Source organism: Muscardinus avellanarius (genome assembly GCF_963383645.1).
Source record: "Muscardinus avellanarius genome assembly, chromosome: 2".
Classification (NCBI taxonomy): Eukaryota; Metazoa; Chordata; class Mammalia; order Rodentia; family Gliridae; genus Muscardinus; species Muscardinus avellanarius.
In genome coordinates, this window is record NC_137787.1 from 180,121,664 (window position 1) to 180,193,752 (window position 72,089).

Genomic DNA, 72,089 nt, shown 5'->3' on the forward strand with positions numbered 1-72,089 from the left:
AGACTCAACATTTTTAAAAATAAACCATTGTCTCTCAAAATATTCTAATAATTGTAAGAAAAATTCTTGGCATGTTTGGAGTTGAAGAAAAAGTTTCAGAGATTTAGAAGTAGAGAAGCATAGAAAGGTTCAGTATAATAATAAAAGCCCACTTTGATTTTTCTACTATACACAAGTATGTTTCTTTTGAATTTGCAGACCTCTTTACTTCGAAGTATTATTTATCTTCTTTTTAAGTTGTAGTCTAGTTACCTTAACAAGAGTAATAAAAAAATCGATGAGAAATTTTATAAGTATCTTACTCTAGACAATTACTTTTTGCTATCCATATGTTATTTCAAATATTACTTTTAGACAGATCTACTTCTTTGTGGTAAAAGAAATGATTGGTAAGGTAACTGAGACTCTCTTCCATATAATATATCTAAATAAGTTTGTATTTAGCCTGTAAGATGTCTTTTTGGTCTTTCATGAACAAATGGGTGGTTACTTTTATAAGTTTCATCTTCTGCATTTGCCCATTATTTTGGGAGGGAGAGTTCAGGTATGAAGGAAGCAAACATAGTGAGAAAGAAGCAACATCTAACTAAACAGAGGTAAGCAGAGTATATTACTTTTCTGAAGATGCCTTTCACTTACCACATGGTAAAGTAGGCTAGGAGTCACTTGAAGCAAATTGTGTTTTTACTTAGTAGCACTCAACATTCAAGTTGTGGGCCCAACAATTCAATGTTGATAAAATCAAAGTCCTCAGAGTCACAATCTAGCAGACTCATGTAAGTAAGTTATGATTTCTATTACTATGATATCATCATACTTTGTTCTTGAGGCCTTTCTGTCAAAAGTGCCCATTTTCTAACAGAGCCCTGACAAAGTGTGGGTAGTTTCTACAGGTGTGTCATTTAGGGTAGGCACAAGTAGGTGCATAAAAATGTGTGACTCCAAGTAATTTATTACTTACAGATCACAGAGATTAGAGTTGCTACTTGAAGACATTCTGGAGACATTAGGGAGGTGGTGGGAAGAAAGTAGAAAAAAGAAGATTTGAAAAAGAGAAAGGGAGAAGGAAAAGAAAGCCATGTAAAATAAAAAGGCCATGTAGGACTATATCTTTATTAAGGCCCATGAATGATATCCATGCAGAGGTAATGAATTTGTAACAGTGACATAGAGAGGTTTCCTTTGCTAAAAGCAATGTTTCTTTACACATGTCTGCAAATGCCTTATGGGTAACTGGAAGCAGGATATAACTTAACATCACTACCTTTATTTTATATGTTTTCTTTAATACCTGAAACTTTGGGCTACTGCTAAGTTCTGCATGTGGACATATTAATTATTTAAAGATTATTCACCTAAAAACTAGTAATAAAAGCTATATAAGCCTTTAATTCACCTAACCTAACTCATCCCCCTTTAAGACTGAGGTGAGATTCTTAGCATCCTCTATGGGATGCCTGGAGTGGTGAGTTGAAGTTGCCAATCATCATGTCCAGGTCTGAGAGATGAGCATCATGAGCAATAAGAAAAAATTGCCCTTCACCTGATGAGGACTTCTACAGCGCCACCTTGCAGAACAAAAACACTTAGAGAATGACAACAAGACCACAGTCTGACAAAAGATTGCTTAATTAGACATACTTCTTACCCTCTGACATGATTCTTCCTCTACTTAAACCTAAAGCTCCCTTCAGTACCTGGAAGACATGGCTGAGATGCTGGATCTCCCTTTGCCTGAGCAATATGGCATTATGGATTAAAGTTTATTTCATGTTTGTCACTGTTGCCTTTTCTGCTTGTTCTTTTCTTTTGTAGGGGGTCTGGTTTGTGGGAAATCTTGGAATCAGGCCTCTGGCTTAGGGCACCCAGAATGGATTCACAGTTTGAAGAAAACACATGTGAAAGGAGAAATTTATTTATTTGACTTTATTATCAACAAATAGTTTTTATTGTGATCAGCAGCTGTGTGATGATTGAGTTTGAGGTCAGTTTCAAGAGGAACAAGAGAGCTACACCACTGCTGTACAGGAAGGAGAAGTTAAGGTAAATGTGATAGGGTATGACTAGAATTCAGACAACTTGTGTCAGCATTGAAAATGGGTGCAAGAGAAACTTCTATATTCAAATTTATGAGGTGAGACATTTTTATATTTCATACCTGAGACAAGCACAGGCAGTCTGAAACAAGGAAAGCAATTCTAACTGGTGGTATTATCTTAGTGATTAGAGCTGATAAGTTCTCACATTGGGCACCAAGCCTAAGGCATTGACACTTTGCAATAGTTGATACAGATTTTATTATTGCCCCTTTCTGCAGGATTCTCATCTTGTTTTTTTTTTTTTATTTTTAAGTCTTCTTGTCATCAACCTTATTTCATGGCTCCACTAAGTCAACTTTAAAGGCTGTTTCTTTTATGACATGAAGTATGGAAATAGTTCATTATTGATTTAGAATAATCGATAACAATGACATCTAATATACTGTGGATGTCTTACAAGTGGCAGCCACAGTCAAAGCAAATTATTTTGAGTTTGGCGATTAAAAGAGTAAAACTAGACACTTTGATTTATATATCATATATGTATACTATATATACTTTATATATATAGTATATATATAAGATATATATTATATATCATATTAATGAGAAGATATCTGTCCATTTTATTTTAATTTGTGTACATTTATGGAAAATTAATTTTTAATATTCTACTCTCACATTCTGCACATTCATGTTATCCTCAGTGAAGAAAACTATTGCTGAGTCTGTTATGATTTGACCTGTGAAGTCATTGTCCTTACAAATAAAAAAGCTAATCCTATTCTAAAGAGAAAAGCTTTTATTAGGTTTTATGCCTGAATGCTATGAAGCTGTAGAAATTAGCGAAATATAGCATTGAATAAATTCAATTTTAATACTTAAAATATTTATTAAGAATAAAATTATTTTATTATTATTATTATTATTGTTGTTGTTATTATTATTTATTAGCTATAGCTACATTTTGAACTTGTCCAATAAAATGGTGACTCTGGTGCTAAAGTACATAGAATGAAAGTGGAATGAAAAGCTCATACCTAGAACCCTAACCCTAACCCTAATACCTTCTAATTTCCATACCTTCTAATTTCCATACCTTCTAATTTTCATACCTTCTAATTTCCATGTTCTAAATTGTGAGTAAAATAAAGAGTATAGATACTCCTACTGTTACCTCAATGGTTCTGAGGAAGTCTTAATTAATTTGAATAAATAATCCCCATGCTAGTTTTAAAAATAATTTTTAGGTTCAGTGGCCAAAGCTGGAATAGGACAATATCATAAAGATTTACCATATATAACTATTTGGTAGATACTTATTTAAGTTTTTCCTGGAAAATAATTATGCTTATTAACTTAGGAAGGGTTTACTTTTTAACTTTAGAATATTACTATAATTTTTGATGAATAATAACATTTTATCATAACCATATAAAAATGAGATAGACCATGTAAAAAAGGATCAATATAAGAATCATTGAAGATATTTTACCCCAGTAGAGGTCAGAAGTCACAATGTTTCTACAATTATCCATCAGTGAACAACTGAATAATTATGGGCAGTTTTTCTGTCCCTTAGAAAAATAAATTTTCACTAGTGCAGTTAATAAATGTTCTGGGGCCAATATTCTTTGTTAATGTCATTAATAGGAAACATCTAGAAAAAAATGAGTTCAGCATTTTAAAGTGGCTTTGATATGAAGTCAGTTTAAAATGGTGCTGTATAACCAGTACTTGAACCATTGGAAATTTATTGTTTTTGGATATTAGATATCATGAAGTTGTATAAATATAAAAAGTTGGTAAGGTGATATGATGTGTAAGATCTATAGAACTGGGCATATCATCAACCCAACACTGGAAAGCTATGTTTGAGTCTAAGAAGTGCTGAAAGCTTAATTAGTAGTGAATCTAGACCAACAGTACAGTTATGTTTATGCTGCCAGTTCCAAGAATAAAGAAAAATAAAAATTGTAAAATAACAGTAGATAGGCTATGAAAAAATACAACTTATGTATATATATTTGGTGGTACTGGGGTTCCTGGAAACCCTTCTACCTCCGGGTTACACTCCCAGACCTATTTTTATATTTTTATTTGGAAACAGAGTCCCTTAAGCCAGCATGGCTGGCTTCGAACCTGCGTGGTCCTCCTGTCTCCTCCTCCCAAGCCCGGCCACCACGCCCGGCCAACTTATATTTTTATCTTATTTTTCTTACAGTAACTGGCTGGCAAATATTATTTAAGCACTAGAAAACTATATTAAACACATAAATTAATGAAACCAATAAATAAATATAAAAATAAATTTAAGCATTGTTTTATAACATAGCATGACAAACCCAGTGCTCTATAGCTATATAGTATCAAAACATTACATTGTATGTATGTATGTATGTATGTATGTATGTATGTATGTATATATTTATGTAGGTAGGTTTTGTGGTACTGGGGATCAAGCCCATGAAATTCTGCTTCTGAACTACCCTTCCAGCAGTATTTTATTTGTTAAGTTTGAAATACAATGTTTTACTAAGTTGCAGAGGGCTTGGCTATGGTACTGAGGCTGTCTGCGAACCTGCTATCCTCTTGTCTCAATCTTCAAAGTACTAAGGTTCCAAGTCTGTGCCACCACACCCAAATGCATCAGAATAATTTAAATCAAGTCTTTTTATTCTCTCCCATTTTCCAATTATATGCTATTGTAACTTGTGGCACTGAAGCTAGCTACAATTTTCTTCAAATTGGAGTCAAAGCACTTAGGGCTTGTTATGTTCTACATCCATACAATATTTTCACAATTTCCCTCATTATATAGATGCTGCAGATGTTTTTGAGTATAAAATGTTCCCAATCATCCAATTCCAAGGTCATAACTCTCTGACTTTATGTCACTTGCACATAAATATTCTATATTATACACTCACCACATAAACTGAAATTCCATAAACACGTCTTCATTCTCCAGACTTGAGCATACAGTTAACTGAGAAACACTGTTCACGCTAGTTTATTCCATTTGAAGTCCTTGTTCTCAAGATTGAGTTAAAATGTCACCTCTTTTTGACATTATTCTTTGACATGAAAGGGTGAAATATAATCTTTTTATGTTTCCAAGTGGGTGCATTGTTTCCTAACACCATCAAAAAAGATTGTTATCATAAGGTATACTTTTTAAAAAAATGTGTACTCTAGTATGAGTTGCTTGAGTGCTCAGACAACAAACATACTTTATTTTCATTGCCTTGATACCTATAATTGGTTCTCTAAAATGAATTAAAATACTGAGACTAGTACTAATCTTATTTTATACTGTTATTGGTGAATTATCACCTCATATCAGAATGTAGTTCATAATGATATTGACATATCTGCACGTGGCATGAGGTGGACCTTTCCCCAGTTCTCCCTCAAATCCCCTTTTCCCCATACAGGATATTGAAACTGACATTGGTATTCTCACTGTGAACATAATATTAATGGAAATGACTCCTTTGATTCTATCTTTCTTCCTGTTCTGTCCACTAGACCTGGCTCCACTGACGTTTCTCCTCCATTATCTGAAGTCTCCCTTGTATCTTTATTGCTTCCTAGATTCTACATATGAGCACAAACATTTATCCTTCACTTTCTGTGACTGTTCTCCAGGGTACCATAGTGTTCTCGAGGTTCACATACTTTCCTGCACATCACATAATTTTGTTCTTTATTGTTGAGTAGAATTCCACAGTGTGTATATCTCATAATTTTGTAATCCATTTGTCTGTTGATGGATACCTAAGTTGGTTCCATAATTTGGCTACTATGAAATGTGCTGCTATAAACATGGATATGCATACATTACTATAATATTTTTTATTTCAGTTTTTTGAAAGATAGGAATGTTATACATATGGTGAATTAATTATGAGTTTTCTGAGAAATCTTCACACTTATCTTCATAGTGGCTTCAGTAATTTTCATTCCCTCTAAAAGTGTAGAAGAGTTCCTATTTTACCACATTCTTGTTAGAATTATTGTTTGACTTCTTGATTATTACCATTCTGATAGTGGTTAGATCAATCTGTGTATCTTTCTGAATGTATCTTCCTGATTTCTAATAAAACTGAGCATTTTATATACATATTGGTCATTTGTATTTATTCTTTTGTGAATTATCTATTTAGTTAAATTTCTCATTTCTTACTTTGTTTTTAGTTTTATTAGTATTATCTTTAAGTACTTTGAAATATTAGGCCTCTAACAGAGGAATAGCTGCAAAGATATTTCCCCAATCTGTATGCTTTCTCTGATGAAACTTTTGATGGTTTACTTTGATAAGTTCTTTTGATAGAAAACTTTTTAGTTTAATGCCATCCATTTATTAATTTTTTAAAATAATTTTCTGACCTCTGAGTGTCTTATTTAAGAAGTTTCTACCTGTGCCTATAAGTTAGAATGTTGGACCTATGCCCTCTTCTAGTAATTTCAAAGTCTCTGGTCTAATTTTCAAGTTTTTGATCCCTCAGCAATTGACTATTGGGCAGAGAGAGAAATAGAAATTCAGTTATTACTCATAGCAACTTGTGCCCCAAATGCCCAAAGCTCTGCTACAGAAACCTCTAGTGTTCTCTTCTGTCTTTGGACTGGGTTTGGATTAATTTCTTTTTTCATCTGTTCTGCTCCTCTGAAAACAGAGTAAGAGAAAAGGAGAGGGGGGAAAGGTGAAATTTAGGTTAGGCTATTGAGTTGTTCCAGAAGTCACACCCTTTATGTATAAAATGCTTTCATAAGTACTCTTACTATATAACAACTACCCTTTTAATTTTTATTTCCAAAGACTTTAAAAAGCATGAGACCACAGATGCAGTTTGAACAGACGAGTAGGGAAGATCTTTTTCTCCCTGGAAGTTTTCTTGCAAAACTCTTTTATCTGAGTCAGCTGCTTCCTCTTCCCCACAAAAAATAAATACTTATGAATAAACCTAACCCAGGAGGTAAAAGATCACTACAAGAAAAATTATGAAACACTGACAAAATCAAAGAAGAACTTAGGATATGGAAAGATCTTTCATGATATTAGATAGGCAGTATAAATATAATCAACATGTTTGTTTTTCAAAAATGATCTAAATAATAAATATAATATTACATTATACATTATGTACATTATAATACATTATAATACAATATAATAATCACTATGGATTTCTCACAGATATAAAAAAATCAGTACTTAAATTCATTTGAATCAATAAAAAAATTCCAGAAAAGCCAAAGTAGCTCTCAGCAATAAGAATCATGCAGGAGGCATTATAAGACCTTACTTCAAACCATACTTAAAAACCATAGTAATTCAATCAACATGGTACTGGCACAAAAATAGATATGCAGTGTATCAGAATAGAAGACTCAGAAACAAACGCACAAACTTACAGACAATTGATTATTGACAAAACTGCCAAAAACATACACTCAAAAATGAAAAAGATAGACTTCAACAAATGGTGTTGGCAAAATTGATTAACTATATAAAAAATAGAAATAAATTCCACTTTCTCACCCTGCACAAGAGTCACTTCAAAATAAACCAAAGTCTTGAAAATCAGACTAGAGAACTTGCATTTCCTTGAAGAGGGCATAGGTCCAACACTTCAACACATAGGCACAGGTGAAAACTTTCTCAATGAGACCCCAAAGAGACAAGAAATAAAAAGGTAGATCAATAAGTGTAAATGTATTAAACTGAAGAGTGTCTGTACAACAAAGCAAATTATGAAGAACTTCAATAGTGAGCAGACAAAATGGAAGAACATTTTTACCACCCATTCCTCCAATTGAGGACTAATATCTAAAATATATAGAGAATTCAAGAAACTCACCACTAAAAAAAATCTAATAAGAAAATGGGCAAGTGAATTAAATAGACATTTCAGAACAAAACAGATTTTTTATTTAACATTTTATCATCCTCCAAAATTGTATTATTATTTTTATTGTACTATTTATATATTTTAATGGGATGTAAGTTGGTGGAGACATACATGTACACATCACCCAATTATCCTTTACTCAGTTCCCACTCCATTCTCTTCGCCCTCCTTCTAATGTTTGGCATAGTGATTAACATTGATATGTTTGTTAAAGTACATCATGTGCATTAGAGAATTTTCCTTTTTTCTCCTCCCATTCCCTCAGGTTATCTTATTTACTCATTTATAGAATTTCCTACTTCATCTAGATTTCCTCTTATGATCCATTTTCTCCCTAACTTTTGCATATTAGGGAGAGCATCCAATTTCTTTCTTTTCTTTTTTTTTTTTTTGTGGTACTGGGGTTTCTGGAAACCCTTCTACCACTGGGCTATACTCCCAGACCTATTTTTTATATACATTTTTATTTGGAAACAGGGCCTCTTAAGCCAGCGAGGCTGACTTTGAACCTGCACTATCCTCCTTTGGGTTAGATTGTTCCTGTTTTTCAAGGGCTTTGAAGTGTGTTATTGGATTATTTGGTGATTTTCTGTTCTTCTTATTTGAGCACTCAGTGCTATAAATTTTCCTCTTAATATTGTTTCAAAGTGTCCCAGAGGATTTGATATGTTGTATCTCTATTTTTGTTTGTTTGTACAAGTTTCTTTATTTCACCCTTTACTTTTCTATGACCCATTCTTCATTTAGAACTGTGGTGTTCAGTCTCCACATGTTTATGTGATTTCTCTGGGTCTTCTTATAGTTGATTTCTAGTTTCAGTCCATTATATTCTGAAAAGACAGAGGGATGTATGTCACATTTTTTAAATTTTCTAGTGCTCACTTTGTCTCAGGATGTTATCTACTTCATGCTGTCAATTTTTTTTCTGTTATATGCTATTTATTTATTTTTGGAGTGATCATCTTCTAGGAGTGAAATTCTATTCTCCATGTGGTCTAATTATTTAGTTTTAATTGATGACTTCCCTTCACTGATTGCTTTCTCTCTTTCTTTCTTTCTTTCTTTCTTTCTTTCTTTCTTTCTTTCTTTCTTTCAGATTTTCTCTAAATTCTTTTCAGAAGTTCTGTATTATCTCTATAGTTACATTCCTGATTTGTCCTTCTGGAGATTCCTGCAATTCTGTGTTGTCAGGTTCTGTTATTGTGTTGTTGTGGAAGATCATTGCTTCCTTGTTGTAGCTCCTTCTCATGATTTCAGAAGATTGTATTTGTTGCTTTTGATAGATTTCTAAATCTCTATATGTCAGCTGGTATATTGAAGGGCAAATTTTGTTATAATCAATAGTGAAGATTGAGTGAAAGGGGAAATGAAATTATAAATGCAATAATAGGGTAAAGTTTCAGAGAGAATAAAATAGAATGAGAGCATGAGTTTGATAAGGTAGTATAGAATAGAAATTAGCAATAGTGAAAATGTATTGGTATTCTAGTAACAAATGTAGAGTTTTTAATATTGTGATTTTAAGTGGATTTAATATAAGACACAGAAAATAAGAGAGAAAAAAGAAAAAAGAGAAGGGATGAAGAGAAAAGAATAAGTATATACAAGGGAAGAAGCTTGTGAGAGTGCTTGGGAAAAGAATAAAAAAAATAGGAATATACTCACACACAAAAAAGAAAAAACAAAAAAAAAGACTAACAACAAATTAATGCAACTCTACAAATATGTAACTACTCAGCAGACTGGGACTTTGCAGTCTCTCTCTCTGTGCAGACATGGAGTTATGCTGGCACCTTTTCTGCTGTAATCCTGGTTCTCTGAGTCTTTCTTAATTAATGCAATGGCTGATATCAATGGGGCTGGAGATAGTGTTAAACACAGGTCAAATCTCTTTGCTTTTCACAGATGTGGCGTTTCTCCTGCCTCCATAGGTGGCAGATGCCTCTGAGACTGAACTCAATGTTAAGAGTCTCTGTGTTCTCCATAGCTAGGGCTCTTCATGGTTGGTTTGTCTGTGGTATTTCCAGAGATCCTACTAGTAAGGTCTGGGGTTAAGCATAGGTTCCTCACACACTTTGCACTGATGAAGAACCTGAGTCTGTCTGAGCTTCTGCTATGTCCAAGGGCAGACTCCATCCAAACCTTCTCCAGGTTGAACTGTAAAGTTTCAGAACCAGAAAGTTTACCAACTCTGTGTGAGTCCTTGGATGCACCACACTGAGTGTGTCTTCACTTATATTACTGTTAAGCGTCACTCTGAATCTCTGGAGCACATTGTAAGCTCAGCCACCAATGTTACAAATTGTACTCACTCCTCACCTTCACTGAGTTGAATTGCAAAGTCTCAGAGCCAGGAAGTTTATTGCAGCTGCATGAGTCCCTGGGGGTGCCTCACTGGGCATTCTCCTGCAGGGTCAGTGTCTACACTTTGGGTCTAGTTGAGTGCTCATCTGGATCTCTGAAAGGTGTGGTGAGTTTGACCACTGCTGCTGGAAGTTGTATTAGGGCTTTGTGCATGTGGAACTGATGGCATTCAGTTCCAATAATTTACAGCTTCTTACTTCGAGTCCTTGGTTGTTTTCTTATTTATTTCTGGAGTTGGATCTAGTAAGGTATGATGGTGCTGGTGTGATGCCTGCAGCCTCAAGGTGGGCATGTTTCTTTTCTGGTGTTGAGTGCTACTCTGGATCCCTAGAGAGTGTGGTGAGCACCGCAGCCACTGCTGGAAGTTGTAGCCAGTTTTTGCACAGAAAAAACTGATGGCTTACAATTCTGATGATCTGCAGCTTCTCACTTCAGGTCCTTGTTTGTTTTCCTGTTTGTCTTTAAAGTCAGGTGCAGTGAAGTAAGATGACACCCCCACAGTGCCAACCACTGCAAGGCAAGTGAATTTCTTTTCTGCTCTCTGATTAGTCTTCTAACCTTTTTTTTTTTTTTCCCTGCAGCCTCATACCTGTAGTTTTATTCCTCTATGGATAGTATTTTTTGGCTGTGTAGAATGCTATTTTTAAGGCAGTGGAGATTGGGTGTCACCAGGTCTGGTATCAACAAAAGAAATTTAAATGCCCAATTAATTTATAAAAAAATGTTCATCCTCACAAGGATCAGAGAGATGCAAATCAAAACTACTCTGAGATTTTACATAATTTCAGTTCAAATGGCAATAATTAAAAATACAAACAATAAATGCTGAAGAGAGGGTGGAGAAGTGGGAACTCTAATAAATTGCAAATAAATGCAACCACTTTAGAAAACAGTATAAAAGATTTTTAGAAAAATGGGAATGAACCTACCATATGATCCAAAATGAATATAAGCCATAATACAAAATGAATGCATATCTATGTTTATAGATACACAATTCACAATTGCCAGCTATAGAACCAGCCAAGATGTCCATCAACAGATGAATGGATTACAAAACTATGGAATATAAACACAATAGAATTTTACTCAGCCATAAAGAAAAATATAATTACATCATTTATAGGAAAATGAATGAAACTGGAGAATATTATGCTAAGTTAGATTAATCAGTCACAAACAGTAAAAAATTAAATGCACTCTCTAATATGAGGAAGCTAGGGAGAAAATGGATCATAAGAGGAATTGAGATGAAGAAGAAACCATAGATGAGCAAAATGAGAATTAACTGAGAGAAATGGGAATGGGGAAGTGTGAAATTCCCTAATGCACATGATGTATATTTAAAAAATATCGATGTCAGTGACTAAGCCAAACATGAGAAGGAGGGAGGGAGAATAATTTGGGTGGGAATGGGGGAAGTGTTAAATAATTAATGTTTGCATGTGTGCCTCTACCATCTTGTACCCCATTAAGATGTACGACTACAATGCACCAATTAAAAAATGTCATTCAAATACATGGTAGAATTTTCAAAGTGAGCACCTAATTTAGAAAACCAAATCAATGAGTTATCAAAATCTTTATATGTAAACTAACATTTTATTTTTACAATGCATTCACAAGCAATATACAATGGATATATCAAGACTAGAAGAAATAATTAATTAGCAAAAGAAATGAAAATAATGACCCAAACTATAAAATGCTTAGATGGTGTAGGAATTACAGAGTGGGTAGAAAGTTTTATCAAACACTATGCAAGAAATTGTGTAATGGTACAGTCTTTTTGGGAAACCAATTGAAATTTCAAAAACAAATTGGTAAAAATGTTCATTAATTTTTAGTAAATCATTCAAAGTCTAGAGTATTAATTAAAATAATTAGAATTATATTCAAATTTAAATAAATAATGATAATTCTCTTTCAAATTATATTCAAATTTCAATGGATAATAATACTCTTTCAAGAATATAATTAATTGAAATAACTACATGTAGATAAAGGTTTTACTAAATAATTTTCATGCAAATATATTTTAAAGAAGATTTAATGACATAGGGAATCATGATAAAATAATTGGGAATATAATGTGCTATAAATGACATTTTTAAATTAAATATTTTCAATATGGGCATACATGTGAATATTAGAATGTTTCTGTATGGTATGATTATATATTGATTTAATTTTAAAATCTCCCATATTTTTCAAGTTTAAATGATATTCTATATTATCATTTAGAATAGAAAAATGTAGTCATACCTAGAAGATTTATATCACAAAAGTATGAGTTAGATATAAAACTCAAATGTTTAAGTCCAAGGAGCAATTAACTGTACCTATCACTCAAAATCTACCTACTGTAGGGTAAATATGTAGAAATTATAAACATTCTTCTGTATTTTCTTTTAATGAAAAACAAGGTATTTTAATTGTTTTATGTTTTTACACTATTTTAACATGGAATATCTTATTAAAATTCTTTATTTTCACTGTCTGCTAACCAAAAACCTTGAGTAGATTACACTATCTAATTTAATTACAAGTATATGCATTATTCCATCAGTGAAAGAACAGTCTTTCAGATTCAGAATATAAATGTTACATATTAAATAATCTTGTTCCTCAAAATCCTCAGTTTTGAAATCAAGCACTTCATTTATTCTGGTTCTACTCAAAAATAGAACTTGCAGTTTGGGTGAAAAAACGTGGAAGACTGGCCCAATATGGTATCAAAATAATTATAATGTGTTCATGTTTTTAATAGAGACAGGGTATGGTAAGTAATAATATTATTACTTATTAATTAATACTATTAGTCAAATAGTATTATTTGACTAATCTTCCTTACTCTGGCTTGTCTTATTCTGGAAAGCATGGTAATATTTTTTGTATTATTATGAGTATGATGGATAGGATGTAATATTCTATATAATATTTATTTATTTATTATTATTTTATGTGGTGGTGGTACTGGGGTTCCTGGAGGCCCTTCCAACTCCGGGCTACACTCCCAGACCTATTTTATACTTTTTTTTATTTGGAAACAGGGTCTCTTAAGTCAGTGTGGCTGACTTCGAACCTGCACCATCCTCCTGTCTCAGCCTTCCAAGCGCGGGGATTACAAGCATGTGCCACCACGCCCGGCTCTATATAACATTTATATAAATTTAAATGTTTATTATCAGAAAAATATATAGATTGTTACTGTTATTATAGTTGATAGCAACCATGCTTTTCTTACACATAACAGTATACACTATATTTGTTTATTGCTTTTAAAATAAATAAAAATAGTACAGGATGAAAATTCATCAGCATAGAGTTGATTGTAATTAGAAGATTAAAAATATCCTCTTTGAGGGATAAATATATAAGTGAATGTGTATGTGTGTGTGTGTGTGTGTGTGTGTGTGTGTGTCTGTGTCATAGTGGAGGAATGTGATACATTACATCTAGAAATTTATCAAAAGTAATTCCCTTTAATAATCATTAAAGAATTTGAAGACCACATAAGATGATGTATCAAAATCTCCAATAGAGAAGAATGTTCAACTTTAAAATATGAAAAACACTGGACTTCCGGGAAGATGGCAACAGAGAAAAGTGGGGCTTACGAGCCCCACTAACAACCAATCTCTATTACCACAAAATCAGCGCCTTTCATAGCCAGAAAACACCATCAGCAGAGAAACAAAAAAATGTAATTTCAAGGGACAGAGAAAAAGAGGGCTGGAAAAACGAGACACCAGAAACCAGACCACAGTGCTGCAGCCGGAGCCGGGTTGTTGCGAAATGGCAGGCGCCATTTTCCCTTGCTGCACCAGGCTCCAAAGAGGAAGGGAACTTATAACGGAGCTCAGAACCACAGAGGAGATATGCTGGCCTCATGCCCAAGGATGTGGCAGCAGCGCCTTACTGCTGGCAGCAGCGGTGAGCTCACTGGACGGCACCAGACCAATACACTCAACAGCCCACCAGGCTCCAGAGAGGAGTGGTAGACAGCAAGCCGAGGTGAGCCGCTGCAGATCAGCCGGGAGGAATTTGGCAGATTTCTCGGCACAGGGAGCATCTAAAGCTCCCAGAAGCTGGGCTCAGCACACCCTGCAGGGACTCAAAATGGAGCTCAAAAACAGAAAAGAAATACGCCAGCCTCACGGCCGAGGACATGGCAGCGGCGCCATATTGCTACCGGCGGCAGCAGCAACGAATTCACTGAGTCCACGACAGCTCCATCTGTGCACTCAACAACAGTGAGTCAAATTGTGGCCCCTAGAGGAGAAATCCCAGTACTGTACTCCCAGGGACTTGACACAGTGGGGGAGTAGGGGTGGCAGAGATATCACACCATAGGAGAACACCCAATCTGGCACCCCCCATAGTCTAAAGCAGCCTCTATTGACTCCCTGGATCTGAGACTTTGCGATACAATCCAGTAAAGGAGTAGTGGTGACTGAGATACTACAGACTCAAGATCCAGAGCACCTTAAGTGAAGTTGTAGTGACCCAGGGAAGAACCCAGAGAAGGCACAAACTTCCGAAATCATGGAAAAGAGGAATAACAATGGAACAATGAATGCCCACAACCCCACAACATCAGAACCTGATAAAACAGAAATTCAGAGATTTCTAGAAGATCAAATCAGGAAAATAACTGTAGAAATAATAGAAGTGTTTCAAAAAGAATTTAGAGAGAGCCAAAGAGAGATAAAGGATGCAATTAATGAAGTAAAGGCCTCAATTCAAAGTACAAACAACTGAAGGAATTTATGTCTTCAAAACCAGTGCCAGAGAAAATACTCAAAGAGATTAACTACAAAGAAGAAATAGGTAACATACACCAGAACCAGAGAAACAAGATTTTCCATCCAACAGACAACTAAGATTGGTTATCTGTGGAGATTCATTATTTATGTTAGTCTTTTACCTATCTCTAAATTGTATTGTTTGCTTTTATTGTTGCTAATTTTTAGGATTTCTAGTTGGAATACTAATATATCTTCAGATATAGTATTTGGAAATATTTTATCCCATTCTATCAGTAACTTTTAACTCTGTTTACATTGTCTTTGGATATACAATTTTTTTTATTTTTAGGGGTTTTATTTGCCCTTTTGTTGCCTGTGCCATTGAAATCATATCTAAGAAATCACTGCCAATTTCAGTGTTGTGAGGTTTTATGACCCAGATTTTCTCCTAAAAGTTTATAGTATTAAGATTTATATTTAGGTCTTTTATCTGTTTTGAGTTAATATTTGTATATGTGTTAGTTAAGGGTCCAATTTTATTCTTTTTCATGTAATTATTATTTTTCAACAGTATTTAGTTAAAATATTAGTATTTCCTTCACCAAATGTTCATGGAAACCTTGTCAAAAATAACTTGACAATATATGGAAGAATTTATCTCTAGGCTTTTATTTAACTCCAATGGTTTATAGATCTGCCTTTAGAACAGTACTACACTGTTTCAATTATTGTAGCTTTATATGGTTTGAAATCAGAAAATATACATCTTCTAGCTTTGTTCTTTTTCGAGATTGTTTTGAGTTTCTAGAGTCCATATTCCATATCAGGATAGATTTTTTTTCTGAAAAATAAATAAATAAATGTATGATAGTTTCACCTAAAAAAAAAAAAGAAAAAATATTCTCTGGTAAGAAAGAAAGCAAAAAGAAATATTGAAATGTTATCTTTAAGTCATCAAAAGCTTGGTATCAGACAAATGAAACTGTTATGTGAGATTATCATTGATAATACTGGATATATTGCTATAAAACTAGATGTCAACCACTAAGCCAAGCATGGGAAGGAGGGACGGGGAGGGAACAGGGTGGGGATCAGGTAGGGGCTAACTGGGCAATGTGTGCATGTATGTCTACAAAAGTATTTTCTTTATACCATTATGATATATGAATACATTGCACCAATAAAAAATAAATTTTAAAAAAGGAAAAAAAATAAATAAAATATGAAAAACACCAAAGATCAGTTTCATCTATTTATAAATATTTCTTTTCCTAAATGTATTTTCTTCTGGAAAATCAATGATTTAAATAGAAAATCTAAGACTTTAGAAAATAACATTTTCTTAGTCTCACATTTAAAATACAAGTGTATTCTAAATACATACACAAATATAATACAGTAAAGTGGCACATGGCAATTAATACATTTATTTATATAAAATTTGAATTGTTTAATTTACCTGATATGTTTTAATACTGATTATCTATGTTTACTAATGTATGTGCATGTGCATATTCAGACATGTATATGTATATAAACATGTCTTCACAGGCACAGAAAGAATGAGAAAAATATTTTATTTTATTAATAAAGTTTTCCAACAAAGAATCCTTTTGTTATCTGATATTCTTATATTCATTCATTTACTCATCCATTGTTAGGTTATTATTAATCTTTTGATAAGTGATGACTTGAACTCTTGGAGTAAAATCATGAATAAATTTTATTGCTGCAACTGATCTACAAGTTATATTCTGAAAATAAATGTGCAAATTAAACTAAAAATTGTCTATTGTTTATTTAAATATATACAATATATACTATATAACTTATGCATATGTGTGAAAATATGTTTAATGTTCACCTTAACCTCTATTGTGCAAATTCTGATTTTCATTTTGTTAAAATTTACATACTGCCAGGACTTCTGCTTATGTTTGTGGCTAAGTAGCAGTGTTACCAATTAATAAACGTATTTGTATGTTAAAAGTATTGCTAGAAACATTAAAAAGATGACTACAGGCAAAAATTCTAGAAAACAACTGAAAGAATAACAAAACTACACAAATAAGTAATGCTAGCTACCAATTTGCTTTCAGCTACAAATCCAAATTTGATTGCTCTAAAAAAGTTGAGCTGAGTTGTCAAAATATTTTACTTTTGGTAACTATCATAATACTATGATTTGTCACAAACTGTCATAATACTGTGATTTGTCACCAAGTGGATGCTGAAATGACAGTGCATGACCTCTATTGCTCTTGGATCCCCTCAGCAGGATCTTTTTACCAGACATGGAGTTTTCGGGGCTTTGCTGCTATTCTACAGTTGGCCTTTCCAGCACCAAGCTCATAGTTACATGCAGCTCTTCTAGCACCAAGCTTCTTCAGAATGAATGGCTTGTCCAAAGCTCAATGCCTGTCACATGCATGGTCTTTTGGGTGCTTGGTTTCTGCAGAATGAGCAGTTTCTCCAGAACCTGTGACTATTAGTGCACTTGAGTTCCTCCCACACAAAGCTCCTGAAGCAGTTTCTCCAGGATCTGGCTTTGTAGTGCCTAACAGTCCACAGAACTCAGAGGCCAGCTGATTTACCTGAAATCCAACCATGGGACATTTGATAGTCAAGTGCCTGCAATGAGACATGTGCCCATAAACGATTTTTTCTGTTACGCTACAGGGCAGATTTATGGCAAATTTTTCCAGCACAGAAAGACAGAAACTCTTTTATGTTCAGTGAGCCTTGACTGTGAGCTCCTTAGTAAAACAATGGATGGAAGTTCCAGAGAAACAGGAATCATTTTTGGCTGCTCCGGCCCAGTCTTAGAACTAGTGGCTGCTTTTTATATCTGCATTGTCATAGTCTTTACAGGAGTCTTTACTTTCATCTACTCTTACCTTTAATTATTTTATATTAATATTTTACCTTTAATTATTGTATATTAAAATTTTCTTGTTCAAATAAGTATGCAATTTATTTCTACTACATAGATCCTGATAGACTATTGAATAATTAGATTGCCTACAAAATCTTAACTATAAATGTTGATGCAGTTAATTTAATTTTAATTTTTATATCCCTGAAATACTGGGCATAATTCTTTCTGGACCATAATTAAAAATAGCATGTTTAGCCTAATAAGCCATGATGATGGTGGTTAAGATGGTGAAACATCATTAAATCATTACATATAGGCAATTCAGTCTCTTTCTTTGAAATAATTTAGAGGCATCTACCTTTATATAAGTAAGGGTTTATCATGTGCCTATAGAATTTGAGTTGTTACAGGGTACAATTTATAGGAAGACAAATGTTTCTGTAATAATAAAGAATGGCTTTTAATAATTGGTTGGGTTGGAAATGGAGTAATAATTTCCCTGTCACTAAAAATGTTTAAATTAAATATAGGTACCTATTTCTCTTAAATATAATTGGAGGATAATTTGCACCATAATGTTGAGGCTGTTAAAATCATTTTTCAACTTTGAAGCTCATTAATCTATACATCTCTAACCATAATGTCATTAAGGACCATGTTGGACAAAACAGCTTCTGAAGAATTTTATCTTTAAAGGAATTTGTGTATAATTTTGTAGTTTTTTTAACATTTACATATTTTTTCTGATCATTTTAGTATATAAAGGCCAGTAGAAAAAAATGGTGTTTATTCAAATGTAGTTCTGTTACTAAAGTCACTTTGCTTGAAACATTTCAGCTTTCCATAGCAACAATATAACCAAAGTAAAAACCTCATATAGGATCTAAATAATAGGTATTACAATGCAAATATAAGGCTTTTCTCCCTGAATATTAAAATCTCATATACAAAATTATTTTTTAAATTAGCCTAAATTATTTTGTTATCATCATTGGAAAAAATAAGCACTGATGAGGCTCATGAGACATGTAAGCTTCTGCATAGATTGTTATTTGTTAGCTAACAATTCAAGCACAATAGTGTTTGAGTAAACTTTAGAAGTAATTTAAGGATACGGAATAAAATGAACTAAGCTGGCATTTGTCCCAGGCTCTAGAGTTACATGAGAGCTTCAATGAACACAATCAGTCAGGAATCTGATTTCACTGTTCAGCCTTGCCACTTGGACCATTTTGAATCATTATATCATTCTTGGGTATTGGTGCATTTCTAACATTTTTGGAAATGCATTATCTGATGATTCATCAACACTATTATGTTCTGCCCTTAAATGTTCTTTAAAGCTCTTCCCTATTTTATTTTCAAATTCAAAAATTTAGCAATATTTGTGTCTGTTTCATTTAAGACATCTATTCTAAACTAAGCAGGTGGAGAAGTTTGAGTTTGCTTACCAAGTTGATCTTCTCAATAACCAATTTTATAATTCAGGTACCAGAAATATTGCTAAGCAGTAGTACACGAACACATGCATATATGTATTTACTTGTATGAATATTCAACTAGTCTTCATTTGATACCAGTTATATGTCAAGTTATGCTAAGTACTATTTATACAAAGGTCAAAATAGTGTTTGTTGTCTTCCCTGAATAAGAAGTTCTATCTAGTTGGAGAAATTTAATTAAAGGCTCAATTATAGAAAATCGATGGTAGACATGTTATGATTAATTTTCTATGGATTAGAAAGAAAGTGTAAACATGGCCACTGCCAGATGTCCAGGGAATCGTCTGAACATAATTTACATAGGCTAGTAGGTGAAAAGACACATTAAATCATATGGATACAGATGAATGGATTGCAAAACTCTGGGAAATACACACAATGGAATTCTATTCAGCCATAATAAAGAACAAAATCATATCATTTACAAGAAGATGGAAAGTCCTGGAGAGCATTATGTTAAGTGAGATCAGCCAAGCACAGAAGGAGAAGGTACATATATTCCCTCTAATATGCCCAAACTAGGGAAGGTAGAGGATACCAGTGGTACTCCAGGTAATGGAGGGGAAATACCAGCAAAGCTTGAATGGAAAGCTAGGGGAGGAGGAAGACTGAACTTGATTAATGAGGATCTACATCCAAACATGTGTAAAATTATGAATATGGCATGGTTACCCTGGACAATAATTGGTGGGGGGGGAACAGGAGCAGGGGGGAGAGGGCACCAAGTATAATTTAAATGTATACCACTTATGTTCAATAAAGAAAAAAGCTAAATAAAAAAGTGCCAAAGATTATAAGAACCTTTAGTCTGATATGAGAAAATGATATGTGATGAGATAAATAAAGAGAAGTAACTAGAGGATAGGAAGTTAAGAAACACAATCCCTGGATCAGATCTGAAATTGTGTTATTTTTATGTTTTTGCACAAAAGCCAACCCATATATTAACTTAAGCTAAAACAATAAAGAAAAACACTTAAAATCATCTTTACCTTCAGCTGTGTCATAGACATTTCAGAAAAGAGAGGGCATATCCAAACTAATTCAGAAATCACTTAATAAAGAGATGACTGAAAGTTAAAAACAAAGGACACAGGTACCCATGGAAATAGCACAATATCTAAAACAAGAGAGATAGGTGACAGTTGGAGCAAGGGTAAAAAATGGGGAACACATAAACCAAATTCACCTTTCACATTGTCACTTACCTCTCAGCGTTGCTGTCCATCTATGCATCAGCTAAACTGCTATGATTTGTGTCCTCCTAAAATTCATATTTTCAATGCTAAATACGTTGTTGGTGTCAGGAGGTGTGACCTTTGGAAGATGATTAGGTCCTGAGGGTAGAGACTTTGTGAATGGGACAAATGCCCTTATAAAAGAAAAACAGAGAGCTAGGTAGCCTTATCTGCTGTGGATGTTACATCAAAGTTGGCTGTATCTTTGAAAATCAGAGATTTCTAGAAGATCAAATCAGGAAAATAACTGTAGAAATAATAGAGGTGCTTCGAAAAGAACTCAGAGAGAGCCAAAAAGAGATAAAGGATGCAATTAATGAAGTAAAGGCCTCAATTCAAAGCACAAACAACCGATTAGAACACATGGAGAACAGAATCTCGCTCTTAGAAGATGAGCAATCCAAAAATGAACGCATAGTTTCTAATCTAGAAAAAAATATCCGACAGCAGGAATCTGATATTGAAGAAATATGGGCCCATTTTAAGAGAGCTAACATAAGAATAATTGGAATAGAGGAGGGAAAAGAAAGTGAAACCAAAGGGATCAACAATCTCTTCAAGGAAGTAATAGCAGAAAATTTTCCAGACATAGAGCAAGAGGTCGATACACAGGTCCAGGAAACTTATAGAACTCCCTTTAGACAGGATCGGAGAAGAGGATCCCCACGCCACATAATTGTCAAAATGACCAATGTGGAAGCCAAGCAGAGAATCTTAAAGGCAACAAAAGCAAAGGGCCAAGTGACATTCAGAGGCAAACCAATTAGAATCACTCCAGACTTCCCAAACCAAGTTATGAGAGCCAGAAGGGCTTGGAGTAACATATTCCAAACTCTGAAAGAAAACAACTTCCAGCCAAAAATGTCCTACCCAGCAAAACTTTCTATCAAATTAGAAGGAGAAATAAGAAGCTTCCATGACAAACAGAAACTGAAGGAATTTATGTCTTCAAAACCAGCACTAGAGAAAATACTCAAAGAGATTAACTACAAAGAAGAAATAGGTAACACACTCCAGAACTAGAGAAACAAGATTTTCCATCCAACAAACAACTAAGATTGGTTATCTGTGGAGATTCATTATTTATGTTAGTCTTTTACCTATCTCTAAAGGGTATTGTTTGCCTTTATTGTTGTTAATTTTTAGGATTCCTAGTTGGAATATTAATACACCTTCAGATATAGCATTTGGAAATATTTTATCCCATTCTATTAGTAACTGTTAACTCTGTGTACATTGTCTTTGGATATACAATTTTTTTTTTTTTTTAGGGAGTTTGTATACTCCTCTGTTGCCTGTGCCTTTGAAATCATAACCAAGAAATCACTGCCAATTTCAATGTTGTGAGGTTTTATGACCCAGATTTTCTCCTAAAAGTTTATAGTCTTAAGATTTATATTTAGGTCTATTATCTATTTTGAGTTAATATTTGTATATGGGATTAGGTAAGGGTCCAATTTTATTCTTTTCCATGTAATTATTATTTTTTAACAATATTTAGTTAAAAGATTAATATTTCCACCACCAAATGTTTGTGGAAACCTTGTCAAAAATAACTTGACAATATAGGGAAGAATTTAGCTCTAGGCTTTTATTTAACTTCCATGGTTTATATATCTGCCTTTAGAATAGTACTACACTGTTTCAATTATTGTAGCTTTATATGGTTTGAAATCAGAAAATATATATCTCCTAGCTTTGTTCTTTTTCAAGATCGTTTTGGGTACCTAGAGTCCATATTCCATATTAGGATAGATTTTTTTCTGAAAAATAAATATATAAATATATGATAGTTTCACCTAAAAAATAGAAAAAAAATATTCTCTGGTAAGAAAGAAAGCAAAAAGAAATATTGAAATGTTATCTTTAAGTCATCAAAAGCTTGGTATCAGACAAATGAAACTGTTATGTGAGATTATCATTTTTAATTTTAGATAAATTGCCATAATACTAGATGTCAACTACTAAGCCAAGCATGGGAGGGAGGGATAGGGAGAGAATGGGGTGGGGATTGGGTGGGGGCTGACTGGGAAAAGTGTGCATGTATGTCTACAAAAGTATGTATCCTACTATGATGTATGAATACAGTGCACCAATAAAAATAAATAAATTAAAAAAAAAAAAAAAAAAAAAAAAAAAAAAAACAAAGTTGGCTGTATCTTATCTTGAATTTCCTAGTCTCCAAAACTATGAGAAATAAATGTGTATATTTTTCTATATAACCAGAATAGACTGTTATAAATCCAACAGAGAAATGAAGTAAGGACAAAGAACTTATTCATAATAATAGTGCACTTGAAGTGTATAAAGCAGTCTGAAAAGTGGTAAAGAGAATCTGGAATGATAAACAGAAGACATACAATGTAACATGAACTTTTAAATTTGCTTCTTGATTTTTTTTCTATTATTCCTACATAAATATACATGCATATTTATAAATTTGAATTTTATTTTATACATAATTGGGATTTATTACAGTATATTTAAGAAAAAAACTGGCAGATTTAGATTTGTATTTTATAATCAGCCTTCATAATATATTTAAATGCAGGATAGATATCAGATAAGGAACAAGGTTATCAAGAACTAGGTTAAACACAAGTGCTTGCTAAACAGCTATGTGCATGTGTCTGAATAAGAGTGTGTTTGTGAGGGGTCACAGTGTTAGTAAAGTATGAAATTAAAATTGATTTCAAGGATTCATCTTGGAGTTATTGGTGATGACATTGGCCTAAATATAGAAGAAAAATACACATTTGGTTCTTGGGGAGATCAAAGTAAATTCAGTTGGGATGTTGAATTTGATATGGTTGTGAAGCATACAGATGCAATTAGTGATAAGTAGCCAGAAATTCATGTCTGAAGCTCAAAATAGGGGTTTGACCTGAGATATAAATTGAAGTTGAAATTTTAGAAAGAGATAAGATTGCTTATCGAAACACTGTAAAGAAAAAGAATCTACTGTAAAGGAAATCTACTGCAAAGAAAAGAATTATATTTATATCATTCATTTATACAGTTTGGATATAAAATGTTCCCTAAAAGATTTCATATATTTGAATGCAAAATGTTCAGTGGTAATGTAATTTAATCTTGAGGATTCTAATCTCATCAATGCCTAAAGTAATTGATTAAATAGTAGACTCATTGGGTGGTAACTAGGCAGGTAGGGTGCAGTTGAAATAGGCAGGTCAGTGAGGGGTATGATCTTGGAAACTACATGTATGTTCATGAACTCCCTTCTTCCTCTCTCTGCTTCCCACTGCCATGCCCTAAACGTCACAAACATGATGAAGTCTAACATGACTAGAACCTCTGAAATCTCCAGAACTGTTAGCAAATAAATCTTTCTTTCTTTAAGTTGAGGCATTTAGATATTTGGGGCTATAGAAATGACAATGCTTACTGAAATATTTATGGTTTTAAGCTTACTAGCACGAAGAAAAAATAAAAGTATAATTTGTTAAAAGAAAGAAAATATAAAATTTTCATCATACACAGAAGGCACAATTATATAGACAGATAATATTAAAATGGTTATAAAAAACAAACACTATTTGATCTAGTCAATAAGTTAAGAAATAATACAATGTACAAAATCAATTATATATTTATATATAAGCAATAGAATATTTTGAAAATAAAAATTTAAAAGTACCACTTATACCATCCAAAGTCATAAGATTTGGGGATTACATTTCAAAAAACTTACTTAAAATTTTTAGATAAAAACTATAAAATATGGCTGAAATAACTTTTAAAATTTTTAGATGCATTGTAGTCATCATCTTAATGGAGTACAAGATGGTAGAAGCATACATGCACATATCAGTCATTTAGCCCTTTTCTAATTCCCACCCAATTATTTCCCCCGTCCCTCTTTCTCATGTTTGGTTTAGTAATTGAGTTTGATATGTTTGTGAATGTACATCATGTACATTAGAAGATTTCTCTCTTCTCCCCTCCCATCATCCCTCTTATGTCTTCTTATTTGCTTATATATGGTTTCTACTCCTTCACCTAGAGTTTTTCCTATGACCTTTTTTCTCCCTATGTTCTGCATATTAAAGTATCCAATTACTTATTTTTTGTGACTGACTAAACTCACTTAGCAAAAAGTTCTTCAGTTCCATCTATTTCCCTGTAAATAACAAAATTTTGTTATTCTTTATGGCTGAGTAACATATACAGAGAACTCAAGAAACATAACATAAAGAAAAAATCATATTAGAAAGAACATTCAATTGTTACTTTATTAAGTTCTAGATAAATGAGTGGTATACCATATTCATGGACCAAACACTCAAAATTATTAAATTCCCTAAAATTTCTTTATACATCCAATTAATACCAAACAAAAAACTTATAGCAGATGTTTATTTGAAACAATGGCAAACCAATTCTAAAATATAAATATAAATAAAAATGCACACAGCACTTGAACAACTTTGAAGGAATAAAACAAAATAGGAAAATTTTCTGACGTTAAGTTTCACTACTACATTACAGTGAACAGTAGAAAATAATGCCAGAAATGAGACAAACAAATTGATTAATGGAATATAGTAGGCAGTTCAAAAATAGGCCCATAAGTGCCATCAAATGATTGTTTAATGGGTCTGTAAAATAAACAAATGGGTAAAAAAATTTCCTCAACAAATGGTATGAAAATCACTGATCCACATAAAAAATAAACAAAACACTTGACCTCTAACTCACATAGTACACAAAATTAATTAAAGATGCATTATATTGGCTTCATGAACTAATAGTAAAGGTGCAAGCATTAAAATTAAAAGTTATAAAACTATGTACATCCTAAAACTATGTATACTTATTTGTGTTTTAATGTACTTGTTTTCTTCAAAGGAATTTATGTATATATGCAAACTAAAAGTTTTATTTACCAAACTTCCAAATGTAAGTAAATTGACTATCAAGAGATGGGAAAAATATTTTAATACATTTGAAAAAATACTTAAATCCTAAACACACACACACACACACACACACACACACACACACACACACGCTAAAATTTCTTAGCAAAACTTCTAACAATTAATTGCAGAGCTTTTCAATGCATACTTCACAGAAAATGGAAAACATAAATGTCCTATAAGCACATGAAAAAGAGTTAAATATCATTAGCCATTAGGTAAACAACCTCATACTGCAATGAAATATAATTACACATACTTCATAGAGACTAAAGAAAAAAAGAAATATAAAGCACTACTCAGTATAGTCAAAGTTGTGGAGCAACAAGAGATCCCAAATGTTTTGGATAGAATATACAATTATATGAGCATTCTGGAAAAAATATTCCAATTTTTTTAAGCAAAGTTAAATGTATATCTGTTCTAGAATTAGCAATTCAATTTCTATGCATGTAATATAAAATAAATAAAAATGTATACCTGTAAAATGTTATGTAAATTTTTAAATTTTATTCATAATAGCCCAAATCTGGAAGTTATTCAGATATCTAGTTACAGGAGAATGGATAATCATTTATGGCTTATTCATTCAATGGAATAATATTTTGCAATATATATATATATATATATATATATATATATATATATATTTTTTTTTTTTTTTTTTTTTTTTTTTTTTTTTTGCAGGTCTGGGGATGCAACTCAGGGGCATTCGACCTCTGAGCTACAGCCTCTGCCCTATTTTTTATTCTTTATTTTGAAACCGGGTCTCACTGAGTTGCACAGGGCCTCACTAAGTAGCTGAGGCTATCTGTGAACCATGATCCTCGCATCTCAGCCTCCTGAATGCTGGGATTAAAAGTGTGCATCACCATGCCCAGCTAATACTTTGCAATTTAAATGAAAACTTGATAGTAAAATGACATGAGAAGATCTCAAAGATGGTGTGGTGAGTGAAAAAAATCAAATGTAAAATAATGATAAATTTTATAGGACTCCATTTATATTAATCTAATTTTGAGCCATATACATATTGCAAAAATGTACACATCTACCAAAATTGAATGAAGTGCACACTAAATATTCATTTATTGCATTGTATAAAAATTAGATATAAAAATAAAATTAACTAACCTGGCATGGTGGCTCACTCTTGTAATACCAGTACTTGGGAGGATGAGACAGAAGGATCTGGGTTTGTGTCCAGCCTCAAATACTTAGTGAGGCCTTTTATAAATTAGTGAGACCCTGATTCAAAATAAAGAATAAAAAAGAGGGCTGGGGTATAGCTCAGAGTAGAATGTCCCTGGTTTCTATCCCTAGCACCCCCTCAAAAATAATAAATAAGATTCACTGACAATTTCATAGTTTATTTAACATAGGAGAGGCATATTCTGTATATAATTTTCTTTTTGTGTATGCTTGTGTTTAATACTTTCATTGGTACATTATAGTCTTTTTTCATAATACATTTCATATTGATGGTGATATATATGTACATAGCACTTAGTGAACTTTCCTTGGTTTCCCCCTCACACCCCATTCCCCATATAGGATATTCAGATTAGCATTTGTATTCTCACAGAGGTATATAATGTCAATGGACTTATTTCCTCCATTAATTATCCTTCTCCCCCTACCCTCTAACCTCCCCTAAATGACCCCCTCACTCTTCCTGGGGTTTCTCCCCCATCATTTCAAATTCTTCTTGAATCCTTATTACTATTTCAGCCAACCAAGTGTTAAGATTGCAGATATGGCCGGGCAGTATGGCTGGGCGTGGTGGCGCATGCTTGTAATCCCTCTGCTTGGGAGGCAGAGACAGGAAGATCGCGCTGGTTCGAAGCCAGCCGCACTGGCTTAAGAGACCCTGTTTTCAAATAAAAATATAAAATAGATATGGGAGTGTAGCCTGGAGGTAGAAGGACTTCCAGTACCACCAAAAAATAAAATAATAAAAATAAATAAAAAGTAAAAAAGATTGCAGATATGTATTGCAGATATATGCTATGCTACCTGATAGTGAATATTCACTTTAACCAATCTTATATTGAAAATAAAAAACAAAAATCCTTACGCCAGGCATGGTGGTGCATGCTTGTAATCCCCAAGCTTGGGAGGCAGAGACAGGAGGATAGCGCTGGTTCGAAGCCAGCCTTGCTGGTTTAAGAGACCCTGTTTCCAAATAAAAATATAAAATAGGTCTGGAAGTGTATCCCGGAGGTAGAAGTGTTCCATACCCAGTACCACCAAAAAAATTAAATAAATAAATAAATAAATAAATAAATAAATCAAACAAAAAAAAAGCCTTACTGTAACATGTGGATAGTTTCTCTGTAGAAAGCAATAATCACTATTATAACAAAAGAATAAGAATTTTACTACAAAAGAATAAGATATAGTAATTCAAAATGCATTAAATACTTAACAGTCATACTTGCATATATGATTTGCATTATTTTTAATAATGTAATTATAATTTCAATAATGTAATAATAATTTCAAATGTAATTAGATCAAGGTGCAACATGACAGTCTAATTGGATCTAAAATATACTCCCACTCTTGTATTAAATACTAAATCGTAACAAAAGTTTTCAGAATATGCTGTAAATCAGTATTCTTCTGAAAAAAATAAAAAGTGGTTTCTGAAGTTATAATCAAATTTCCTTTGTCAAAATTTAGACTTTTAATTCAAAATATACCATTGAAGAAAGAGCAATTTCAAATGTTTAAAATATTTTAATTATATCATAAATTATAAAAGATTCATTAAAATAAATCTTATTTCAACAAATATTTTGCAGTAGATGACAAGTAAAGTAATATAATTAACATTAACTTTAATGTTTTGTTTCAACCAAAGATTAATTTTTCATGGTTTTGTCATTAGCTATAAAGTGAGGCAAAACAGTATCCTTTATTTGGCTTAATCATTGTACATTACATTATTTTATTTGGGGGGAACAAAATTTTTAAATCATTTTTCTTTCCTTTTAAAATTTTTTATTGAGGAATGTAGTCATACAACTTAATGGGGTACAAGATGGTGAAGGCACATCACCCAATTAGCCCTTACCCAATTCCCATTCCATTCCCTCCTTCTTCCTCCTTCTCATGTTTGGCACAGTAATTGACATTGATACATTTGTTAAGTACATCATGTGCATTAGAGAATTTCTTTCTTCTCTCCTCCCATCTCCTCAGTTAGGTTGCCTTATTTGCTCACCTATAGTATCTCCTTCTTTGTCTAGAGTTTCTCCAATGACCCATTTTCTTTCTAGCTTCTACATATTAGGGATAACATCTGATTTCTTATTTTTTTTCACGTAGCATAATGTTTTCCAGTCCTATTTATTTCCCTGTAAATGATGCGATTGTGTTTTTCTTTATGGCTGAGTAGAATTCCATTGTGTACATATCCCATAGTTTTGTAATTCATTCATCTGTTGATGGATATCTTGGCTGGTTCCATAGTTTGGCAATGGTGAATTGTATAGCTATGAACATAGATACATATGCATTAGTTTGGTAGTTTGGTTTTCATTATTTTGGGTAGATACCTAGAAGCAATATTTCTGGATCATATGGTAGGTTCATTCCCATTCTTCTGAGGATTCTCCATACTGTGTTCTAAAGTGGTTGTACTAATTTGCAATCCCACCAACATTATTTCTTACAGCCTATTTTCGTTTCCTTTTGGAACTACACCAAACTTCTATAAAGCCTAACTACAACTATTTAATGTTAAATATTTATTTATATATGTATCATATTCTGAAGCCAATAACTTTGAGAGGTAAAATATTAGCAGCGATAGACTTCAATTAAAACAGAAAAAAGACTTGAATAATTTTTGAATAGGTGTTTATAATGCCAACATAAAGAAACCAGAGCTAAGTATGACTCTTTGCAAGTATTGAGTTTGGTGGTGAAGTAACAGGGAGACAGAAAGATGTATCAGTAGTTCATATGGTTTATATGTCAACTTGGCTGAGCCATGAGGTGCCCAGATATCTGTTCAAACCTATTCTTGTAGGTTGTGTGATGTTTGCAAATTAGAATAATATCTGAATCTGAATCTGCGGACTGAATGAACAAATGTGTCTTCCCTAGCATAGACAGGCCTCATCCAATCAGCTGACAGTTTCAATAGAACAGAGAAAGTGATCATCCTGGAAAGAAGAAACTCTTCCAGTCTGATTGCTTTTAGCTGTGATGAAAGACTTTTCAGACCTTCAGACTCAGATTGAATCTGGTCTTGCTTTTCTTGAAGTTTCTGGGTTTTAGACCAGAACTAAACTGCCAGCTCCCTTATTTTGCAAGCATTCCTCCTGAGTCTTCAGCTGGCTGCCCAAAGATCCTGGAACTTCTCAGTGCCCAAGATCATGTGACAAATTTCTTATAATAAATCTCTTTGTGTGACTTTGTATATGTGTACATGTGTGTACATGCATGTATGAATACATATACATCTTATTAAGATATACATATTCTTATTAATTCAGTGTTTCCGAGAATTCTGACTAATACAGAAGTACAATTTGGGAACAGAAAAATTATGTACTCTGTACAAAAGACATGATAGAAAGTCTATTTACCTTTTAATAGCAGAATCCAAACATGGATGTTCTTTATACTTTCCACTTCAAAAAATTATAAACACAAATTAGATTTACTTTACTTCTCAATGCAGGTCCTAGAGAAGATGATGATGGGAATAAAAAAAAATTGGGGAGAAACTTGTTTATGTTCACAGAAAAATACCTAGTGATCTTCAAAATAACAATAAAGATTGTTCAGACACATGTAGACTCATTGCAACATTCCTTCCTTCAAAGCTTTGTAAAAGAAATTAAAGAAGAGTGACTCTTTTTATTTATGTATTTTCAAATACAGTATATATGTTCAAATTATAGAAGATAGTAATTACATAGTCATACCCAGATAAAGAAATAAAGTGTAACTCCTCATCCCCTGTGATCTCTCCCAATCTACATTATTCTTCCTCCCACACTCTCATTACACAAGATGGAATTATCAGCAAGAATCTGGCATACATCAGTCCCAAATGTGTCTTAAAATCTTGTTCCATATTTATCACAAAACAACACAAAGAATGCTTTCAGTGATTTTAAGCTTAAACAAATTTATTGTATTATTTATATACTTTTCCAACTTGCTATTTTCACTGGATGCTCCATTAGTTAGTGGGATGCCTTCAATCCATAGTGGTGTAGTCCATTTTCTTTCACTCATTTTTCTCTGCCTTCATTTTGCCCGATATTTGGTAGGGATAAGCTGGTAAAGTTCCATTTTGATCATTTTGCCTTTTTTTTCCCTTTACTCTTTTAGTAAAATTGAAAGTACCCTGATGAGCATCTCAGGCATTTTCTGGGTGAGAGCACTGACTTTGGCAGGAGTTTGTATGCCACAGTTGTTTTCCCCTTTCAGAGCTGATCTGAAGTGTTAATTACTTATTCCAACTGGCAGTCTTGCAAAAATTTCTTTGAAAGCAAGGACTAAAATTGTGGAGATAGTAGCTGTGAAACAGGATCAAGACAACTCACATTTATATAAAAGAAAGTAATAAAAATGGACTAAAATAATGTTCCTAAAACTGACCTACAGTCTTAAAGAGACTAAAATCCCCAAATCATTGGAGTTGGTATAGCTGGAGTAAGCCTTTATGTCATTTAATTTAGATAGAAAGATGATACTTTTTCTACTTCACAGAGTGTGGAATGCTTTTGGAGACAGTTCCAAAGAATTCAGAGTGAGTCAAAAATTTCCTGGCTGCCCTCTTCACGCCTGGACAGTGTATACTTTCCACCTATAGATAGAGTGATGATGATAATAGTAATAATAATATTTGATTACTGATTGTGACCAGAACAGCATTCTAAATATGTTACGTGCAACTCATTAATTCCTCACCAATACTTCTAGCAAATACAATACAAATGATTTTTTTTTCAATTTACAAATGAGGGTACACTTCAACACAAGGGAAAAAGTATCTAGCTTAAGTTTAAAAAAAACACACACAGAATTTAAATCCATGTTATAATCTTCTCCTTTTTTCTATATAATATCAACTTATATGCCATTCCTTATATTTCTGTGAATCCCTAAGGAGGAACAGCATAATTTAGAAATAATCTTATTTACAGCCATTTTCAACCTGTTCTAATATAGGACCTGTAGATATTCCCAGGGCTTATCTAGTTATTTGAGATTTGTCAAGATAAGGTAAAAAGGGTTTGAATTTTATTCAATATAAATTTGTTTAAAATATGCATCTGTGCTTTATTTGTTACAGGAAGAGACATCATTTTTTGTGTTTTTAGAGTAGGATAACAAATGTATTTCAAGCAATGTCGTACTAATAATACTAGTTAATGTATAAACAGTGATGTTGGGTGAGGTTCTTGAAATTAGATGCAAGACTCACAACTGAGAAAAGTATGTGTGATTGTCACAGTGTTGTGTATTCAAGAGCTATCAGCAATTTGAACTAGCTAAAATAACAAAGATGTTTTTAAAAGAATCATTGTAGCATAAATAACCTTACTACCACCTTTGCAACTACCTGGGAAAGTAGACTTAAAAAAAAAACTGGAAGGGAGTTGCCCTTCACCATGAGAACTTTAAAACAAAAGTTTCATAAGGTCCTTCACTACAAAAGGTCTAATATTTATTACCTAAATGAGTATTTGTTTATTTACTAAATATACTAATTTCCTCAAAACTTCCAAATACAGACAAAAACATAGTCAAGATTTGAAGAAAAGGCAAGGACACCCATCATCACTACCTGTTTCTATGCTCACTGATCATTGATTCTTTCCATATTCTATGTAGTCAGGGTTATGAGCCATTAGGAAGAGTAGCTTTATCTTTGCAAAGGACAAAATCAGCATAGGACAAAGAGGAACTTGCTTAATTGACATGGCCACACTTCCAGTGGAGATAGTAAAAATTTTCTTTAAAATTTTAATGGATGAGTAATATCTGGTCAGACTATAAAGAATTCAGCTTTATCAGCAGGACTGTTAGTCATCACCAAAGGGACTAACAGAGCCATTTGAAATTATGGACTAAAATAGTATCTGGGTAATCAAGAAGCCCAATCAAATTTATTATTGACAGTCTCAAAAAAGATTTTATTTTTGTAGTACTGAAGATGGAACCCAGGGGCATTTCTGGGATTACAAGAATGCACCACCAAGCCCAGAGATTTTTCTTTTAATTTTTTTTAATCCATGCACTATAATCTCATATTACAATGTGAATAATGTTGACAATAGCATATATTTACACAATACTTGGTGCCCTCCTGCTTCCCTTTTACTCTCCCTTCCAATACTGACTATACAGGTTAACAATGCTATGTTCACATGTATACACATATTCAAATACAACTTTTTCATTGAATAACCTCAGCCTTCTTCCTCACCTACTCCTCCTTTCTGGCTTTTCTGAGGTTTCCCCTTCATTATATGGAGTTCCTTTGGTATCCCTAACACTCCCTAGCTTAAAAATATTAGAGAAAACCTAACTCCCTTCTCTTCTCTGTGCTTGGCTAACATAACGCACCCCAGGTTTTTACATCTTCTTGTGAATACATCCTTTGGTTCCTTATTGTTGAGTAGAATTCCAATGTAAGTATTTGCCATAAATTTGCAATATATTTATCTGTTTATTGGAGACCTAGGTTGGTTCCATATTTTTGCTGTTATGAATTGTGCTGCTATGAACAGGGGTATGCATATGTTACTGTAGTTCTCTAAAATCAACACCTTTGGAAAGATACCCAGGAGTGTTGTAGCTGGATCATATGGTAAATTTGTTTCCAGTTTTCCAAGGAATCTCCACAATAATCTCCATAGTGGCTGAACTAGTTTGCACTCCCACAAACAGTGTAAAAAGTTCCTATTTCCCCATATCCTCACCAGCATTTGCTCTTATTTGACTTCTTTATGCTTGCCACTCTGATTGGGGTTAGATAGAATCTCAATATAATTTTGATTTGTATCTCTCTGATGGCTAATGATTTTGAACACATTTTCATGTATCCGTTGGCCATTTGTATCTCTTCTTTTGTGAATTGTATGTTCAATTCGGCTTCCCATTTCTTGATTGAGTTATTTGTTTTGCTAGTGTGGAGTCTTTTGAGCTCTTTATATATTTTGGATATTAGCCCTCTATCAGAGGGGTAGCTGGTAAAGATCTTCTCCCATTCTGTATGCTTTCTCTTTAGATTCCTGATGGTTTTCTTTCATGAGCAGAAACTTTTTAGGTTTATACCACCCAACTTATTAATTCTTTTTTTAATTTTCTGCACTTTGGAGGTTTTGTTGAGGAAGTTATTATCTGTGCCTATATGTTAGAGTGTTGATCCCTTGTCCTCTGCTAATAGCTTCAGAGTCTCTGGTATGACTTTCAGATATTTAACCCATATCTAGTTGATTCCTGTGCATGGTGAGACTTAAGAATTTGGTTCCATATTTCTACAAATGAATAGCCAGTTCTCCTAGCACCATTTGTTGAAAAGGTCATCTTTTCTCCAGCACATGAAATTGGCCCCTTTGTGAAAGATCAATTGACTATGAGAATGTGGGTTTGTTTCTTTATCTTCTGTTCTGTTACACTGGTTGTATGCATGTTCTTGTGCCAATACCATGCTGTTTTAACTACTATTGTTCTGAAGTGTAACTTACAGTCAGGGATTATGATGACTCCTGCATGGTTCTTATTGCTGAAAATTGCTTTGGCACATTTGGGTCTTTTGTTTCTTGATATAATATTAATGACCTGATTTTTCTAGGTATATGAAGAATGTTATTGGTTTTTTGATAGAAATTGCATTGAAACTATAGATTATTTTTGGCAGAATGGCCATTTTGATGATATTTATTCTGCCTATCTATGAGCAAGGGAGATATTTCCATCTTCCTAGGTCATCTTCAAAATTTTTATTTAATGTTTTATAGTTTTCATTGTAAGTCTTTTACATCTTTGGTGAGATTTATTTCTAGTTATTTTTGGCTTTGAAGTTATTGTGATGTAATTATTTTCTTTATTTCTTTCTTTGTGGAGTCATTGTTGGCATATAGAAAAGCAAATTATTTCTTTAGTTTGATTTTATATTTTGCCACTTTTCTAAAGACAAAAACAGGAAAAGCAAAAAAAAATCAGTACTGCTAATTTACATATGCAGGGCCTGTATAATAGCTGTTTACTGTAGTAGATTCTGGAGTATGTTCCAAAATCTTTCATTTGCTCTGTAACCTATTGTCAGCTTTTGTACCCACTTTATGAGTGTTTGTGCTTCTTTTTCACCTCTGATTGGTTTGTGTTCAGGTGTCAGGGCAGCAGGTGTCAATGAAAATGAGTTCTTTGTAGGTGCAGGGTTCAGGTTTTCTGGTCCTAGGCTCTGTTCTTTCTGGCCTTGGGCTTTGAGACTTCCAGCCATAGGCTCTGCTCTCTCTTGCTCTGGGCTCCTTTGGTCCTGAGATCCTCACTCTTTGCCCTGAGCTTTGCAATCTCCAGCCACATGCTCTGCACTTTTAGGCCCTTAGCTCTGAGCTTTTCAGGCATGGATTATGCACTTTCTGGGTGTATGTTCTGCACTTTAAGACCCTTGGCTCTGCACCTTCTCTTCCTGGGCTCTGCACCTTCAGGCTTTGTGCCTGTGCCTTTCTATCCTCACCAGCAGAAGGTGTCCAGTGTAATCTCAGAGGGACCACCTGATACCTTGTGCTGGTACTGCACCCTGGGCACTATGGGCCCTTCCTATGTCTCTGTAGACTATAGCCCAACTATCACAGGTTTGGGCTATCAGATCATAGCCCGCCAGGGTCCCTGTGGCTGCTGTGGGAGTTCATCTGCTGATATATACAATTCACTTAACTGCCTCACAGACCTAGGTCTCTGGAGGACACAGTGTTGCTTCTGGTGAGCACAGAGGCTTTTGGATCGTCTTCATTCCTGCAGTGTGTTGCTGGTCACTTAAGATGTTAGAGCTCTGCCACTATTTTTTGCATTTTTAGTCCTTGGTTTACTGGCCATAATTTCTTGGGGTGCGAAGCTGACAGTAATGGTTCCGGCCTGTGGTCTGAGATGGCACCAGTCGCTACAACAGGTCAGTCATGCCACTGGGCTTTCTGTTGTGGATTTCATAATCTGAGTATTGAATATTCTTCCACTGTGGTTCCCTCTTTTGTGTTTTTATTCATAAATATCTTTGCTGCTTTGTTTTCCTTGTAAAGGAGATGCCTTCTCGGTAGTTGATTTTTGTTTGTTACAGCTAATGCTGCGTCCCACGGACATCATTTTCTTCTTTTCCATACTATCTAATTCTTATTTTTTTTCCTCAAAAGCATTCTTTTCATAGCCTAAAAGATCAGAACAGGAGGTAAGATGGCAGGTAAGACAGAAATAAATAGATAATAGATTCATGATGGCAGATTAAAATCACAAAGCACTACTCTCTCAATTTCTCCATAAGTTAGAATCAAAACAATAGGAGTGTAGCTGGTGGTTGAGGTGAATGAGCATGAATGGTACAGAGATAGAGACTTGGAGATACCCAGAGACTTTGGGTAGTGGAAAAGTTTCAGGGGAAGAGATTGTACCAGTATTGATCACAGGGCAACACAGCAGTGGGAGAGGGAGTACCCTCTCAGCATGGTATCTTGAAAGAAAAGAGTCCCAGTGAGCTCTGAGTAATGCAGGTTTTAGTGCCCTAGAGCTATGCTGTCTACACACGGAAAGACTTAGAGTTGTAAAACTTACTAGGAGGCTGCTTTTATTAAAATCACCAACTCTTCACTTAGGTTTTCAAATGTATATTGGCTAATTTCAAAGCAGGATTAGAAACTTGGCATCTCTGCTTCCATTTTGCATTTGTTACTTTTATATGAGTCACCTTGGATTTCAGGAACAGAACTGATACATAAACATCTTATGATGAGTGAAACTCTCCTCCTCACCCAAGCAACAGCATTCTTCTCTTTAAAGACAAGGCCCCATCTGAACAAGCTGAGATAAAACTCAACCAGACTACAGTTTTACCCAAGGCTGCTAGACTGTGCATACTACTGTCCCCATGTCTATGTAACCTAGTGAGTTCTATTAATACCTCAAAGACTAGGCTAAGAGTGCTAGATTCCTTGTCTTCCTAGTATAGCTAAAACTGATTACTGTTTCTTTTGTACATTTTACCACCAGTTCTATTCTTGTTTTAGAGGGTAAATGACTGGACCTGATTTGTTAGAATCCTCAGAGTCAAGTCTTTGGCCTAGAACTCTGGAAACAATATGTGCTTAGCAAGCAGGCTCTGGAGACCTCATCTGCCTTTCCAGTATATTCTTAATGTAGCTATAAGCAGTAGTTATCTTGAGAAGGGTCTTATTGTCTTAGCTCACTGTTCTGGGAACTAAAAAACCCTGAATTTTTCCTATCTCTGGATCCCACAGGAAAATAACATCTTCACTGGCTCAGTGGCCCACTGCCTTAAAAGACAGTTTGCCCTGAAGGAGAGACTAAAATAGATCACTAAGAATTGTATTTGGTGGGAAGGGAGGGGAATAAAAGCCATTTCCATTTAAAATTGGCAGGTTGAGGGTCCAACCATTCACCAAAGGAGCATTAGAAATAAAAGGGATGGGAGTCAATGAGACCCAGAATTTCTCTCTCCAGAGAGTACACAGCCTAAGTCAACTGGAGAGAAGCTTTGAGATGGCAACCCATGCATCTGTCTGCTTTCATCCATTCATTCAAGTACCCAGTGAGAAAATGTTTATTTTCAATCAGTACTTCATTTCTGTTGTTTTCTGTTTGATGTTTTTCTGTTTATTTTCCTTGTATCAAATTTGTAATCTTTTATTTTTGTTTTCCATTTTTCCCTTCCTTCACTTTTTAAATTTTGGACTGTTTTTAATTTTTCTCCTTTTAATTTTTTTATTTTTAAAAACAATGTATTTCCATTATATCTTTAACTTTTTAATTATATAATATTTCCCCTTTTATGCCACCATATTGCTGATATTTTTATTTAGTTTTTATTTTATTTCACTTTTCTTTACATTGTGTGAGATCAAGCAAAACCTGAGGGTGAGGCAGGCACACTATGCTAACCACATTCTCAGCCTCACTGAGAGGAATTGTGCCTCACCCCAGCTATAATCTAGTCATATAAATGTTAGTGGATACCATTAAAAGAGGGAACTAAAATCTCCAAATAATTATCAGACTAGGTACAACGCGGGGAGTCTGACAGTCTTTTTCTGAACACTCACTCGCACAGCCACAGCAGGAAAATTAAAAAAAAAAATCTAAAATGGTCCTCAGCATCAGTTATTCCTGCATCTTATCAAATGGCGCATTGATGACAAGATTCAAGATCAGTGCTACAGACAGAGATCTGTGACCCTGTCTCCTGACTCTTCCTGTAAAACAACTATATGCACTAGTATCTAAAAATAGGATAAAATCTTCATGACATTTACAAAAATTGGAAAAGGTAGTACCAGAATTGCTTTCAACTAATAAAACAGTGTAATAATACCTCATATAGGGGCTTCCATCCTATCTAGGAATAACCACAGAAAACAATCCCACTTACTCTGCTGTCTACACAATACCTGTGACACCATTAAAAAAAAATCAAACATCCACATCATTGTCATACAAGATAGAGAAGAGCTAAGTGCTTAAAGCACAAAAAAATCTTTACAGTAAAATAAGAGCAAATCTTGGGAAAAACATGGGTATAAAGATGCAGAAAGTATTTAAAATTCCAGATCGTTTTGGGTATCTAGAATCCATATTCCATATTAGGATAGATTTTTTTCTGAAAAATAAATATATAAATATATGATAGTTTCACCTAAAAAAACAGAAAAAAAAATCCTCTGGTAAGAAAGAAAGCAAAAAGAAATATTGAAATGTTATCTTTAAGTCATCAAAAGCTTGGTATCAGACAAATTAAACTCTTATGTGAGATTATCATTTTTAATTTTGGATAAATTGCTATAATACTAGATGTCAACCACTAAGCCAAGCATGGGAAGGAGGGATGGGGAGAGAATGGGGTGGGGATCGGGTGGGGGCTGACTGGGCAATGTGTGCATGTATGTCTACAAAAGTTTGTATCATCCCACTATGATGTATGAATACAGAGCACCAATAAAATAAAAAAAATTCCAAATAGACATGATTAGAAAAGAATCCAGATATATTGTAAATTTCTAAAAACACAGAACAAAGAGAGAATATTAAAAACTGCAAGAGAGAAGTGACATGATATATAAATGGTAACTCATACAAGTGGAGATTTCAGATTTTTTAATGGACTGTGAATAAAAACACTAGATGATTTAACTATTACACCATTCAATGTTATCCAAAAGAATTAACTCAATGTTAACTCAATGTTATCCAAAAGAATTAAAGTCAGCATTCTATAAAGATATGGGGGGTAGGGAGGATGCTTCTTAAAGTTATCATGACTATAACTATTTATTATTATTTAACTTCTCTTAAAATAACTGGCTGGACTAGAAGAAGGAATGAGAGAGGGAGAATCAATAAAAGAATCACTTCCATTGACATTTTTTATATACATGAAAATACCAGTGTCAATCTTAATATCCTGTATTGGGTAATGGCAGGAGAAAGAAAGCCAGGGGAAAGCCCACCAAGTGCTGGGGGCAGGTATCTCACTATCTCTATTATGATGTGAGACTATAATGTACCAATAAAGATCTAAAAAATAACTGGGTGCTTTGCATTCTTGATTAGACCCTGATTTATACTAACACGAATAGTAGACACAGCTCAATAGATAGTAGATACACAGTAAATCTCAGCTCCTGTCCCATACATAGAAGTGGAAGTAAAAGTTCGAAATCTACTAAGCTTTTCGCTCAATAGTGTTTACTTGACTATTAAGAAAATCATATTCATAATAGTGCTATGAAACATATTACAGAAAAATGAACTTGATATGATAGTAAATATATTTTTAATTATACATATGCTATCATATTAATATGTCACTATGTGTGTGTCTTTGAGCACATAAAAGTATGCCATATGTATATATGTATAAAAGAAAAACAATAGGAGTAATTATAGTAAGTTTGCTTTGACAAATGGTGTTAGAATAGTTTATATCATTTGGTAATCACAATTTCAAAGGCCCTGCAATATTAAGTCCTATACCTGCTGACAGTGGTCATTTACATTTCTGTATATTAAAAGTTACTGCCTAGGTCACTCCATAACAACCTTAAAAATCAATCAATGCACAATTAAAGAATGTGCTTTTAGGTATGTTCCAAAGCTCTGTACATTTCTCCTGTTAGAAATGTTAACCGGTTGTGCCACTGAGGAACCTGGAAGCATCAGTATAAAAAATGAAAAGTATAAAGCCTTCCTTGTGTGGAGTAGTGAATTTCCTGATTTTATATTTTCATCTTTAGTAGATTTAATTAGAATTTTTTCCTACCTCAATCTATTGTTTTATTTTACTGTCTTCTTTTTATTCTTTTCATCTTGATTGTTTTATACACCTTGGTGAATAGCCCAGATATCACCTAGGAATGATAGAAGTTCAGTTGTTAAAAGACATTGAAATCCCATTCTGTGCCAAGAAGGCAGATGCTGCTTACATTACTCCTAAAAATCTAATTCTACAATCTCTGCATTTTCAGTTTTTTACCTTTTATTCCTGAGTAACATTTAGTTTTTAACAACATACTTTAATCTTCTTATAGCAATCTCTGATCACTCATAATTTTACCTATTCAAATAACACAATACATAAAAAATAGAACAGAGCAATTTTTCACCACCTGCAATCTCTAGTGAACAATTGTTTTTTTTTTAATTTCTTCTATCATCCTCAGGCTTTAAATATTATTTGCTTAACTTGCTGCAAAGGGTTATTTGGAAAATAAAGTGTCACTAGATAAAAGAGGAAGAAAAATAAAACATAAGAAGAAGGAAGAAGAACCTTGAAAACCAAAGATCATTTTTAAAGATCTTTGAAAGAGTTGATATAAAATTATATATAAATGTGTATGTGTAAAATATATATTTAAGATAGTTTGCTATGTATTAAAGCACACTACTATAATATTCATGAAAATATGTTATTTTTTACTATTGTGTCTTGTCAATACATTGTGAAATATATGAAAACAATATCAATATTCTAATATGCAGTAATTATATAATAGAGCAATAATATAATACACTATAAATAATATATCTCGTAGGTAATTATTTTTCTAAGTACGTATATATTTATTTAGTAAAAACTTTTCTCAGGCATTATAACTGTGTAGGGAAGTAGCCAAAACACTGACCAAAATTTATTGTTTCATTGTGTTAACATTCTAATGGAGTGATGCTGACACTGTCATAAGTAAATTTAAATAAGTAAATATATCATAAGTAAATTTACATAAGTAAATGTACCATGTATCAGAATATAATAAATGTATATAATAAAACATATACTTTTATATAATTTATAAAACTTATATACATTTATATTTATATAATAAAAATGTATATAATAAAACTTACCAACTAAGCTGGTAAGTTGGATAGGGCAGGTGTGTATATAATTTTTAAAGAAAACAGGAAGATGTCACAGAGAAAGGCTTTTGAAGGAGAATCTTAAAGGCATGGGGGAAAGTGAATATTGTAAATGAAGTTGAAGGAAAAGGCAGGCTCAAGGTCTTGGAGCACCAGAGTGTCTGCACTTAAGGAACAGTCATACTAGCATATATGATAAAAAAAAATGCAGTGAAAATAAGACCAATCTTATACAATCCTCGAGGCTAAACTCCCAGAAACCTCTGCTCAGCAACCAAGACCCTCTTCTTACATAGCTGCCTACTCTTCCTGAGGTCTTAGGGCACATTATAAATACAATAATAGTCTTATTAGAAATGTTCTTCTTGTATGTATTTTACAAATCTGTTCTTTATTGTGCTTTCATGTAGCTTAAATGGTTAACAATTGTGACCAACGAGCAGAATCTTATTCTTTTATTGTGATGCATTAAAGAGAAAATTTTAAGGTGAACTTAAATTTTCACTTTAAATTTTATGGAAATGAAATTTAGGATGGAAAGGAAAGGTTTATTTCTAAGAGTAAAAAATAATATCAAAATAAATAAATACACTCACAATAAATAACTGTAGACTTCATTATAAAATTAGTTGTTATGCTCTTTCCTTACTGTTTTATTTACTGTGCAACTTTTTTTTTTTTTTTTTTTGTGGTACTGGGGATAGAACCCAGGGACATTCTACCTCCGAGCTACACTTCAAGCTCTATTTTTTAGTCTTTTGTTTTTTTTAAAACAGGGTCTCACTGTGTTGTGAAGGGCCTTGCTAGGTAACTGAGGCTGTCCATGAACCACAATCCTCTGGTCTCTGCCTCCAGAATGCTGGGATTCCAATCAAGCACCACCATGCTCAGCTCTTTTTTTATTTTTAATGGTGCATTGTAGTCATACATTTTAACTGAGTACATGATGGCAGAGGCATACACGCACACATCATCATTCAATGAGCTCTTACACAATTTCCACTCTATTCCCTCCCCCGTCCCTCCTCGTGTTTGTTCATTCACAAACATACCAAAGTCAATCAGTAAGCAATTTTTTTTCTTAAAGAAGATGGATTAAAGATAAAATAAATCACCAGGTGTGGTGGTGCATGCTTGTAATCCCAGCATTTGTGATGCTGAGACCAAAGGATCGTTGTTCGTGGACAGCCTCAGCTACTTAGTTAGGCCCTCTGCAACTTAGTGAGACCCTGTTTCAAAATTTAAAAAAAAGAATAAAAAATAGGGTTTGGGTTATAGCTCAGAGGTCAAATGCCTCTGGGTTCCACCCCAAACCCGCCAAAAAAAAATAATAATAATAATAAATAAATAAGATAAATCATCAATGAGATTTTCTTTAACTGGGATATTATAGGATGTAATATATGCAAGACACTGTATAAGTGCATTACAAATATTAACACACTATACCCTCTTGACAAATTTATAAGGTAGGAACTTTGTTATAGCTACTTAAAAGAAAAAACTTGAATATATAGAGAAGAGTGCTCAGAAACACAGCTAGCAACTGGTGATGTCAGAATTTGAACACAGTTATATTGTTGTCAATATGATCTTTTTATTCATTTAAAACTTTTATTCTAAATTACTATTATTGTTTAGCTGATTATTAAACTTATTACTTATTCTAACTTTAATTCTAACTTATTATTCTAATATATTTTTCCTTGTTTTCCTATTTGTCTAATTTTTATGTTGAAAACTTGGTTTACATGCCAAAGAAAAAGGGAGATTTGAATTTTAACTTGAGTAGGGTTTAATGATATATTTCTTTTATTGAAGCTCAAGACAGTTATTGCATTTGTTCAGATTCCCTGGAGAGGCTTTGCTTAAGTAATATTCTTTATAAATTCTCATAACTCCTCACTCCTACAATTTCTCTTTTCTGTCTCCATCCTCTACAAGAATGAAGAGAGCTTGTTTAAATAACTATATTTTCTTCATTCACAAGGACTATCTATAGTCTAAACTGGAAGAAAATTAATAGATCCATTAATATAATTTCATTCTTTTTCCTTGGGAGGAAATTAAAGTAAAATAAAACCTGGAATCATTCAGATAATATTTGGGTCAATGAAGACTTAGTCTAGAACGGGTTGAGCAAAAGTGCCTTTATAGATTTGATATTTCTGGACTGTATACAGCTGCCCTAAATTCTTTTAGAGTTTGTTCTTTTAGGACCTTTTCTCTATTAAAACAATTTAAATTGTAAAAGTCATTCTTTGCTCTCCAGACTTAGAGAATCAGGCTACAGGCATGACTTACTCATTTTTGGTCATTGTTTGTATACCTCTGGTGCAGATGATTATATTATGGAACTTACTATTATTTTAATTGCAATGATAAATTATTGCAAGTTTTAGGTAAAGGATAAATAACTTAAGATTCATGATTTAAAGAACATTACCCTGGAGAATGTGTTATTAAGAGTTTAATAATAAAAATTTTAAATGCAAATTAATTGCTAAAAATTCAAAGATATACAAAATGCTTATTAGTTAAATTTATTTTCAAAAACAGAGATCTAAATAAAGATTTATTTATTAACAATTATGGCTGTTTTACATTCTGGAATTTCAGACATTTTCTTCATTTTTTAAATTAGGAGGGGATTTCTGTAGTATAAATATGAAAAATACAGCAAAAAGACTTGTTTTATTTGTAATAACTTGCACTTTCTAAGAAATTAGAAAATGACAGAATCTGGAAACCAAGGTGGCACTTCAAGATGTATTGATTTCATTTGAGTAATTAATTTGTGTGCCTTTAAAAAGAACAATTTAATGCTATGTTTACTTAAAACTGAAAAAGCTCAACAATAGTTAAAATATTTGATGCACATCAGTGGTTCTTCTTTCTTTGAATCTATTGATCTCTAGTTAATCATAAATATAATTGATGCCTTCTATTTCAAAGAAAAGAGGTTCCATTTCTTTATCTTTTTAAAATTATACTTGCATATTAAAAAGAAATAAAGAGGAAACAAGTTAGAAAAGAAACAAAAGGAAATCAGGTAAAAAATAGAAACTATTCGTTTCTGACAAAGACAATTATTTAAATGTTTTGTAGGCTGCAACTGCTTGATATATTACAAAGAGGAACCTAGGGTTTTATTTATTGTCATACTTTCATTTACTTTTACAAAACTGCTTCTAAATCTATTACTCTTCTAGTATTCTGTCCAGTAGTACACAGCTGAGTTGTCTAATTGTTTCTATCTTCTCCCACAGAACATTAATATGTATTCATTTAGAAGCACTGGCAAACTGGTCTGTTGAAAAATCAAAACTAGATCTTTGTACATGTAGATCTGGAATGGCTCTCAAAATCTCCTTTACTGAATGTTTAGCCCACAGTGCTGCCAAGTTTAGAGTTAAGCTTTTGAGAATTGATTGAATAACGTGGACTCTTTTCTCTTTGGGAGATTCATAATTCAGTAGATGAACTGATAATTTTAAGGAATTATTTTGACGTGAGAAATTATTAGAGATGAAGGCTAGTTGGAGAGATAGATCACAGGGAGTCTGCTCTGGAAGGGTATAACTTTTACATGGGACCTTCCTCTTCCTCTTTTCTTATCTCTTTTCCACCACCAGAGAGCAACTTTGTTCCACATTCTTATGCAGGGGTGCACTGCCTCACCACATTTTGAGAAATAATGGAGCCACCAACTATGGATTGAAAACTTCAGAAACTGTGAGCCCAAATAAATCTTTCCTACTGTAAAATGTTTTTTTTAACACACATTTGCTCGCAGTTCTTCCATATGGCTTCTAAAATGTTGTGTTATTCAATCTCCATACTATGTTCTACACAGTGCAAATTAGTTGATTTTTTTCCAACTCTGAAATCCCCAGTTCTATACAATGCCAAGTTCTTCTCATGCTTGAAGTCTCCACTCAAATATCATCTGCACAGAGAGCTCTTTATCAAATTGGTTCACTCCCCCTTTATAGTGTATTTTAGCATCTATTTTTTATTTCCTTCAAAGTCTGTTTAAATTTGTGATTGCCCTGCATGTGAAAATTTGCAAAGATTGGATGGGCTTCCTCACTATAGTTAAATTTCTCCAAGAGAGAGAACCGGACTGTATACTCAGCACTTCTTCATTTGTTGGTCAAGGTATAGGTGCATATATTTATAAGCCCCAAAACATAATAGGCCATAGAAAATAGTGTAAGAGGATATTTTGATACTCTGCCTCAGAATTTTAAATTGATAGATAATTTAATTTTTTCATACTTTATAGCAAAACGGGGATGTGATGAACACAGTAGCTAACAGACTTCACTAATTCTTCTCTCATTGGGTTTATGTATAATATGAAGAGAATTAGTATTCTGGAATTATAGTAATTTAATAAAAGTGTCATTGACCTGCATTTGTCCAACAGTGAGAAATGCCCCCTAGTTTTTCACTGATGAAATATATTTCCTGTGCTTTTATTGGTGCATTATAGTTTCATATCATAAATGTAAATCATGTTGACAATGACATACATACACATGCTCTTGTTGCCCCCCTTCTCAATTTTCCTCCCTCCCAATATAGAGTACCCAGATTGATGTTGATATTCATTCACATGTATACACATAGTCTATGGTAGTATTTCTATTAATGAACCTAAGTCTTTCCCCACCCCTACCCTTATATCTCCTCTCTGGCTTTTCTGAGGTTTTTATTCATAATCTGGAGTCTCTCTTGTATCCCAATTACTCTTTATCCTGAACATAGTAAATAAAACATATGATCCTTCACTCTCTGTGACTGGCTATTCTCACTTAACATAATGTTCTCCAGGTCCTTCCATTTTCTAAAACATCTTCAAAGTATGCATTGTAGAACCCTACAGAACACCAACAGAATACACTGAAGCTATAAGCTTAGATGATGAAGCAGATAGTGAATGGAGACTTTATTTGAATTAACTGATAATCATTTCTGAAATGAGAAGATTTTGGCAAAGTATATAAAAGTTCCTGAGATTATAAGGTAAATATGTCCAAAAGATATAGAAAAATGTTTACTTCTCCCTTCACATCATGATAGTAGCCATAGGAGTAATATCAAACAATATTTTCTTTTGAATTATAGTCAATTCTGAGTAATTTGTATATATCTTAATTTAACTTTCCTCCAAATTCATAAAATAGTTTCAAAGTTTATGTTCAATTTGCAGATTAAGAATTATATGATGCTATGATGTTTGCTTTGGGTTTATTATATATTAGCCAGTATGAAGATCCACATAGAGGGTCTTCAAAAAATTAAAAGTGAATTTGCCATAAGAACTAGTTTTACCACTCCTTGATAAATTTCCAAAATAATTTAAGTTAGAATATTATAGTAATGTGTGCATACCCATGTTTATAGCAGTATAATTTGCAACTGCCAAATTGTGGAACCAAACTAGGTGCATATCAGAAGATTTGACAAAGAAAATACAGTATATGTAAACACAATGAAATTTAATAATAAAGAACACAATTATCTAATATCCATACAAATATATAGAACTGGGAAGTATTATTATAAGTGAAATCTGCAAGTACCATAAAATGAAGGTTTGAATGCTTTGTTTTATACTCTGGAAATTATGAAATAAAGGATAAAAAAAGTATTTCACATAAGTGAGGAGAGACAAGTAAAATAGGGAAAGATTGGGGAAGGAATATGAGAATGGTATAAAAAGAACTGAGAAATGAAATAGTTCAAATAATGGTATGTCCATATTTGAAGGTATCATCATCGATCTGAGTAACATGTATGGAGAGAAAGGAGAGATGATCAGTCCAAGCTAAGAAAAGAAATACATCACAATAAGTGTGTTATGTATGTTTTTATCATTTTGAGTCTTATTATGGTATAGTTTAATGCATCAATACAGTATATATAAGCAAAAAAAATTATATGAGCCTCCACTACTAATATAAGCAAAAAAAAATTATATGAGCCTCCACTACCAATATGGTGGAGCTTAGCATTATATACAGTCTGTGAACTCTTCATTATGTTATTATTTCTTGATTGCTGGTTCAAAAAAAAAAAGAAGAAATGAAGGTTGTATTGTAAAAAATAATATTTCCCTGGTGAGACTTATGGGTTTTAAACTCATAAGTATATCCTCATTCTTTGACTAATCAAATAAAAGAAATGACAAAATTTTTCCATTTAAGATACAGGAGAAAATTTTCAGCATCCCAAGGGCATATCAAAAGGAAAACAATGAAAATATGCCTATGCTATATACCAGCTATAGTTGTTCCATTCCTTGTTTGAAATGAGTTGGATGGAAGAACAGTGAAAACAAAAACAATACAAACACCCCACAAAACCAACAACAAAAAAACACATAAAATATTAATTTGGAGACCATTAAAAGTTCTAATATCTCCAAGCATGGTGATACATGCTTTTAACCCTAGCATTTGGGAGGCTGAGACAGGAGTATCATGGTTCTCAGACAGCCTCAGCTACATAGTGAGGCCCTTTGCGACTCTGTGAGACCCTGTTTCAAAGTAAAGAATAAAAATGGAGCTTGGAGTGTAGCTTGGAGGTAGAATGACCCTGGATTCCATCCCCAGTACCCCCAAAATTTCTGATATCAGAAATAATATGAAAATATGGTTAAAGGCAATATATAATAAGCCTATATTAAGCATCATATTAAATGAAAAAAAAACAAGAATTTCCCCTAAAAAGAGGAAAAAGACAAGAATGTCCACTATCACAATTCCTTTTTAACATACTACTTGAGACTCTATCCAGAACAATAAGGCAAGAGTAAAAAATCAAAGGAGTACAAATAGAAACAGAAGAGCTAAAACTATCTCTGTTTGAAGATGACATGATATTATACTTAGAAGATCAAGCAAAATCAACTAAAAGACTCATGAAACTGGTCAACAAATTTAAAAAAGTGTTTGGATAAAAAATAAATCTTAAAAAATCAGAAGCTTTTCTGTATGCCAATCACAAATCCACTAAAACAGAAATCCAGAAAACACTTCTATTCAAGATACCCCACAAAAATAAACAAAATAATTTGAAATAAATATACCTTTACAAGGTAAATTATAAAACATTGAAAAAAGAAATAAGACCATAGGAAATGAAAATATCTTTCATGCTCTTAGGCACAATTATTATCATCAAAATAATCTAAAAATTCAACACAGGACTCATTAAATTACCAAGGTCATTCCTCACACATAGAAAAATCAGTCCTTAAATTTATTTGAAACAGTAAATTCCAGAACAAGAACCATTCAGGAAGCATCAAAATACCTGATTTCAAAGTATATGACAAAGCCACAGTAATAAAAACAGCATAGTTTTGGCACAAAAACAGATACATAGACCAAAGAAGACTAGACAACTAAAAAAAAATTCCACATACTTACAGCCATTTGGTTTTCGACAAAGGAGCCAAAAACACACATTGGATAAAAAAGATAGCCTCTTCAACATATTGTCTTGGCAAAACTGAATAACCATGTTCAGAAAAATGGACATAAACCCCATTTTATCACCCTGCACAAGAATCAATTCAAGATGGATTAAAGACCTGAAAGTAGACCATAGACCTTGCAGTTACTTGAAGAGGGCATGGGTCCAACACTACAATACATAACAGATAAAAATTTCTCAACAAGACTCCAAAGGCACAAGATACTAAAATGAGAATGAACAAGTGGGATTACATTAAACTGAAGAGCTCATACAGAGCAAAGAAAACTATCAAGAACCTCAACTGATAGCTGAAAGAAGGCTTTTTTTTTCTTTTCTTTTTTTTTTTTTTTTTTTTTGGCCAACCGCTCCTTTAATAAAGGACTAATATCTAGAATATACAGAAACTAAAACTCACCACTAAGACAACAAATAATCCAATCAAAATTGGGCAAGTGAGCTAAATAACTGTTTAAAAAAGAGGAATACACATGGCAAATGAATGCATAAAAACGTTCAACATCAGAGAGATGCAAATCAATACTACCTTGAGATTTCATCTAACTCCAACTAGAATATCATTCATTAAAATCACAAACAACAACAAATGCTGGCAAGGGTGTGGAGAAATGGGAACTCTAGTACATTGTAGATGGTATTGAAAATTATTGCAACCACTTTAGAAAACAAAAAATATGGAGGAGCCTCCGAAAAATGGGAATGAACCTACCATATAACATACCAACACCGCTTCTGGGTATTTTCTCAAAAATATGGAAACCAAACTACCAGAATAATGCATGCATATTTATCATTATAGCTGCACAATTCATGATTGCTAAACCATGGAACCAGCCAAGATGCCCATCAACAGATGAATGGATTACAAACTGTAAAATACGTAAACAATGGAATTTTACTCAGCCATAAAGAAGAACAAAAACATGTCATTTTCAGAAAAATGGATGGAACTAGAGAACATTATAAGTGAGATTAGCCAGTCTCAAAAGTGAAAAGTCAGAGGTTCTCCCTAATATGGGGTAGCTGGGGAGAAAATGGGACATACGATGGATTCTAGACAGAGAAAAAGAAATCTTGTATGAGTAAAGAAGGTGACGTTACTGAGGAAGACAGGAATGGGAAAGAGGGGAACACCCTAATGTACATGATGTACATTTACAAAGATATCAAAGTCAGTCACTAAGCTAAAATGAGAGGGAAGGGGTAGAAATTAGGGTAAGGGCTCAATGAGCGATGTGTGCATTTACGCCTCTACAAGTCTGTACCTCTAATGCTGTATGATTATAATGCACCAATAAATTTAAAAAAAATAAAAGAGAATATGGTTAAAAAAGTCAAAATTAGTTTTTAAGGATACTAGTATAAATACATGATCATCTTAATTTAAATAAAATAAACAAGAACATTCATAGACCAGAAGAAATAAATGCCCATAATTTTCTCTTGTATATTTATATTTTTTCATGCTCAACCAGAAGAATTTAAATAGTAAACAACTTTGAGCTATGATTATCTTGCAAAATTGTTTCTCATATTTAAAAGCTATAGAAACATATATTTACATATTGAAGAAATAAACTTACTACCTACTCTCAATGAGCAAGACAAAGATGTTATATAAAAAAATAGAGCGTAGTGCAAAAGAATGTCAATTGGTCACTGGCACTAATTAAAGATCAACAGATAGTAATTCTAAATTAACTTTGAAGTAGTAAATATATGTCAAGATCTAGTCAAACTACTTTCCAGCCTAATTTAAATAACTGTTTTTTAAATTAATCTCTTTGAGTATTTTCTCTAGCGCTGGTTTTGAAGACATAAATTCCTTCAGTTTCTGTTTGTCATGGAAGCTTCTTATATTTCCATCTAATTTGATAGAAAGTTTTGCTGGGTAGGAAATTTTTGGCTGGAAGTTGTTTTCTTTCAGAGTTTGGAATATATTGCTCCAAGCCCTTCTGGCTCTCATGACTTGGTTTGGGAAGTCTGGAGTGATTCTAATTGGTTTGCCTCTGAATGTCACTTGGCCCTTTGCTTTTGTTGCCTTTAAGATTCTCTGCTTGGCTTCCACATTGGTCATTTTGACAATTATGTGGCGTGGGGATCCTCTTCTCTGATCCTGTCTAAATGGAGTTCTATAAGTTTCCTGGACCTGTGTATTGACCTCTTGCTCTATGTCTGGAAAATTTTCTGCTATTACTTCCTTGAAGAGATTGTTGATCCCTTTGGTTTCACTTTCTTTTCCCTCCTCTCTTCCAATTATTCTTAGGTTAGCTCTCTTAAAATGGGCCCATATTTCTTCAATGTCAGATTCCTGCTGTCGGATATTTTTTTCTAGATTAGAAACTATGTGTTCATTTTTGGAATGATCATCTTCTAAGAGCGAGATTCTGTTCTCCATGTGGTCTAATCGGTTGTTCATGCTTTGAATTGAGGCCTTTACTTCATTAATTGCATCCTTTATCTGTTTTTGGCTCTCTCTGAGTTCTTTTCGAAGCACCTCTATTATTTCTACAGTTATTTTCCTGATTTGATCTTTTAGAAATCTCTGATTTTCTGTTTTATCGGGTTCTGATGTTGTGGGGTTGTGGGAATTCATTACTCCAGTGTTATTTCTCTTTCCCATGATTTCGGAAGTTTGTGCCTTCTCTGGGTTCTTCCCTTGGGTCACTATGACTTCTCTTAAGGTGCTCTGGATCTCGAGTCTGTAGTATCTCTGACCCCACTACTCCTTTACTGGGTTGTATCACAGAGTCTCCGACCCAGGGAGTCGATAGAGGCTGCTTTAGACTATGGGGGGTGCCAGCTTGCACGTTCTCCTATGGTGTGATATCTCTGCCACCGCCACTCCCCCACTGGGTCAAGTCCAAGGGAGTACAGTACTGGGAAAAAGGTGTTGCTTGATAAGAGGCAAAATAAAGAAATTGCCAAACTGTGGAATCAGCCAACGTGTCCATCAATAGATCAATGGATTACAAAACTATAGGATATGTACAAAATGAAATTTTACTCAGCCATAAATAAGAATAAATTTAGGTCATTTTTAGTAAAATAGATGGAACTACAGTACATTATGGTAAGTAAAATTAGTCATTAACAAAAAGTAAAATATTGGATGCCCTTCCTAATATGTGGAAGCTAGGGAGAAAAAGGGTCAAAGGAGAAACTAGACAAAGAAGGCGAACCATAGATGAGCAAATAAGGTGACTTAACTGAGGAGGATGGGAGGAGGAAAGAGGAAAATTCTCTAATGCACATGACATGCATTCATAAACATATCAAAGTCAATCACTAAGCCAAACATAAGAAGGAGAGGGAGAGGGAGAGAATGGGGTAGAAGTTGGGGAAGAGAATGAGGGATGTTTGCATGTATGCCTCTACCATCTTGTACCGCATTAAGATGTATGACTATAACGCACCAATAAAAAATAAAGAAAGAAATTGAAGTTTGATAAATTTTAAAAAGAGAAAATATAATAATTTTTGGCTCAGAATATAAATGATGACAGAAACATAATGAAAATAAAAATGATATATAGAGTTTGAAGTAAAATAGTATAAAATTCAAGAATTTCTATTAATTTGTGTCAGGCGTGGTGGCACGCTTGTAATCCCCGTGCTTGGAAGGCGGAGACAGGAGGATCACGCTGGTTCGAAGACAGCCTCGCTGGTTTAAAAGACCTTGTTTCCAAATAAAAAACATTAAAAAAAATAGGTCTGGCAGTGTAACCAGAGGTATAAGAGTTTTCAGGAACCTAGTACCACCACCACCAACAACAAAAAAAAGATAAAGAATTTCTATTAATTCTAAATAAGTTACAAAAGTATATTTATATAAATTATAAGATATTGGCAGTACTCTACATGTGAATATTTAGTTGTTTAGTTTCTCTTATCTTTTGAATTTATATATTTTAAATTATTTGTTTTATTTAGTGGTATCAAATATAGATTTAAATTATACTACCTATTGACAACTATATCAGAATCAAGGTAGACCCAGAAGAATAAGTGCTCCTAAGCTTACTGCTATGTATCTGATTAATAAAATTTATCAAATAACTGGAATGTGATTTATACCGAATCAGCTCAACAACATATTTGCTTAGGCAGAGAGTTCTTCAATAAGATCCCTAAAGCTCAGTCTGTCAATAAAGTCAAGAATAACAAATGGAATAAAAGCTTTTCTACAGGAAAAGGAACAATCAAGAGTGTGAAAAAAATCCTGCAGAAGGACAGAATGAGACAAAAATCTTTGCAAGCTGCTACTTTGATAAATGACTACTACCAAAAATATATACACAAAACACAAAATCTTAACATTAAGAAAACAATAACCTATTCATTATATGGCAAATTAAACTAAATAGACTCTTCTAAAAAGAAAAAAATACAAATGACCAGCAACTAAATAAATAAATAAAAAGTTCAACATCATTGCTAATCAGGAAATTTGGAAAGTTACTTTATATACTCTTAGTGAGATTGTAAATTAGTGTGGCTGCTCTGAAGTGTCCTCAAAAGACAAGGAATGAAACCACCATATGACTCGGTTATAACACTCTTTGGCATCTTCCCAAAAGTTTTAAAGTCAGAACACTATAGAGACACCTGTGTATCCATGTTTGGAGCAGTAGAATTTACAACAGCCAAATTACAGAACAGATGAATGGATAAAGAAAATCTAGTATATACACAAAATGGAATTTTACTCATTTGTGAAGAACAAAATTATGTCATTTTCAGGAAAAGGGATAGAACTGGAGAACAACTTTCTAAGTGACATCAGTTAGACTCAGAATATTAAGGAGCATATAATGTCTCTTAAGAGCAAAAAGAAAGAAATAGTAAATTAGGAGAAGAGGACTGGGAAGAATGTTGGAAAGGGAAAGGGGAGGTTTGTGAAAGAAAACTGACAAAAGAATGTTATGTATAAATGTATCACTATGAATCTTACTATGATATAAATTAGAATGTACCAATAAAAGATTAAAATTAGAATGGTTTTATAAATAATGTAGTAGAAGCACAGCATATGAATAAAAAAGTAGACCATTATGGTAGAGGTGTCACAAATCAGCAAAGCTGAACACTAGGTAGAGTGTTGAGGACAGATTTTAATTAGTAATACACTTCTGAAGTAGGAAGGAGAGTTAGCATGACCTAAACCAGACTTCAATGTGTACTGAGGCTACTGGAAAATTTAAAGGGAAAATGAAAAGTTAAATATGGGGTGGAGTGGGAATTGCTGAGTAGAGTCAGGAAAGTAAAAAATTTCAAAATTACTGATCACTGTAGGTGTTGATTAGACCAGCTGTGTCTGTGAGCTGGCAGTTGTAGAAATTAGGATTCTATTCTCATAGAAACTGGGAGTTAGAGGCCCTAATCTTACTCTTGATTTTGAAACAAAGAGATTACTTTCCAATATTTGAGGAGGACACTCAGAAGTTATGGGTCGTAGATACACATCTCAAAGGCTGAAAGTAAAGATTAAAAATAATAAACCCTTTTGCGGGGCAGGGGGGCGGTGGCACATGCTTGTAATCCCCATGCTTGGGAGGTGGAGACAGGAGGATCATGCAGGTTGGAAGCCAGCCGGAATGGCTTAAGAGACCTTGTTTCCAAAAATAAAATAGGTCTGGGAGTGTAGCCCAGAGATAGAAGGGCTTCCAGGAACCCCAGTACCACCAAACAAAGAAACAAACATGATAAACCCTTTTGCCAGGCGTGGTGTCCCACGGTGTTTATAATCCCCGTGTTTGGGAGGCGGAGACAAGAGGATTCCTCAGGTTCGGAAGCCAGCGGGGCTGGCTTAAGAGATCCTGTTTCCAAATAAAATATAAAATAGGTCTGGGAGTGTAGCCCGGAGGTAGAAGGGCTTCCAGGAACCCCAGTACCACCAAAAATAAATAAAATAAAATAAAATGAAATGAAAACGATAAACCCTTTTTAGTAAATGCTTTAAAAAAAAAAGGTGGTCAGGGGCCCATCTTCAGGTGCTGGTTATTACAAAAAGTAAAAAAAATTCAGTAGTCTTGAGCTTTCTCAGTAATGAACTTTAAGAGGGACAATAGTCATTCCAGAGATTCAGCCTTGAGTTGCCAGAAACTAGTCTTAGTGTTTTAAGTTTTTTTTTTTTTTTTTTTTTTCTTCTTTCTGTACTTGGGATTGAGCCAAGGAGCATTCTACCTCTGAGCTATACCTCCAGGCCAATTCCTTTTTTTTTTTTTTTTCTTTTTTTTATTTTGAGGCAAAGTCTCACTAAGTTACTAAGGGTCTTGTTCAATTGCTGAAGATAGCCTAGAACCTGCTATCCTCTTGTCCCAGACTTTCAATTATTGATACTATAGGCATGCACCATCATGCCAGGTGGCTTAACATCTTTTAATATTGGGAGGAAAGGGTAAAGGAAATAATTTTTTTTAATTTTTTCATCCTATAGACCAAGATTGAGGTAGGTCTAATCCAAAATAGACTTCATAGGAGTCTGGTATGTGTGTGGTAAAGAGACAAACTATGTCAGAACAACAGATAAAATATATCTACAAGCTGAGAATGTAGCTCAGTGGTGGAATGCTTGCCTAGCATGGGCAAAGTATTGGATTTGATTCCTTTCAACACACACACACACACACACACACACACACACACACACACACACACTGCATACAATGTCTCTAAAATGTCATAGAATTTAAAAAGACATAGCAGGACCCTTGGTCATAACTTTTCAGTTTGAATTTGTAAAACTATATCTCATAAGGTATACATAGAGCCCTAGTTTGAGTCCTGGCATAAGACTCCACAAACATTTTTTGTTGTTCTTGTGTAATAAATGAAAGGGGTTCAATATTAAGTAATATCGTAAAATGCTATTGAAATTTTAATTCTCTTACATGTAGTTTGGCAATAAAATTGATCATGGAGGCTGGGGGTGCAGCTTAGTGGGAGAGCAAGTGGTTGGCATGAGTTGGGCACGTAAAGAAGAGTGATAATGAAGTTTATGTATTAATCGTGATCATCCTCAGAAAGAAACTTTTACATTGACTGTTTTGATGCTGTGGGAAAAGAAATCAAATCTGTAAAGTGTGCCAGGACTTCATAGTTGCTATTTAAATTGTTGTTTTGCTGCCTACCTTTTTTTTTTTTCTTTTTCATTTGCTTTTTAATGAACAGCTTGTTTCTGAAGTAGACACACACAATTTGGCACAGTTCTCTACTGTTCAGCACAATATGGTTGAATTGGCAGTTTCTGCTCTGAGGAAGCCATTATTGTCTCAGCACTGAAACTTCATTAGTCAAATCCCCACAGAATGAGATCTTTACAAGGCAGGGATAAGACTAATGGTGTGATGAGGGCACTGATATGCTAATCTTTGTACTTGAATGTTTACCATAGAAATGATATGGCTGACTAGCTTGCAGGACATATAACTTTTCTTTAGTAGAGCTCATTGGACAGAATCAATGCTTTCACTTGTTACACCAAAATTTATTTTAATGATAAAAATCTTTAAAAATACATTTACTATGTGCACATATTATTTATAAAGTTAGCCATAGAATACTTTTTTCAAGCACACAGGTAGCATGAAAGTATGAGTAGTTCACAAAGATTAAGTATTTTAAACTGGTATCTGTTAGGTTTGATGGTTAAATTAAACATTGTATTAATGAGCTTTTCAGTTTTGAAAATTCAACAAGAGACCAGAACAACAGAATAGTAAGCGGGTCACCATGAGCTAAAATATTTGTCTTACTAGCATTTATTTTTGAATATTTTACAAACAAATGATATAGTCTCTATACCTACAAATTAAAAGAGCATGATAAAAACATAATCCTGGTAACCACACCATTACTATCCATCATAGTTATATGAGTATATAAAAGTTGATGCTGAGAAGTTACATGATATATTTTTACCTGCAGAACAAAAATTATTTGAGTCCAAAATCTAAACACACACACATCCTATTTATTTATTTCTAATCATCATCTACATTTAAAATTTAAAATTATTTTATTAATATTCGAAAGAGCTGAAACTTTTAACAGAATCCTGGATTCTAATATAGATTGTGAGAACATCTGCTGCTGAATCGATAGTATATTTTTTTAAGTAAAGCTGTGTGTTATAGTACATAAAAATTGAAAATATGTAGGATAAATTACAAAATTGAAAATGGGAATTTAAAAACTTATGGCATTTCAAAATATTGACAATAAACTATAATTATTTTAAGTATAGAAAAAGCATGTGATAAATACATAACAATTAGTGTATATGATTTTTACTATTTGAGTGAAATTTTAAAGTTTTGGTTAGATTACATAATATACTCTTGAAAATTTCTAAGAAAAATATATGTGAGTAATAATGCTGTGATTATTAAGTTGTATAATTCATGTTATATTATGAATATGGTGATGAAAATATTCTATCAAGACTATTAAAGTGGCATTTTAATTTTGATTTATACACTTTGAGAATTTTTACAGACTTGGTTCTCCAAGATCACTCATAGATCTATAATGCATATTCTTATCTGAAAAGTTCATTCTTTAAGTATTTAATATCAAAGTTTTCAGCTAAAGTATGGTCTTAGAATCTTTTCTTTGTACACATTTTATTAAAACATAATTACTTTGTTCACCCAGAATCTAAAGTTTTCGATACAATTAAACAGAAGAAATGCCATTTCTAAGCTTAAATAATTAGAACAAGAATAGAATGTGTGTGGCAATATCAAATTTAATGAATGCATGCATAGTCATTTTGATTAAATATGTTGAACCTCAAAACTTTATATTTGCTTGGGGAAACATTCTTAATTATTATAAGAATTGACTAGTTTTAGAGAATTATGAAACTATTGGGAACCACACTATCAAGGAATATATTACTTGACTGAAAGATGATATAATTTATTGCAATCTTCAGGGTCCTTTATTATTTAATTTGTGTTTACTATATGAACTTAGTCTAGTAACCCTCTCAAAATGTCCATATATGTAAATTTTTTAAAAAGTTTTCAACTAATGAGTAATTCTCCCATTTTAATTACTCTGTAATAGGGACCTCTTCTAGTCTCTCCTGAGTACTGCATTATTGTACATTAAATGATGATAATATTAATGTTCTGCCCATATTTTTCATTCTTTCTGAGAGATCTCCTGTTGATAATTCTATGTAAGAACATTCTATGGATGCTGAAACACCCTCTTCTGCTCTTCCAAAGGCTAGAATGAGGTGAAGGAGCTACTAACTAGTGACTATCAGAAATTCTGGCCCATATAGTTTCCTAAAGAGTCCCTAGAAGAGTTAAAAAGAACTTCTCAAAGATTTTCTAATCTCGCATATGCCCTACATTGGCTTTGCCCCTTCCTTGTGTGAATTGTATATCTCTTTTCTCCACAGTACTTCCAGAAATCCTGTTACTATTCAAATTCCCACAAACAAATCCTTTCTTCAGGTTTTACTATTTTGGATAACCAAGACAGAAACAGATGTTACAGATGTGGTTCCAGAAGGCAAAACCTCAAAATTTATTTCCATAAATAAATGTGACTGCTTGCTTGTCAGATGGTAGCAAAGATTTCATCTCTTTTTTGTGTATGTAGTACTGGGGTTCCTGGAAACCCTTCTATCTCTGGGCTACACCCCCAGACATACATATACTTTTTTTTTTTTGAAAGAGGGTCTCTTAAGCCAGCAAGGCTGGCTTTGAACCTGCCCAATCCTCCTGTATCCACCTCCCAAGTGCGGGGATTACAAGGGTGCACCACCGCACTCAGTGATTCCATCATTTTATTAAACAAATATAATAGCTGTTGGTGTAATGCAACTTCATAATTATTGGGATTAAACAACACTAAGGTGAAAGTACTAACATAAGCTGTATTTCTAGATGTTGAATTATATAAGATATTGATAATTAGAAGGATCATGCATTCATTATTATCATGGAAGTCTTGGCAAAAAGAAAGATTCAGTCAGTCATTCGAATAAAAATTCAGTTCTTGCTATGAAAGTCCAATTTTGCACCACACTACATGATTCGGACACCATCTTTTTCATCTGCAATACAAAATATGCTGAAAATGGTTCAGTGTTTAACCATGAAGCTGACTAAATCTGTATCTTGATGGAAAAATCCTAGGAGTCTGTGAAAGCATATAGGGACTTTCTTTTTTTATATGTGACTAAGAACATTGGGTAAGGGCTAATTGGGTGATGTGTGTGTATGTTTGTCTCCAGCATCTTGTATCCCATTAAGATGTATGGCTACAATGCACCGATAAAAATGAACATTGAATCACATATTAATGTATGCTCTTATGATGTTTTCCTAGCAGAGCGGTCCCCTCATGTCTGAAACCATGCAGACACTATGACTGAGGTGCAAACCTTTTATGTTGATTTTTGTCCCCTTTACGTTTTATCTGTCACCTTGTCTCATTGATCCTAGATCAATAACTAAGATCAAGACTTGACATGGTCAAAGTGAAAAGAAATTTCTCTTTGTCACAGGGCCTGCAAAACCTTGCAAACATTTACCAAAAAAAAATCAAGAGTGTTTGCAAGTAAGTGGTTCTTAAAACATGTTAGAAAAAATGGTATTCAAATGAAAGGCAAGAAAGAGGAGAGTGAATTTATATGGAAAACTCTTATGACTCAGGATTTAATTTTCTGGCAAGGATGCTAGAAATGGAATTTTGAATTCTGGAGATATAATGGCTTATAGGAAATGAGTGGAAATGCGGGAACAGCCTTGGCAGAATATTAAGGAATAGGTCAGGAGGCTCCGAGATATGAGTGTGATGGAATAGATTTATTATGTAAGACTAGACCTTCTCGACTGACTCTCTTCACTAGAGCAATGAAGAATGTGCTAAGAGGTGTCATGGAAATGCTGGAAACTCAGTGGCAACTGTCCATCATATCCCAGTTATAATATGGAAGCTAAAACTATAACACTGTGCTTAGTGTTGATGTGTATAACAAATCCCTAGAAAAGCATAAACCAGGCAATAGCACCTCATTTTGACACAGAAAAGTTGGGTACTATTTTAGTGTGTATGTAGTAAACTTGAAGTAGCAAACAAAGGCTTTACTTACAGCAAAGCCTTGATCAGACTATAATGTTTCTATGAGCCAGGTAAGAAATCAATAAGAAAATGTCTTGGATCATAGATGTCAAATAGATAGTCCAGTGAGGAGATATATGCTTGTAATTCCAGCACTTGGGAGGCTGAGACAGGAGGATCCCATGATCGAAGTCAGACTCAGCTATTTATTGAGATTCTCTGCAACAAAATAAAACCCTGTTTTAAAATAAATGATAAAAAAAATAGGGTTGGGCATGTAGCTTGGAGATAGAATGCCCCAGATTTCAACCCCCAGTATTACAAAATAAAAAATATGTTTGGGCGTGTAACCCAGAAGTAGAAGGGTTCCATCACCAGTACCACCACAAAAAAGAATAAATAATTAAATACATAAATAAATAATAAAGAAGTAAATAGATAGATATAATTTTTCAGGAGAATGATTATATTATAAACCATAAACATAAATCATAGTTTATTTTCCAGTTTCTATATTTATGCTAATTCTCAGACATAAAACTATCCACTAAAAGAAAAGGCTAATGCTAAGTATGTAGCTCAGTGATAGAATGTTTGGCTAGCTTGTGTGAGGCTGTGAATTTCATTTCCAGCAACACAAAAATAAATAAACAAACATAAATAGAAATAGGTACTAGAACTTTCTGAAGGACATTAAAATACCAATAGAAGCTATTAAAATACCTGTACCTAATCTTTTTTTCTTAAATAAAATTTTTGCCATATCTTGATGTCCTTAGATTGGTCTAATATGCATAGAAAGCAGCCATTTTCTTGGAGTATCAAGGAAACTCCAGCCATAGTAACTAGGTATAAAGAACCAAGATCAGTATTCAAATGAATAGCCTCACTTGCCAGGCACACTAGCTTTATCCACAGGCCTTGCTGACTATGTAGGTTGGCTGTTTCCACTTGAAATGTCTGGGCTGAGCCAATATAAGAGAGAGTGAACTAGCCTCAGTGCCCTTCAAATTTGCTTCTCATGAATGAGAAATTCTATTTCTTCACCTTTATTACTAGATCATGTAGAATTGTTCTTAGAAACCATCGTGGCAGCTTCTATGCTTAACAAAAAAATTATGATAATTCTCTGTTCCATGTGGTCATCAACATTTGGTACTGTCAGAGGTTTTTTTTTTTTTTTTGTACTGGGTGTACTGGGGTTCCTGGAAGCCCTTTTACATACGTGCTACACTCCCAGACCTATTTTTACATTTTTATTTGGAAACAGGGTCTCCTAAGCCAGGGTGCGCGGCTGGCTTCGAACCTGTGCGATCCTCCTGTCTCTGCCTCCCAAGCGCGGGGATTACAAGTGTGCACTACCACGCCCGGCTACTGTCAGAGTTTTTAATAAAACTTTTCAGTCCAATGTGTTTGAAAATATGTAGCATTGTGTCCTACATCCTCTTGTTTGGGTTTCGCTGGACACTTGTTCCTATCTGTATTCTCTATATCTATAGTCATCATTCAAACTTCCTCTAAATTGCAAGCTTGTATCTGACCATTTTTAAAAAGTGTGTTTTGTGTTGGGTTTGGTGGCCCATGCTTGTAATCCCAGCATTTGGGAGGCTGAGACAGGGGGATTGCAGTTCGAGGTCAGACTCAGCTACTTGGTGAGGCCCTTTGCAACTCAGTGAGACCCTGTTTCAAAATTTAAAAAAAAAATAATAATAAGGCTTGGGACTGTAGCTTGGAGGTAAAATGGCCCTGGTTTCCATCCCCAGTACCGAAAAAAAGGTGTGTTTTTCTATTGTTATTTTAAAACTTTTTATATATTCTGAACTATTCATTCTTAACTATATGTATTCCAAAGAACTCTGTCTTTGCCTTGCATTTCAATTTATGTATGAAACATTCAAATATATAGAAATTTATTAATATAAATTTTGGTGATTTTCCTTATGTTTTCACTTTTTTCATCTTAAATATATGAGATATAATTTCTGGTGGCCATGGTGGTACACACCTGTAATCCCAGGACTTGGGAAGCTCAGAAAGGAGGATCCCAGGTCTGGGGAGAACATCAGTAACTTAGGTTGCAGCCTGTTTCGAATAAATAATAAGAAGGGCCGATGTGTAATTGGTGGTAGAATGCGCTTGGGTTCAATTCTCAGTATCAAATACACCCAAAATAACTAAGAAAGTATTTATAATATTAGTGCAATATAGATTATTAGCTATATTCTCTTCTACATTTTGTTACTTAATGCACAATAAATCTGTTTTTAAATTTGGTACAGGGTTTACAAGCACGTGTCACCACACCTGGCTTTATTTCTGTACTTTGTACTCTTTCATTAGCACATATATCTTCATTAGTACTACTACTAGGACACTGCCTTAATTACTCTAATCTGAAATCCTCTTTTGTTCAAAAAATCTGAACCTATTTAAACTTCTGTTCTTTCATTTATATTTGAAAATGCATTGAAACCTACCATAAATATTATCTTTTTTTTATATTTCATTGGGTATTTTAACTATATTTGAAGAGGATTAACATTATAATAAAGAATTTCCTTATTTCAAAGCCCATTGAATTCAGTCACTGTATTTAGAATGTTTGCAATATTATTTATACTCATTTGCAAAAGTTTTAAAAATAAGAACTTCAGTCCTTTTCTTCTAAAAGCCATTAAATGGTGACACTGTTATATTATTAGATTGGGTTCCTTAGGAAGAAAATTTCTATTATAACTCCAAGTCCCAAATCACCACTTTGGTAATGCATTATAAAATATAAATTTTTACTGCTACTATATTATTTTATACACAATTCATCTGAAGAAAGAATTTATTTTCTTTTCTTGACATCAAAATTTTGTTTGAAATACTCTTTCAATCTTGAAACATTAACTTTGCAGTTTTACAGCCCTATTTGGATCAGAAGTTCCTTCTTATGTGCCATAGTGACTCTACCACAAAATCTCCCTTCTGCCTCATTGCCAAAAGATACGTTGTTTGGAGCATGCAAAAGTCTCATTTTAATAGACCTTTTCATTTGAGTCTCACAGTTTATCTTATATCCAACCGGGAGCTAAGTAATACATTATATAGCTTATGCAACATTTTATACTGCTGTTAATCCATGGATTCTCAGCTTTTCTAGTCCATCAGATTGCCAGAAAGCAAATTTTTACTCAATGTCACACACACACACACACACACACACACACACACACACACACTTAATTTACCACCTTTGCAGCACAAATTCACAAATAGTTCAAAATTAATAGAGGGTTTACCTATAGGTCTGCCCTAGGATTATTAATACATCTATTTTAGCAATAAAAATATAAGTAATTCATATTTGAACACCCAGAGCAAAGAAAATAATGGAACATCAATTCTATTGATGCTAATAAACAACATTATTCTCTGAGTATTAAATAATTTCTCACAAAATTGATATGATAGTGGAGAAAAATCGCTTTTTTGTTAAGAATTTTAGCAATTTAAACTAATTTCAGCCCATGCCGAATTTCAAGGTGACTTTTATTTTTTTAGTTCTACTATTTATTTTTTTATGTGGATCCTATTGAAAATGGCATACATTCATGCCCTCTCCCTCCCCACTTCACCTTCACCGCCCCCAGTGAGTGTCCAGGTTAACCATGCTACATTCATAATTTTACACATATTTGGATGTACTCTTCCATTAATCAACCTCAGCCTTCTTTGTCTTTTTACCCTTCCATTTCAGCTTTGCTGAGGTTTCCCCTCCATTATCTGGAGTCCTTCTGGTATTCCTAATTGTCCCTAGTTTGGGCATATTAGAGGAAACATATGTACCTTCTCTCTCTGTGCTTGGTTGATCTCACTTAACATAACGTTCTCCAGGTCTTTCCATCTTCTTGCAAATGACATGATTTTGTTCTTCTTTATAGCTAAGTAGAATTCAATTGTGTTTTTCCCATAATTTTGCATTCCGTTCATCTATTGATGGAGACCTAGATTGGTTCCATATTTTGACTATTTTAAAACTCGTGCAATCTTAAATCATTTACATATGTACTATACTGAAGTTTTGCAGTACTAAATGTTTTTCAACTATCTCAATAAAATACTAAATTAGATTTCTTGATAAACATGAATATTGTGTTCAGTTATGCTTTGCATATTTGACATATACACAACTTATACTAAACAACCCATAAGAGAAGACACCTTTGTATCAAAAAATACTAATGTTTTTAGTTGGATAAATACACTTGAAAACAATCTATTCTGGCCGCCATGTTTTGGTAGTTAATTTGTACACTGATTTTAATGTATGAAATCAGATTAATTGGATTGTTAATTTTGGTTCTGTAATTTAGCATCAATTTAAGCAAGATATTTTCATCTTCTTTGAAAATAAGATAAAAAATTTTATTGTTTTTCCTCATAAGGATGTTTTAAGATTAGATCTAAGCATATAATCTAATAAAATTAGCTTTTGTGAAACCGAGTCATTCCCATGTTATAGGATTTGGTTGAATATGCCTACCATCCAGCATTTTGAATTTCTAGTACAATGATCATTTGTGTTGATAATGAAACTCCAAAGAATGCTTTCTGAATCATCAAAAAAAGACTAGATTAGGTTCAGAATAGTTTTAGTTCCAAGTGACTCATCTGTCTCATTAATCTCCTAAATTAAGCCTCAAAGTTCTTCAGAGTATTTCATCAGAGAAACTCACACTCCACAGCCTTATTAAGTATTGTTAAAACAGATCCTTTGTAAAAATTTGGTGGAAAAATGTGCATATTAAAATAGGTCTGCACTTTCTGCTATCTATTACATATGTAATTTTAAACAAAAGAAAAAAAAAACCTCCATATATACTTGCCCTTATTTATAAGACCAATCTAATGATGCTATGCTCAAAGTAGTTTTTGACAAAGCACACAACTTGCTTAGCTTGGAGCCTGGCAGGGTAGTACGTGCTTTCACTTTTTAAAATATCATTATTATTTTTAATGCTTTTCAGCAATTATTCTAATCATGCTTTCATTGTTTCCAGTAACAACAAAAAAAGAATTCTTATTTTCTACAGTATCTTCTCTAAAGTCCTCCAATTACTTACTATCCAAAAGAAAAGAATGTGATATTCATGTAGCAACAGCACCCTTAAGTACTGCAGTTTTCTGTTGCCATTTTAAGACCCTGATTCTCCTCCGTTCATAGTACCTTAATTTTAATTAAGAAGTCCAGATTTACTGAGATTTTGATTTTACCTCTTCCTTTCCCCCCTCTCTTTTTGTTCCCTGAGTCTCAGTTTGTTACTGAAACATGAAGTTAAATAACCTTTAAGTTGAAAATAATGTTTATGGAAATCACCTACCACAGTAACTGAGAAATAAATGTCATACAATATTAGAAACCTTCTAAAGTCTCTATAGCATGATTTGAACTTCTTAATTAAACCTCATTTTCCACTCCGGCATCAAAACTGCAGATGTTTCCACTTGCCATTGTTCTCTTCCTATGAATTATCATGTATGTACTATGTCAAATTTTAACTATTATGCATAAAGTTTTGTCAACCCTTTTGCCTGAGCAAACCTTCATTACTTTTCAGGAACAACCCTATTTTGACATCTTTATATGTCCCTAATACTGAAACTCCCAATGGTATTTTCTTTGGCTAAAAATCTAAAATCACAAATATTTAATGAACATTTATTTAATAACTCTTATTCAAGGAATTTATATTATGAAAATAAATAATGCATAATATTGGCATGTGGGAGCTCTAGTCCTGCAGAAAAACAATAGGTAAGTGCATAAATTGCAGTATTTTATAAAAAGTATTATATAAACATTATTCTTGTATTTACTCAAAAGTCTTATGCTAAAAAAACCCATTCTGAAGTGATTCTGGAAAGGAGGCTTTGGATGGGGAGGTGATGAGTTCATGATAGGATTAATATCTTCCTAATAGACAAGAGACCTTTACATAGTCAGACTTTGTGGCACACATAAACAACTGTATGTAATTATATCTTAACAATATGAATATGAAATGAAACAATGCTTAAATATTGACCAATATAGTAGCTAAAATATTTAATAGAATGAATTTGAGAGTGGTGACAGCCATAGAATAATTAATGCACTGAAATTGGTGACTGAGAAAATTCACAGAAAAATATCAACTACTTTTAAAATTAATGCCAATTAGTATAATAGGTTGATGCAGAAGAACCAACATAAAACTAATGTACAACAGAAAAGTTGAAAGAAAATATTTTAGGGAAAATAAACATTTTGCACTCATACATGAAAAAAATATCTGGACTCTAAAATAAAAAAAAATTAGGATGACAAAAAGAAGGAAAAAAGTTACTTAAGAACATATTAGTGAAAGCTAAAATTATGAAAATCTAAGAGAAAATTCCAAAATCAAGTAGAACGCAAAGGCAAATTGCAAGAGTCTATGTTAGATAAAGAAACAAATGCAGACTGATATTGTATTTATTACTTTTGACAGTGGCAACGAATCTTACAGGTTTTGAAAAACAAAACCTTGATCCTCAATTTATATCCCATCAAACATTTTTACAAAAGTTTGGATATAATAAAAACATTCTCCAGTATCCATGATTCCAAAAGCTTAATCAAATAAAGTTCTAGTCCAATAATTTAAGAAAAGAAAATAATAAATAAATCCAAGAAAACACTGGGATAGAAACTGAACCAACATTACTGTTTTCTAATCTTAGCAGTGAATAGACGAAGATGAATGAGAAGAGTGAAGAGGAAAAGGAAGGAAAGGCAGAAGAGGAGGAGGCAAACATGAGCAAAGGGGCATGCAGGAGCAACACAATAAGACTTTTGTTAAGGAATAACACAGTTATTAGTTTTTTTAAGTTAGAAGCTATAATAAGAATAAATGTATTATATAACACCTTAAAGTAATACAAAACTTAATACTGAAATTCAGAAAAGGGAAAAAAGACTGCAAATGAAAATATATTAAGTTGGGCATGGTGGCACATATCTGTAATTTCAGTGCTTGGAAGACTGAGACAGAAAATAAAGAAATATATATATATATATATATATATATATATATATATTTATATATATACACACACATACATACACACACACATATATATAGATAGATTGTCTTAATTTAATTAATATTCAAATAAAGGAAATTATTTAAAACACACCATGAAAATTCAGTGTTTTAAAGTTAAAATTTAAAATAAGCATTCAATATTATTTTAATGTCAGGGTATACAAACAAAGAGACATGGATAATAAGAAAAACACATATTAGGGAAAATCTATTGGGCAAGTATAAACCTAAATCAGTTATGATTAACTTTTGATTAATTACAAGTGGCAAATACAGGTTAAAAAAGCACAAAAAAACAAATAAATTATTATGCACAGGCCAAAGAAAAAAAGAGTAAAAACATTTATTTATGATAAACATTTGCTTCAAACAATACATATGCAAAATACATAAAGGTATAATACATATGCAAAATACATAAAGGTATAATCCAGAGAAAATTAGAAATAAAACAAAGGAATTTAACAAAACTCTCAGAAACCAACAGGTCAAGGTAGAAAAACAAAGAAGTGTTATTAAATATTGGATAATATTATAGATTAAAATAATGAGCATATATGGTATACATACTAATTTTTTAACCCATATGTAAATATGTAATTCTTCAGATATTCATACACACACCTACATAAATAATAAATACATTAATAAATTTTTACACTCTACATAGAACTGCACATTCAACAAAAGATAAACACAATTTTCAACTATACATAAAAATGTACCAGAATGCCGGGCGTGGTGGCGCACGCTTGTAATCCCTTCACTTGGGAGGCAGAGACAGGAGGATCACCCAGGTTCAAAGCCAGCTGTGCTGGCTTAAGAGATGCTATTTCCAAATAAAAATATAAAATAGGTCTGGGAGTGTAGCCCAGAGAAGGGTTCCATCCCCAGTACCACAAAAAAAGTGCCAGGTTATTTAATTAAAAAATTTCAATAATTCTTGAAGCAATATTGATTATTCTCTTTTATGATGTATGATGTAAGATCCTAGGACTGTATTTTCTTCCATGGACAAAATAATAACTTTAAAAGATCAAATATACTGATGGTTGCCAATGATTCATTTCTGTAATTTCTCATCTCTATTTCTCCTAATATTTTTCCCATCATATTTATATAATTTCTGCTCATTTGTCATCCTAATATGTTAATTGATATAGCAAATATACTATGTCCAAAGTTTTCCTTCTGATCTCTTTCTCAAATCAGCTTCACCTTCAATTTACTTTCATATAGGATGGTGACCACTGAGTTTTTCACTCATATATTTCTTCATATTTTGCAGATAATTTTTGGTAACATTCTCTAGGAAACACAATCAGAGGTGGAGATTCTTTTCAGGAGATTTTCAGGGAAGTGTTCCTGGGAGCCACAGCTATGGGGAAATTAATAATTGAAAAGTAGAAGTGAGAAAGCGAGAAGGTCAACTGGAATGTAGTTACGATGTTGGCCTCAGCCAATTTCACGGATTGTTTTGGAGTAGAAATTGCCCTTCAGAGATTTCCTCCCCACACACTAGCATCCATCAGTCAAGTGATATAGGTTGTTACTAGGAAAGACAAATTACCTTAGATTGAGTAGTTCTTGTCATCTAAGGTACATTCGAAGAGGAAGAAGTCACATGAATCCTTATCAGCCGATGGTCTTGGTGAATGAGTGTAATCAGAACATGAAAAACAAAATCTAGTTCATTTTATTTACTTCAGTAAAATAACAGTGCTCCTTGTTTCTATACTTGATCTTGTTCCTGTAATTTCTAGTTTTACACAACAGCCACAGTTGCCTTTTTAAACAATATATCACATTATTTTACTCTTACCCTAAGGTCTACCAATTATTTTAGATAGAAAACCAGTCTTTTTATCAATATTAAATAAAAACAAGCTAAACATTGCTTGTGTTAAACAGTGTTTGTTCCACTTAGAGAGAAAATTTGACCCAATGTAAGGAATTAGGCTCTAAAAGTAGAGACAATGAGTTCAATGCATTGAGAATTTGCTCTGATGGCAGTATATATGAGAAAGTCACTCCTCTGAAGTATATCCATCTAAATAAAGAAAAGGCAGAACTTCAAAAGAAAAAGCCACAGTGATTGCAACAGAAGGAAAAGTAGTAGGTTAGCTAAAACCAATCCTTTACTTCTCATTTCAGGGTTGGTTTGTTGTGAATCTTGGTTCAAATCCAAGGATATTGCATATAGTGTGTTTGGTGTGATTTCTTACAAACCACGTTAATTCATCATGGTTTCTAAATCATGTTACTTGTTGAGCCATTTTCTAGAGGTGGGTCACAGTGAACAAAGGATAGAAATCTAGAAGCAGCTTTTTCTGATCTCATCTAGGTCTTAAGCTGCTTTCTATCTTGCATTCTTTTATAACTTTCAAGCTCAGAATAAGGTGAAAATTTTATTATGCATGTACATAACAAATCAGTTGAAATGCTTGTATAGGTGGATTAAGAAGTTCTACTTGAGCCAGGCATTGTGGTACATAACTATAATCCCAGCTGAGGAAGAAGGATAATAAGTTTGAGGCCAGCTTGGGAAATTTAATAAGACATTGTCCCAAAAGAAAATAAAAGGCCTGGGGGTATAGCTCAGTGTTCACACACTTGCCTAGAATGTGTCTGACTTCAATGCCTAGCACTGAAAAACAAAAGGCCCTACATGATCTGGGATGATTTTCCTTACTAAGGTCCTTCAAGACTGTCTGCTACAGACATACCAAATACCTTGCCATTCTTTCTCACATCAGACTTTGTAGGTTTTTACCTGCTGTTTATCTTGAGAAACTCTTTACTCAGTTATCACCTAACACCCTTTTCTCCTTCATATCTTTGGTGAAATCTTATTTCTGCAAAAAGATTAGCTTTAAATCCATATTTATTACAACACTCTATGCTCGTAATCTTCCTTGAGTTTTTTGTTTGTTTTTATTTTTCTGCAGTAATACTTATTTCCTTAACTCATGCTAGTTTATTATGTTTATTCTTATTTTTTTGTCTTCTGAAGTAGACTATGAACTCTCTAAATGATCAACCATGTCCAAATTTTACCTCTGATTTTTCCTCTAATTTGGATTAATGCACTTATTCTGAAGAAACTTTGGGGTTGTTACAGATATTATCATCTTACAGATACAGCCCTATGGACATATAATATATATGTTTGTGATAGTTTTTATGCTCATAAATATGCTATACTTAAAATGAGAAGGCCAGGGATCAATTTTCTGGCCTACTGTATACTGACTACTGAATTTTGAGAAATTTACTTAATCCACTGAGATTTATGTGGCAATGACCAGTGACCATCTCTATTTTAGGTCCCCAGTAGTAGATCATGACACCAGAATTTACATGATTTTTTTTTATTATAGGAATGTTTCCAGAGAAACTCAAGAAATGAGATAGATCAACGAGGAAGAAGTAAAAACAGGGTACAATTTCAGACCATGGTCAGCTTCAACCTGTTCATTTATGAAACTGTAGAATATAAATTATATTTTAGTGTTTGTCTAGCCTCTAGGTAAGATAACTGAGCTTCATACTACCATAAAAGTAAATGTCTACTTGTCTTTGAATGATACTAATGAGAAAGGCAGGTGTCCTGGTCAGTATTGTCCAAGCAGAGTGAGTTTAATAGGCTAAGATTACTCCTGAGAAATTTCTGGCAACTGAAGGTGTTAGCTGGTATGGACACATTAGGGATACACACTAAAGACATTAAGAGGTATCTGAAGACACTTATTTAGAGCACTAACAACGTCAACTACATCCCTCCAAACGAAATTGGTTTGATAGGTCAGTAAATTGCATTACTTCAAAGGCTATAATAAATGTGCAGAGGACAGTTCTGGGTTGGGGTGCTGAGCAACATAACTCTCATTAGAGCTGGCCTCTGAAATGAATGAAAGGAAGTCACACAGAAATAAAGTTGAACCATATTTGCCTGAAGCCAGAAATGACCAATATACTTGTTTATTTTAGGGGTACACGCTGAGCTACACTCATAGTCCTTATTTTTTTTTTTTGAAACATGATTTTTTCTAGGTTCCTGAAAGTCTCACTAATGTTGCTGATTCTCTGCTTGAACCTTCAATTCTCCTGTCTCAATTTTCCAAGTACTGGGATATCAGATGTGTGCCACCATGCCCTGCTCCCAAAACAATTTTTATTCCACTATTATATTTAGATGTTTGCACCCCACCCCAAAATATTAGTATAGTCACCTTCTCTCAAAAAAGTCATAAATGCCAGCTACATTCCTGTTAAACTATCTGTGAGACTTCATTTTTCAAAGGAACTGGGGATTTGGAAATCCTGAAATAAACTTCACAAATTAAAATGTATGTTGTTAGAAAAAAATTGGCTAACCTAGTGTATAATATATGCTGGAAAAAAGGGAGATACTACCAGCCAGCCAAGGAAACTTTTTATTTATTTACTTTAGAAGTCTAGCGAAGTGTCCAATTTGTTCAGTGAAATGTGGCTAATGGAAGATGCAGTAAAGTCTCAAATTACTAACTCCAAGCTTCATTTCTTTCTGCTTGCACTACCTGCTGAATGGAAGGAGTGGAAAAGAGCATTGCAGTGGAGATGGGTGAGGCAAAATGTGGAGAAATAATTAAAGAGGATGTGTAATTAAGGAACAAATATTAGAAAAAGAGATACTTAAAATTATTTTCTGGGCTTTTATTTTTACTAATTACGACCAAAATCAAAATATAAGGCTATGTTGAGTACAAATTTTGTAGAAAACTGGCCTCAAAATGAATCAGTAATTTGGTTGATTTGCTTGCTTGTTAAAACTTAACAAGGCATCCTGTACTAGCAATCTAGGTATGTAATTTTGAACACATTCTAACTATTATTAGTCATCCTTTCACTATTGTGACAGATACCTGAGATGAAGAACTTAAAAGGAGGAAAGATATATGTTTTATCTTGGTTTCAGAGGTTTCAGTACTACCTGGTAGCTCTACTGCACTAGGCCTGAGACAGGGCAGAATAGCATGATGGAAAGGGAGCAGGAGGAAGCTATTCATCTCCTGGCAGCCAAGAAGAGGAGATGCACATTCAAGAAGTGGCTAGGGACAAGATAAACCTTTTCAGGTCATGCCCTCCAGTGATGA